At 39.7% G+C, this 68,776-nt stretch overlaps 1 protein-coding gene across 1 annotated transcript; it reads left to right on the forward strand.

Moving 5' to 3' along the window:
• Positions 1-32,944: 32,944 nt before the first annotated feature.
• Positions 32,945-60,037, forward strand: HIVEP2 (human immunodeficiency virus type I enhancer binding protein 2). Its single transcript, XM_006834613.1, has 6 exons — positions 32,945-38,228; positions 39,195-39,349; positions 43,983-44,158; positions 49,647-49,748; positions 51,011-51,906; positions 59,114-60,037. The coding sequence occupies exons 1-6, from the start codon at positions 33,045-33,047 to the stop codon at positions 59,936-59,938; spliced, it is 7,338 nt and encodes a 2,445-aa protein (XP_006834676.1). The 5' UTR covers positions 32,945-33,044; the 3' UTR covers positions 59,939-60,037.
• The last annotated feature ends 8,739 nt before the right edge of the window (positions 60,038-68,776 follow it).

Consider the following 68,776-nt stretch of genomic DNA (forward strand, 5'->3'; position numbering starts at 1 on the left):
GGTACCTACTTTTGCAAATAAAATGTTTTTGTTTTTTATATTTACATCTTCTGTAAACTTTAACTTTCCTAAGAAAAATATACTAATGGCAAATAGCTCTTGCGTATTTGCATTGTCTTGCGTGATTTACATGTGCTCTCCACAACTGGACCAATAAACTGTTTCATGTAAATCAAGAAATAATTGAAATTGTCAAGGATTTCATTTTACTTGGATCCACAATCAACACTCATTGAAGCAGCAGTCAAGAAATCAAATCATGTGTTGTTGTTAGGTACCGTGGAGTCGGTTCCGTCTCATAGTGACCCTGCACAAGGGTTTCTGAGGCTGTAAATCTTTATAGGAGCAGAGCGCCTTATCTTTCTCCTGCGGAACCTCTGGTAGTTTTGAACTGCTGATCTTGAGGTTGGCAGCCCGACTCATAACCACTATGCTACCAGAGCTCCTTCATGTATACCATTGGGTAAATCTGTTTCAAGAGATCTTGTTAAAATGTTAAAAAGCAAACATGTCACTTTGAGGACTAAAGTGTGCCTGACCCCAGCCACAGTATTTTCAGTTACCTCATGTGCATGTGAAAGATGATCACTGAATAAGGAAGACCAAAGACAGATTTATGCCTTTGACTTATGGTGTTGACTAAAATAATTGAGTATAATATCGATTTCCAGAAGAACAAACAAATCTGTGTTGGAAGAAGTGCAGCCAGAATGCCCCTTAACATCTTTGGACATGTTATCAAAAGGGACTAGTTAGTACCTGGCAAAATACATTGAGCTTGGTAAAATAGGGAGTTAGCAAGAAAGAGGGAGGCCATCAACAAGATGGACTGGCACAGTGGTTACAACAATGGTCTCATCCATAGGAATGAATCTGAGGATGGCAAAGGATCAGGCAGTGTTTTATTCTGTTGTACGTAGGGTCACTATGAGTTGGAACTGACTTGACAGCATCTACCAAGAATATCTCATTGAATTTGAGCCTCTCTGTGGTGCAAATGGTTAATGCACTCAACTTTTAACTGAAAGACTGGCAGTTCGAATCCACCCAGAGTTGCTTTAGAAGAAAGGTCTACTTCCAAACTATCAGCCATCTTATGGACCACAGTTCTCTTCTGGCGCACATGACAACAACTTTTTGTTGTTGTATTTTTATATCATTAAATTTCCCAACAACTTAGCATAAGGATTATGAAAATCTCTATTTCATTCTGAAAAAGCAGATATTTGGAGTGTTAGTAATTTAACCAAGGTCTCTTACCTCTTGAATGATGTGTTAGAATTAAGCCCCGGTTGTGAATTAAGCTCCAGAGTTCACATACTTCTAACCCTGATACTGTTATCATGGGATCACCCTTGATCTTAAGCAGCTGGGAGCAGAATCACTCCTTGTTTTTAATGAGCAGGATAGGCAGCTAAATGTCACCCAGGTAAAAGATTACAACCTTGTTATTCCTTGGCACTCTGCTTTCCTTAGAGACATGCAGATAAATCTAGGAAGTAGCAAATCATAGTTAAATCTGTTATAATAAAAGTATTTTAATCATAGCAATTGTATGTTACTTTTGACTCTAAGAAACACAGAGTCTAAATCAAGCCACGAAAAGCAAAAAATGGGAAAATCATTACCTCACAATCCTCAGCGGTCTAAGGAAAATGAGCTGTTAGGCATGGCTTGATCCAAAGACTTGTGTTGTCCTCAGAATCTGTTTCCTTTCGTTAGGATTCTGTGGATTGTATCTTCTCTCTGTATCAGATGTGTCCTCAGGTTACCTCCCAGCATGGTAATAACAGAGCCAGGAGAGGTTCCTGACCTCTTCTCCCCACCACATGAATCAGAGGGAAAGAGAATTTTTAGGACTTCTTCCTTCATATGGGATAGGCACTTGCCACTGTCACACAGAAGCCAAGTTCAGAATGACTTTTAATGCTGTGTCCTGACAAAAATTACTGTTTGTCACAAAGCACAGGGTTTTCTAAACATGTGTGTATGCACTGTTTGAATGCACCAACCACATATGTACACATGGAAAATACTGTTATTCAGGAAGAATAAATATGTGTTTGTAAGTTTGGGTGTCAGTGCCCATAGTCACGAAATAATTTGTTTTCATATTTGTTTAAAATTCCAATTACTGTCTCCTTGAGGGAAGTATGTAAAGTTTATTACATTTGATGAGTTACAAGTACTTTCTTTGTTCCTTGAAGTGAAGGGTTGTGTAACAATTTAGAATGAGACATTTTAATTCAGTTTAATTTACTTGTGTACATTCAATTGAATTAATACATAAAAGTCAAATTTTCCATCTAGTACTATTAAATGTAATTCTTTTACTATCTAACCTCATCCTGTATTCATGTAAATTAAACCAAATAGTGGTAAAACCCATAAACCCTTACAGGGTTTCTAAGGCTGTAAATCGTTACTAGAGCAGAAAGCCTCATCTGCAGAGAACGGCTGGTGAGTTTGCACTGCTAAGCCTCTGATTAGCAGTCCAATGCATATTGTACAGTGCCACCAGGGCTCCTTAAATAGTGAATCATTTAAAATTTTGAGAAATTTTTGCCAGAGAAAATAAGCTGACAAACACATGAAATTTTTTCATTTTGAGTAAACCCTTGATAAGGAGGCACTATATAAAAATGGTTTCCAAATGATGTTCCTATATTTTTAGCTTCTGAGTACTGCATCCATGTTTTTTCCTTTTCTTTTTGTGCATTTATGCCTTCACTAGGAGAAGAGAAAGGAACATCTAGTTTATGAAACACGTCTGGTAGTAGGTAATTAAGTAAGGTTTCCCACTGGCTGATTGATCATACTGTTTCTTCCCTCCTAGTCACTTATCTCCAGTTTCATAACAATAGATTTATTGTTAACTAGTGTGAAGTGAACGAACCTGGTTGGATGGAATATCAAAGCAACCATGTTCCAAATGCAGAAGCATTAAAGGTGAATGTGTCATTTTGCTTTCAAGCACACAGTCCTGTCACTTCTATGGACAAGACATCACTAAGTAAATGTGAATGTTTAAAGGTGCTCTTCAGAATATCAGTGATTTCCCTCCTCCAAATTAAAAGAAACATTAGTTACCTTGGTGTGAGTTTTTATTTGTTTGTTTGCTTGTTTTCACACCTCCCGTCCTATTTCCTAAAGGTTAATATCTAAATGTAGACTGCCAGGCACAGCTGAGACAATGCCTTTTTTTTTTTTAAACTTCTGGGTTGGGATGTTGCAATGCCTGTACTAGAACCAGTTACCATCAAGTCGTTTGAGATCCATGGTGACCCCGTGTGTTTTACAGTAGAACTGTGCTCCACAGGCTTTTCAGTGGTTGTGACATTTTTATAAGTAAGATTGCTAGACCATTATTCTGAGAAGCCAACCTTTAGTCCTGTGCTCAACCGTTTCTGCCATTCAGGGACTCCACCCATACCAGGGGAATAGTAATGCTCACATGACTAGTCCTCCCAGCTTTGCAAGTCCCCACTTCAATGGAAACTCACTGTGAGTCAGACCAACTCTATAGCACCTAGCAACAACAAAATGATTTCTGTTTAGTGAATACAATGAGTAAAAGTTTGTTGATAGATGTCAACAGAAGAAGAGTTTCGCAGACGTTGATAAACCATAAAGTCATTGCATTCATCTATTGTGTAAAAGCTTTCTGACTTGCTTACTGTGTGGCTAGGACCTCAGTGAAGTAGGACATATTAGTTAGGAGCCAGACCTTTCCATTCTTCTGTTTATGACTCTTCAATAATGTTAGGCTAAAGCAAAACTATCTTGTTTGTTGGTATGAGCAACAACAGCAATTTCTACTATTCAGTCACCTCAACACCCCATTCACTAATTGAGCTGTGTGATTCTCATTTTACATATGAGGAGACTCAAGCTCAGAAAAAGTAAGGGACTTACCCAAGGTCAGTCCATGGCAGCTGGGATTTTAAACCTGTGTATCCTTGCCACAAATTGCAGGCACGCTCTCTTCACAGTGCTTTATAGAATCCATCTGGTTCCATGGAAAGTGCTTGGTGCTGAGAAAAATGAAGACAGAGGCTCTTCACTGGCAGTATGAACTTTGAGTAATTGCTTAACCTTTCTGAGTCTCAGTTTCTTCATTTCTAATAACGTATGGTCTTCTTACATTAGAAGGATATTAGAGGCAGAAATGATAACCTTTGAAAAATAAAACAGTGTACATATGCAAGCATTTTTTAAACACTTTCTTTTGCTAACTACTAGTTAAAATAAGGAGTACTGATGTGGCACATAAGATAAGCACTAGACTACTAACGCCAAGTTGGCAGTTCAAACCCACCAGATGCTCTTCAGAAACCCTTTACAGGGTCGCGATGGGTCGGAACCTACTTGAAGTCACTTAACAACAACAACAATAATTAAAAGAAACATTATAATCTACTTGTTCAAGTAATTTACACCCATTTAAAAATTACAGAGCAGATGCTGCCATAAAATTAGTTCTGGCAATTCATCAAAGGCCCTCAATAAAGTCAGAGCAAGCCTGATGAGGCAAAATGATGAAATATTTCATTTTGCCATCTTTGTGTTTTTGCTTCTTTTTTTTTTTTTTTTTAAATATATGCTTTGGTTGGTTTTCATGAGAATCTGTGTTGAGGAAGAATTCTTAATATGATTTTTTATTTAATTTTTTATTGTGAGTTATGTTTTAGTTTACATGGGAGAACATCAGCTTTACATTCATACTATTGTATATTGTTTCATTGCCATGGTTACAATCCCCTCCATGTATCATCAACCAACCAAAGAGTATATCCTGCAAGCCTGCCCGATGGCCGTCAGCACACAGGCCCTCTCCCTCTCTGTATCTAGAGTTTCCCGCAGCTCCATCTCTCCACATCATCATCTGTGCCTCCATCTCTGGTGTCACTGTTTCTCTGGGTAAGGTCCTGCACTCTGCTCTTCTCCCTTTATGGTCCCAGCGACCTCTGCTCCTAGACTGCAAAGTAAACCATTCACCTCCTTTTGCTACAAAATGTCTACCTTTACATTTCCAACTCTCACAGTCAGTCCTGATAACAATTATTCCCTGTTGTGTCACACAAGTGCCATCCCCATCTCCTTTCATCAGCCCCGCCCAGACAGTTTGGATATTACTCAGTGAAGATTCTACCTTCCTCTGCACCCTCTGAATCTAAGCTCCCTCTTGAAAGCTTGTAAGCCAGTCCCTTCTTGCCTTTGTAGCCCCACCATTTTGGGTAGCCAATGTCCAAGTTGCCCATCCCTGTCTACTCTGTGTATCGAGGGGGTGGGAATGATCCTTGCTGTAAAGATTTGTTCCCTCTTTTGAGCTCCTGCATCCATAGATGTAGGTCAAGTTCATCAACTTGTATCAGATTACTCTTTTTTTCTTTTTATAGTTGAGCTCTGATCATCTAGCCATTGAAGACAGGTCAAGTGGGTATTATCTACAAATGCGGGTGTTCTTGTGCATATGCCCTCTCTTCTTATCAGCTGGACAGTTCCCTCTCCACTGTAGTCCTCTCTGGCTATGTCACTGACTCTGGGCCCAGGAGTCCCCAGGTCTTGCCACACTGCTGGCCAACCAGGTCTCCACCCAGGTTCACAGAACTCTATTGATTGTGGTTGGACTTAGCTCACAGCTTCATTGCTGTTTTTCCCTCACTTCCCCTTATCAGTGACCAATGTGGTCACCAGTCAGAGCACATGTCTGCTCGTGTATTCCCATGAGTCTTAGTCTTGGAAGGGGGTTTGCCCTGAGGGGACCCGACCTTGACGGCTCCTGGGAAAAATCCTTTCCTTTTGGGAATACATGAGAGAGATGACATTGAGAAGCCATACAACATCAGTAAATATTGTCTCACTGAATATCAAATTGAGATCATTTTGTAGGCCTGAAGATTTTGGAAAGCCATTGTGAAAACTGAAACACAAGCACTGTTTCCCTGTTTTATTCTAATTTTTCATGGTGAATTATTTTTATTTGCATTGCTTAAATCATGTTCTTCAAATTATTAATGTGGCTATGAAGGATGGACTCATCTTGGATATCGGTCAATGTTGACTGAAACCTAAATTGTAAGATTCCAAAGGCATTCTCTTGATATTTGGAGTTTTTTAAAAAAGAAACCAGATCAATTAAATCACATATATTGGTTAAATGAAATGATGCCAAAAATGGTTTCCCAGCCCTGAAATTCATTGTTTAAAATGTTAATGCCATTCAATGTAACTCCAGGTGTGGCGCTAGCATTGGATCAGTGCTTGCAAGAGTAACGGTTCAAACTCACAAGCCACTCCTCAGAAACCTAGACAGGGTCGCTATGAGTTAAAACCAACTCAGAGGGACTTAACAACAACAACGTAATTTAAAATGTTTCATAAAACTCAAGTAGTTGAACAGAGTCCCAGTGGCAACGTGATTAAGTGCTCGGCTAACAATGGAAAGGTCAGTGGTTCAAACCCACCAGATACTCTGTGGAGAAAACAACCTAGGGATCACAGCCTTAGAAACCCCAGGGGGAGTTCTATTTTGTTATATTGTGTGTTTATGAATCTGAATCAACTTGATGGCACACAGCAAAACAATAAGAGAATTGATGCTTTGAAAACGAGTGTGGCTTGAGATTGAGACTTGAAATGCTGTTTGATCAAATGGATTCAAAACTTGTTAAAACCCATGTTTCTAAATCTGACTGTATGTGTAATGAATGTTCAGCAAATACAAAACCTCCATACAGTCTCTTGAGTACACTGCCCAGGATTTGTGTATGGGACTGACCAGTTGATGTTAGTCTGTGTTCAGGAGGATGTCAGATGCATTTACTGTGTCAGCTACTGGGCTTTGACATTCACTGAAAATTTGACCATGTCTCAAAGATAATAAAATTTGACCATGGTATTTTCATATTATTCATCTGAAACAAAGAAAATCATTAGTATTTCCATCAAGTTGTATTCTACATCCCTTTTCTGTTTTATTTATGAAGTCATTTCTTTTCAGGGAATCAATACAGTTGGAGGCAGAAAGAAAAGACAAATATTCAGAGAGTTTCCACATTAGTTGTGTATACCTAGAACCAATTAGTTTTTCATGGATATGCTGCTCAAACACTACTGAAATATACAAATAGATTCAATTCTTCTAGCAATCTGTAGCTGTACTTATTGTATCTTTTACAATAGTCTCCATTATAATGTATGTGGAGGGAGAGAGGGTAAATGTGAATATTAGACAGCAGGAGACAAAGGTAAAGCAACATTTGAAATGAACAGTGATGTTAGTGATGAAAATACTTTATAGAGGAAGGCCACACATTGTTTTAGCTTTTTATCAGTCACCCTAAAGAAGAACACAGAACAGACCCTAAATGTTAGGTCTTTAGTCAGTTTTCAATACAAATATAATTCTAATACTGAGACTAAATGTATCCTTTTTCTCTTCATTTTAAATGGTCAAAAACTTGAAAACACCACAACTCTTTTTAATTACTAAATAAACCTTATGTCTTTCTCATAGTAGCAAGCAATGCATGCTTTCATAGTCATTGAATTTGGTGGAGGAAGTAGCATAGAATCATTATTAATTTTTCTTGATGTATTGTTGACTGAAATATGAAGAAATCATTTCGGTCACTAAAGACCACATGAAAAGTGAATATTCAAGCTAATAAGAAATATTTTCTAAATGTCTACATAGTGAAGCACTGTTTGTGATGTTCTGTGTTAGTTAGCTGTAGAGAAGAAGTATGAGAGAAGATACTTTAAATTATTGTCTGGGCCCCCTTGCCTTTTAAAAATAAGTTTATTGAGTTCTTACTATGCCAGATGGAGTCCTACTGTGGCGCTTTAGGGAAAGCAGTGGAATGCAAATAGCAAGGTCAGTGCTTCAAAGCAGCCACTCCTCGGAACTCTATGCAGGGTTGTTGAGTCGAAACTGACTCGTTGGCACTTAACAACATGCCACATGGAGTCCTTGCATGGTGCAAATGGTTAACATGCTCTGCTACTAACAGAAAGGTTGCAGTTTCGTGTTCACTGAGGTGCCTGAGAAGAAAACTCTGGTGTTCTGCTTCTGAAAACTCAGCCACTGAAAACCCTATGGAGCATAGTTCTACTCTGACACCTATGGGTTCACCATGAGTGAGAACCAGTAAACCAGCTGGTTTCCTGGTGCTATGCCAAGCCTCCTTGTTACAACACCATGAGTGGGAGGAATTGTTTCTATTTTATGAGTGAAAAATAAAAGATCAGAGAGGTTAAATAAATTGTCCAAGATTGCACAACTACCAACAAATTAATACTAACAGAGTATGGATTCCCTGTCTCAAAATCCAATATTTTTGTCATTGCACCTTTTCTTCCCCATCTCAACAATTTTGTTCACTTTTATAAAAATGTGTGAAGTTATTAGTAGTGAGAAAATTTCATGTACAAGAATGCAACCAGGAATAGGGGATTGCAGGGTGATTTTGATCTAGACTCTAAGTCTGCAGTAAGGACGAGGGCAGGCTTGAATGAAACATTGCTATTTAGAACAGTGGCCTTACACTCTGAGCTCACTGTACACCCTAGACTCATCTGGAATTGGGTAAGTCTCTGAGGACAGTTCTAACCCGGAATAATAACAATGAAAAAACTTGAACATTTGCCATGTGCAAAACACTCTAAGTGCTTTGTATTTGTTATCTCATTTAATGTTCATACAAGTAAATTGAGGAAGTTAAGTGATATTTCGTATTGCCTCCCTCTAAAGTAAGGTTCTCATCATCATATAGCTAAGAAGTGCTCCTGATTTGAATGTAGGCACTCTGACACCAGCACCTGAACTCTTTCTTAAACACTAAACCTTTTCATTCTAGTAAGCAAAAAGACATAGCTAGTACGCTTCTTGATAGTCAGTGGGAAAACTTACTCAGACTCTCAAAGATTGTTGTCATTGTTGTTTGTTAAGTGCGGTTAAGTCAGCATTCATTCATAAATAACCAGAAGGGATGACTTTTAACATCTTGAGAACTGCTCCAGTCAAGCCCTTGCTTGGCTCTTGATCATCATTCAGGGCAGATCAGAAGTTTGTAGCTATGTTGTTTCAGATCCTTCAAGTTCAAATCCAAGAGCTATTTTCCTCCCCACCCTGTTTTCAGTTACCTTCTCATTTAGATATTTGCTCTAAGTATACATAGAATTAGCATCAAACTTCATAGGTCTCTTGCATTTAAAATAGCCACTCCAAAAATAAGTAAGCTGGAAAAGAATAGTGAAAAATTGAAGAGACCAACATATGTTGTTGTTGTTGTTGTTGTTGTTGAGTGCCGTCGAGTCGGTTCCGACCCATAGCGACCCTGTACAGGGTTTCCGAGGGTGTAAATCCTTACGGGAGTAGAAAGCCTCATCTTTCTCCCGCGGAGCGGCTGGTAGTTTCGAACCACTGACCTTAAGGTTCGCAGCCCGATTCGTAACCACTACGTAGAGATGTAAGTCTAAATGTTAGCTATTCAATTTAGTTACTGAGAAGAGATACTTGACAAAAGGTAAAATGCTTGGATTATTGTACGTAGAACTTGTTAAAGTGTCTATTTCGTCCACATTTTTAAAATCTACATTCCCTACATAGTTTATCTATTTTCTGTACCTTTCAACATTTTACAAAATTATTTGTTCTTATCTTTTAAGTCTAAAAAAGTACTAGAAATGGTAGCTCTGTAGGATAAGCACTGGACTGCTAACCACAAGGTGTGTAGTTCATATCCACCAGCTGCTCTGTAAGAGAAAGATAAGTCTTTATGTTCCTGTAAAGATTTACAACCTCAGGAACCCTATGCAGGATCCCTGTGAGTCAGAACCGACTAGATGATCTCTGAAGACAACAATCCTCTTGAAAAGTTGGGATGCTTAACTTCCCAGAAATCAACTAAGATCAATCACAGAGTCCCACTGGACTTCAGTTTCCTCATTTGTGTGTCTAGAGGTGGCATCACCAAGATTCCTCCTGTCTTCCAGGTCTGAGGGCTTGTCGGTCTTCAAGCAAGACTAGTTTTTTCCCCCAGACATACACACATACAGATAAATGCTTACCCACACAGGTTTACTCTTGCTCATTCATTTGTCATTTTTTTTCACATTTATTATCTATTTATGCAACCATTCATTTAATCCACAATCTCTATTATAGTGATTATTTTATTAGCCAGTGGCTAGCTCTTATAGAATATTCAGTTTTTAAAAAAACTTTAAATGTATTTCACATGTAGTTGAATGTATGTAATTAATTTAATAAATAATGTATTGTATTGGGATTTCAGTATTCTAGAGGTTAACTAATAGTCTGTACTTGTATCACTCTATGACATTTCTAAAATAAGAATAGATCATTTGTCACATTTATTGTCTAAAAGAGATGTCTTCAGTTGCACTTTTAAAGAAACAGTCAAAGACTATGTAGTATTTAAAAAATATATCTTAAATCTACTGTGTATAGATAGTCACTTAAAGCTCATCTTTCATAGTTTTTAAAAATTTTAATAAAATAGCGCTTTTGAATATAGTATCAAATTACTTGGATATACTTATTAATTTGGAGTCCTGGTGTGGTGCTGGATAAAACACTGGATGACGCACTTGACCTCAAGTTTGGTTTGAACTGCAAACTTGGTGGTTCAAATTCACCATGTGCTCCTCGGAAATCCTATACAGTGTTGCTGTAAGTCAGAACCGACTCGAAGTCACTTAACAACAACAACAGAAACTTAGTAATTTGGCATGTATTTGGATGCAAACTATTCTTTTAAGTGGACTAATAAGAGATAGAATTCTTTCTAAGACTTAAAAGCAGAGCATATGACTGTTTAAACTCATCAAACTCCTCCCTACCTCTTCTTACTTTACTGAGAAGATTGATGTTGTTAAGTGCCTTCAAGTTGATTCCAAATCATAGTGACCCTGTACAGAGTTTCCAAGAATGTGAACCACTGACCCTGTGGTCCAGAATTGCAGTCAGTGCTTTATCCCACAAGTGGAGCCCCTCAGCTTCTCTTTTTATCTAAAAGGCTATCTTGCTTCCTTATATCCTCCTTCCTCCCAATCTAAAGCAGAAAAAGCTGCTTTTCCTTCTTCGAAAACTATTCCTTTTATCTCTACTTTGTGTTCTCTTCCCGCATTTCCAAGAGTTTGTTCTATTAGTTATCTTATCTCTTCATCATTTCCTCCTGAGCTCCAGCTCCCCTTTGTCTAAAAGCAAACGTCCCCTCAATTAGGCAACACATTTGCAGAAGTTTGTCCAAAAAAGTGATGGAAAGAGATGGACATCAATTCGAGCTTTCTAAAATGTCTGTTATGATTGTGGTAATCATCTTTTCAGAGCCTCCTGTGGCTCCCCACTGCCTGCCAATAAAAGAAAGGCCCCTGGCCATCTGCCACACCTTTTCTTCTCCATCCCAACTCCCCTTAGCTCACGACTCCCAGTCTTCCAGTCACATCAACAGTGTCTTCGACATCTCCTGCCCATGTCTGCTGCACAGGATCAGTTCACAGTAATGCCTTGCCTCCGCATCACTACCTGTCAAATCCTAACTTTCCTTTAAAACCTAAGAGACTGCTTTTTCAATGCAGCATTCCCAAGCAATCTTTTTTATTTCTGTACTCCCATAAAGAAATTATACCATTTTATACCTTTATAATTTTTTTGTCACCCACAAGATTTTTGAAGCTATTTGAAGACAAAAATCTTATTTTTTTAATTCCTCTATTTTTTAATTCCCAATTCATACTCTGTGAGTGCCATGAAATTTATTTGTTATATACATATAATGAGCTCTGGTAGCGTAGTGGTTACAAATCGGACTGTGAACCACAAGGTCAGCAGTTCGAAACTACCAGCTGTTCCGTGGGAGAAAGATGAGGCTTTCTACTCCCGTAAAAATTTACAGCCTCAGAAACCCTGTTCAGGGTCGCTATGGGTCGGAACCGACTCAACGGCACTTAACAACAACAACATACATATAATATACATATAGATGTAAATGAGATCATAGCATTTGAATTCAAACTCAGATAAATGTGAAATTACATTTACATTTCAGCAATATTGTATTTTACTGCATTATATATATACATATATATAATGCAATAAAATACAATATAAGTACATAAAATAAAATACATACATATATATATATTGGTAAATGCCTTCAACTCAGTTCAGACTCATAGTAACTCTGTATAGGGTTTCCAAGGAGTGGCAGGTGAGCTTGAACAACCAACCTTGAGGTTCAAATCAATTTTGCACATGTGGTGCACAATCTGACACATGTGGTGTTACCATGAGTCAGAAATGACTTGATAGCTACCAGTTAACTGGAAGTAACCAAGTAGGGAATGATAAACACTTTGAGAGATAAAGCAGTGTACTGGAGTTTTATTCTCTTGTCATATTGCTCACTGGAGTAAAAGAAAAAGTTTGAAGACCTAAACTGTACCATAAGGAGCCATGTAGTGTAGTGGATTATGAGCTGGGCTGCTAGACACAAGGTAGGTAGTTTGAATCTACCAGTGGCTCCATGGAAGTAAGATGAGACTTTTTGCTCCAATAGAGAGGTACAGCCTTGGAAACCCTATGCAGGGTCACTATGATTTGGAACGGACTCGGTGGCACACACAACCACAAGTTATAGCCCAGACCCATCAGAGTCTTTGGGCTCTTACCCAAGACTTTTACTTCTCTGTTTGTCAGGTTTTTGTTTTGTATTCATGGGTTAGGTAGCTGTGGGTTTAATTGTTTTTCAATTTTTTCACAGTACTAAAAATGCATCTATAATTTGGAATATGCTCAAAGATTCAATTATGACAGAAGTTTCTAGTTTATATTTGCTCTTAAAACATATCTTTTATATGATTTAACTTGATGTTAAATACATAACCATGAAAACAGTCCTCAGTTATAACTCTGATCTTAGAAAACAAGATCAGTGGGATGATGACATGTGTTTAGGGCCACATATGGGGAAAAGTTAACATTGCCAATACCCGATGATCACAGCTGAGATGCAGAATGATGACTAGAGGGCACTATATGATTCTGAATCATCAAAGAAAGATTAAATTATGTTCCGTATACTGTAATTAACTCAAGGAGAAGGCTAATGTACTTTTGGAAATAATCACTAGCAGATGTTTAACCAAAAATAATTTTCTTTGTGGTCGTCACTTAAACCATAGGTTGTATAACTGGAACACCTTATTTCCTATGCCTCCATACGAACCAATACTTTGCTGTAGGAGAGCACTGGACTGGTAACTGCAAGGTTGGCAGTTCAAATCCACCTGCTGCTCTCAGAAACTCTGTACAGGGTCACTGTGAGTCAGAACTGACTTGACAGCACATACCAACTAAAATAAAATATGTAAAACTATAGAAAAACTGGAAGATGCTCCTGCATCTTTATTCTGACACATGTATTTATTTCTAAATCTTAATTATGAAAACTGTAATTTTTGTATATTGTTGTTGTTATTGTGAAGTGCTGTAGAGTCGGTTCTAACCCATAGCGACCCTGTATAGGGTTTCCAAGGAGCAGCTGGTGAGCTTGAACTGCCGACCTTGCAGTTCAAAAGGCTTTGCAATCTGGCGCATTAACTCACAGCGCCACCCCTGGACTCCCATTTTTATATATCGTTGTTATGTGCCGTGGAGTTGGTTCCGACTCACAGTGACCCTGTACAGAGTTTCTGAGGCAGTAAATCTTTACAGGAGCAGAAAGCCTCATCTTTCTCCGGCGGAACAGCTGGTAGTTTTGAACTGCTGACCTTGAGGTTCACAGCCCAATTCGTAACCACTACGCTAACCCAAACCTGTTGCCATGGAATTGATTCCAACTCACAATGACCACATAGAGCAGAGTAGAACTGCCCCCAAAGTTTTTAAGGATGAAATCTTTATGAAACAGACTGCCACATCTCCCTCCCACCGAGCAGCAGACGGGCTTGAACCATCAACTTTTCTATTACTAGTCGAGCTCTTTACCATTGTGCCACTAGATTTTCATTAAAAATAGAGCTCAATATCATTGCCTTTATGAAGCCTTTCCTAATTCTCAGACCCCTAGGGTGGTGCTGTAGGATAAGCATGAGACTGCTAATCTCAAACTTGGTGTTTCTGACTCACTAGCTGCGTCTTGGAAACCCTATACAGGGTTCCTATGAGTCAGAACTGACTCGATGACACTTAACAATAATTCTCAGATAGTATTGATGATTCCTTCTTCTGTGGTCCCCCTGTACTGGGTTTATATTTATGTTCAGGCCCCTAATTTGTTGACCTCATTTGTTCACACATCTCTCCCTCCTGGACTCTGAGCTCTTGGACAGCAGTGTCTGTCATTTGCTCGTTTGTATTTTGTAAGCTTAGCCCACTTTTTGTCACGTAGTTGTTGTTAGGTACCATCAACTCGGTACCGACTCATTGCAACTCTATGCACAACAGGATAAAACACTGCCCAGTCCTGTGCCAACCTCACAATCATTGCTATGCTTAAGCCAATTGCTGCTGCCATGGTGCAAATCCATCTCTTTAGGGAGTCTTCCTCTTTTTTATTGACCCTCCACTTTACCAAATATGATGTCCTTCTATAGGAACGGGTCCCTTCTTACAATATGTCTGAAGTATGAGACACGAAATCTGGTCATCCTGGCTTCTAAGGAGCATTCTGGCTGTACTTCTTCCAAAAAGATTTGTTTATTCTTTTGGCAGTCCATAGTACTTTTAATGTCCCTCCCTAACACCTTAACTCAAATGCATTGATTCTTCCACAGTCTTCTTTATTCATTGCGTAACTTCCACATGCACATGAGGTTATTGAAAATACCACGGCTTGGGACAGGCACACTTTAATCTTCAAACTGACATCTTTGCTCTTCAGCACTTTGAAGAGGTCTTGGCCTAATGCAATATGCCATTTGATTTCTTAACTACTGCTTCCATGAGTGTTGATGGTTAATCTGAGCAAAATTTGACAACTTCAAGGTTTTCTCCATTTAACTTGATGTTGCTTATAGGTCCAGTGGTAAGGATTTTTGTCTTCTTTACATTGAGGGCAACCCATTCTGAAGGCTGTGGTCCTTGGTCTTCATCAATAAGTACTTTATGCTTTCAGCAAGCAAGGTTGTATTATCTGCATATCACAGGTTGTTAATGAGTCTTCCTCCTATCCTGATGCTGTGTTTTTCTTTGTATAACCCAGCTTCTTGAATTATTTGCTCAGCATACAGATTACTCATGTATGCCAAGAAATTTAGAAGACAACACATAGTAGGCTTTTAATAAGTGTCCAAAGTGCCATAAAATAGTCAGAAACCCTGATTACACAGTTTTAAATTGTCACTAATTCACTTATGCCTGTCTTTTTCTTTTTTTTTTAAAGGTGTTTGAGTTCAGTGGTGGTGGTTGCATGTCACACTGAGCCAGTTCTGAATGATTAGTGACCCTGTGTAGGGTTTTCTAGGCTCTAAATCATTATAATAGATTCAAACTGTTGACCCTGAGGTTGGTAGCCTAACACATAATCTATGCCTCGGGCTCCTAAAGAAGTTTTAATTTACAATATTTTATCTCATATCTTTTCTGTGAATCAGCACTGACTACTCAGGTAGTTTGTAGGACCACAACCCTAAACAACATTGTAAAGTTGGCTAATTTTGACAGTTTTCCCAGCCTCTTCTTGTAAAGGTTCTGTGGGCTAAGCCCTTTTCCTTTTATGGCTTTCCAAAACCTCCTTTCTACTTTGCTTTCCCAAGAATGAATTGCCCTGTGTTCCAAAGTTACTACTCTCTCTTTCCCATTCATATTTATTTGACTCCCCCCACCCCTTTTTCTTTTACATCCAAACCCAACTCTAACCCTTCCCTTCACATTGAAACCATTCTAAAAGATCTAAGTTTATCATAGATATACTTACCAAAGGACTTGTGTGTGTTATTCCACTAGTGTGTGTTAGTCCGTGTCCTCCTACCTCATCGTTCCAGAGCACTTGGAAAAATATTAGAATCATTCTTTTGTGTTTTCGTTTGTTTTATTTTTTTTATAAGAAGAAAGGGTGTCTGTTGACATTGTTTTTGTTGTTAGGTTGTCGTAGAGTTGGTTCTAACTCATAATGGCTCTCTGTAGGGTTTCGGAGGAATGGCTGGTGGACTTGACTGACTGACTTTGTGATTCAAACCGGCTTGTGGTGCATTGCCTTATCCTGCTGTACCACATGAGGTTTCCTACATAAAATTTCTGAAATTGAACAAGTGTGCCTCAAACACCCACTTCTTTCAGTAATGTTCTCCTTTCTGTAGTCACTACTTTTGAGTTTCTATATGCTGTTTTCTGTAAAATAGAGGAATCTCCTCTAGTGTATGAAGGATAGTATTCACTCTTCAAAATATGCCATGTTGAAATACCCTTTTTAATAGAGGAATATAGTAGCATTAATTGTTCTATTTGACAGTTGTAAATAGCTTTCACAATGTAGTGGTTATCAGTCAGGCTGCTAACCTCAAAGTCAGCAGTTCAAAACTACCAGCTGTTCTGCAGGAGAAAGATGAGGCTCTCTGCTCCTGTAAAGATTTACAGCCTTGGAAACCCTATGCAGGGTCTCTGAGTCGGAACCGACTCCATGGCACACCACCACCATCACTTTCATGCAGATACTTACTGTTTTTAACTATGACACATCCCTTCAAAATTATTAATGGTTTATTATGTAAGCTCTTTTACTAAATTTTTATCTAGTTTGCATTTGTGTAGCTTCTGAAAAGATAAGGGTGTTGGAAGGTACTTATATTAGCAGGAGTGCTGCACCAGTGAAACCTGAACCTCTTGCAAGATTCATCTAAAACTCATATAAAAACAACAAGCAAAAAAACAAAACAAAACCAATAACTTGTTCTAAAATAGTTTGGAAGAATAGAAAATGGAAATAAGAAAACACTTCTGAAAATACATCGATATTTGAAAGTTGTCCGTCCCTTTCTTTCTCTGTATCTATGCATTATGCATTCAGGTATCTAGCTCTGTATCCATGTTTCTATCTCTGCATCTATGTATCTGTTTGTTTCTCTATTTATCTATCTATAAATCCATCCAATTACCTATCTATGATTTGCCCAACCTGACCCTTGCTTAGTAAAACAACAATAACCTGTAACCATTCAAAAATAAATATCGGATGCCAAGGATTTAATGAATGTTTAAGACTAGAAAGTCAGAGAAACCACGGAGATAAAAACCAACATACTCTAACTGTCCAAATGTTTTTCAGAAATAGGAATAGAGGATTGAAAAATATGTTCAAAGGTCTGTTCCATGAACCTTGTTAGTAAAGTGTAAGATAATTTTCACCTCATAATTTGGAATAAATGTTGACTAACCTGGGGATAGATATTTAATAAGATCTGTTAGCACTATTTTCTGAAAACATGTTGATTTTATTAAATATTAACATTTTCTTTACATAGTGAGTTTTTAAGGAATCTTAGAACCTAAAAGTATGTTTAAAGAAATTAAAATCTCTCATCTTTCTTTTATTCCATTGTTTAAGCTATATATTGTGAGCAGTGTTGAGGGAATATAAACATGACTTGCCATTCTACATTGTCAGGAGATAGTTGCCGCAATATTTTCCTTTTATTTTGATGGAGACACTGAGGCATTAAACTGCACTTGAAATTAGAGGGGAAATCGTTTTCTGAACTGATTATCACCCTGTCTTTATGTTAATGATTCCCAGCCTTATAAAGAACCTTACTGATTGCAATGTGCGACAGAATCATTTGTGCCAAACAGAGTAAGTCTGTGGCATATTTCTTTTGTCACTCTCTTCTGGAGGCTTTCTTTATCACATTAACTATTTTAAAGTTCCTGGGAAGCAAATTATAAGTACAGTATTATTACTATTACTTTTTTAGTGTTCAAAGGAAAAACCAACATCAAAAAGCTAGGTCATGAGTTACAAAACTCTCATTGGGTGAAAAGAGAGGTCTTCTGGATTCTACAATCCCAAATATATGTGCATCTCATGGACAAGTGTCCCCATTTCCTAAAGTCAGAGTTCCTTAAAATAAGACTGGAAGAGCAGAGCATGAGTCCACCATGCTCATCAGGGGCAGCCACCTGCTCTTTTACCAGCGAATGCTATTGGTAAGAATGAGGATTACTGAGTTTGAGAATGGGTGGCTGGGGCCTGCCTATCTAAACAGATTCAGCACAGCTGGAGGAAGTGGTTGTCAGTGCTGGCCAGTCAAGAATGGAGCACTCCCTTTACTGTTGCTCTGACTTCACAGACTTTGAAATTCCAATCACAGCTAGTCACTGAGTTCTTCAAGTTACTATTCCCATAAGTAGCTACAGCTATAGCATCTTGGCCCATGGATGTCATGAGTGAATTTTGCTCAGACTGTAAGACCAAACTCAGTGATTTAGTTTTTACTTTAGCTCAGGTTATATGTCAAGTTACAGGTATTACTGTTTTAAGTACTTTTTCCTTGAGAGACAGTGTATGTGTGTGAATATGTGTGTGTGTAAAGAAGTGATGTTGAGGTTTGTATGTTTTTAAAAAATGGAAATATAATGGATGATTTTATAGAACATGTATGATATTTCTTAGGGCACCATCATTATTCCTTTAGTGTGTCATCAATCATACTGTTTGACTCGGATGAAACTTTCCATTTTGAGAATTAAGCTTGTCAAGTGTCATTTTGAGGCAAGAAGAACACAGTTTAAAAAGAAAATAAATGTAGCATTTGGTTAATAACTTGCCCTTTGCAGCAACGGAATCTTATCTGACCATCCGCATTTATCTGGTTGCTGACGTGGATCTTGCCTCAATTGCAGAAGCTATTTTTGCACCCTTTGTGTCTTTTGAGGAACCGAGTGGGCCTACTTCTACTTACTTAGAATGATTCACGTCTCAAAGTGCACAGGATGTCCTGAAAAGCTACTGCAGTGATGTGCGGAAAAGGGATGGGGGAAGAATTAAAGCCAACTGCTTCTTGTAAGCATTTTCAATGTTCACACGAAGTGGTTCTAGAGAGAGGAGTATTTTAACTGTCATGTCTCCGTGCTTTCAGTCTTTTCAGGTTGTGATAATAACAAGTCTGGAAGAATGGGTAATGTTTATTTTGGTTTTCAACAATAAATATGCAATAATCATCTATGGGTAATATAACAATGTGGCCCTTTTCTAGACAGGCTTTTTAGACTGGAAGATAATCCATTTTAAGTCTGAGAAAGTGTCTTCGTTCATTATGTGCTAGAGTTTGTGAAGTTGCAGCATTTTACTTTGGCTAATTTGGGTTTTCAATCTCAAAAACAACTTCTAGTGTAGAACATTGGCTTACTGAAATAAATTAGCTATAGAAAAGAATTTTTATTAAGAGGTTGTCTGAGAGTTCATCCTGTGGCATTTAGTTGCTAAGGCACCCAAAGAAAATTTGTACCATGAACTCCAATGAATGGCATGATTTCTAGGTCTAATACATTGTTTTAACTCTACCATGATTACCATAGTTGCCTTCCGGTTAGCTGTTAAAGGCAATTCCCAGCTAATAGAACTATGTACTTAAAATATAAAAGCCATACATTTAAAAAAAAAAAAAAAAAGAACATTTTTCTTGGGAGAAAAAAAGACTCTTCAGAGCTCCAATTTCAAATTTTCTTTCTTAAGTGAAGACACTTTTGGTGGGTGAATAATAAACATGCCTATTAAATCATTATGAATGTCATCATTTTCTAAACCTTTTGTTCATTTTTAGATTCCCAGAAGTTGTGCATGAGTTCCTGTGGGGAGAATTGGAATCTTGGAAAGCAAAGACGGTTGTTACGCAGTTTTTTGATACGAGGATGAAAGGTTAATAACTAAAACTTATTCTTTTACCTTACTGTTTTCACATTTAACTTGAAATACGGTTTTTGTACAATGCACCCATATGCAAAATTGATTTTGTCATCAAATCTGGAAGAGAGTAGAGTGTTCTGAAGGCTTTGTTTCATTTTTTCATAATAACACCAATTTTAATTATAATCACCTTAATTGAGATAGCCTCAGTGAATTCTTTGTGACCACGCTTATTTTAATATGAAATCCCAGTCAGTGAATGCTAATAAATTTTGCCATGCAATGGGAAAACATTAGAAAGGTGGGAATCACAGTAGTGGTTGTAAAAATGTATATAGTAAAATATGAAAAGTGGAAGGTTGTATTCAAAATGTCTTGTCTTAATATGCAAATATCTGCAAGGATGTAGCCAGGTTGAAAATGTGGACTAGTTTTTGGTTAGGTATTAAATATCAAATTTGATTTTAATATGGGACAAATTCGAGTGTGATCATAACAACATTTTTACTTTTCTCGAAAAGTTTCTAAATTGCTTGGCAAGGATTTATATAATCTACAGTATTCTCCTCAAAGTGGAGACATACTCATTTTTAGGAGAACTGAGGTTGTTATGGGTTTTTTTTTTTTTTTTTTTTTGCTAATAAAAGGGGCATTTATAATGAATTTGGCTCTCAGGAAGGTACCTTTTTAAAATCATCCTGTGGAAATAAGTCTGTATTCAGTTGGCCTCTGGCACTGATTCTGCCGGTTTGGTAGTTCTTTTTTCACTTGTCCAGAATTCATATGCACACTCTGAGTCATGGGGGAAAGGGATACTGGGGGCAGTAGGTGGCAATAAGTGGTCACTGTTAAACCAGTGACTCACTGACATGCTCATCTGTGTCCTCAAGCATTTTGTAATTGATTTGTTGTTGATGTGTTCTGCTGAGTTGATTCTGACTCACATGGTTAAGTACTCTCCTGCTAACTAAGGTCAGCAGTTCAAATCTACCAGCGGTTTCACTGGAGAAAAGTTCTTTGAGGAAAGACCCGGTGATCGGCTCCTAGAAAGATTACAGGTTAGGACACCCTTTGGAGTCTGGGTATGGCACTGTAGGATAGGCACTGAACTGCTAGTAGCAAAGTCAGCAGTTCAAACCCACCAGCTATTCCTCAGAAACCCTAGGACAAGGTTGCAATGAGTTGGAACTGACTTGACGGCACTAAATAACAGCGTGGGCCTGACTATTCTACTTTGTCATGTAGGGTTGCTATGAGCATAAGTGATTTCAGGCTATTTAAAAAACAGATGTAAGAAAATCACCTCTAAAATTTTGTTCAGTAATTACCATCTTCAGGAATATATTTTGTTTTATAAGTGTAATACTATCAAATTGTGTTTTTTAAAGCCCCTCAAATCATTTAACTTTTAAACTGTTCTCTTATTGAAGTGTTGAAATAGAGGAGTGTGTGTTGCATTCATGTTGTATCATTATTCTTTAGGATGTTATTGTTTAATGCTCACTTGACTTTTGCCACCGCTCAAGTAATGATTAATTTCCTGAGGTAAACTTTTTTTCTAAGGTAGTGTTTTTCTAAGCAAATATCCCAGATTGACAGCCGTGGAGACTGTAGCCTTTTATTCATCTGCAGAGCAAGCCTGCCTTCCTGCCAATCCCACCCAGCTGTTATCCTGAAGAGACCTCTGTCCAGGACTCTATGGGAGGCTGTTTCTGGGCCTTTCCTTTAGGGGTATGTCTGAGGAAATGATTTAACTGGATGCCAAATTTATTTGAGTGGGACTATGAAGAATGGTCAAAGACAGGCAATATTTTTAGAGAAATGGCAACTCTCCTATGCTGTATCTCTTTATTGTCTCTTGCAACAGTTGCTTTAGTTCAATTGCCACTGAAGTAGCCACGTAGAGAGAGTATAATATCTTTTTCAGTACTGCCTCTTCTGAAAATTGTGAAGGGCCAGTTAGACGCTGCTTATCTTTAGTGTCTAAAAAAACTTTGATGGTCTGTAGCATCATCCACAGGAAACTCGAAAGTCATATCCTCTGAATTAGGGAAAATTCAAATGTGACTGTGGCACTGTGCTTGGAACACCGCTCCTTTGTTAGCAATGAGTGCCAAAGTGACTTTGCCTGAGTTTGATTACCATAAAGAGAAATCCCAGTGAATAAAATGATAACTAGCCGTTTTCTTTTTATAAGAGAGTTGCTCTGAGATTGCATTTTTAAAATATCCATTGGTAAATGCAGTGAAGTTTATTTTTAATGTGCAATTAGACAATATGAAGAATGATAATAGGGAAGCAATATTGCAATCATTAATCTCATTACTATAGATCTTTATAGATCTATGTTGAGAAAATTAGACTATCAGGTATATGTGTATATATGATAATTATAATCAAATTATGGGGTTCAAAGAAAGTATTTTCCTCAAGTTAATTATCCCTTCAATGTAGATTTCCTTCTGTGATATGTGTATGTTGTTGTTAAGTGCCATCAAGTTGACTCTGATCCATAGTGACTCTGTGTAGCATTTCTGAGGAATGGCTGGTGAATTTGAACCACTGACCTTGCAGTTCAAACCGACCTTGTGATCAAGTGATGTATATATATATATATATATATATATATATATGTTTTACTACATTTTCATATAGTTAAGTAATAGAAGTAGATGGTGTACAGATAGTTTGCACTCAGCCACTAATGTAAAGGATGGATTTCAAACTGCACCTCACCACCCCTACCTCCAGTGGCACTGCAGAAGAAATACCTGGCAATCTACTTGTATAATATCACAGTCAAGAAACCCCAGTGGGGCAGCTCTACTCTGTAACACAGGGTCATTGTAAGATGGAATTGACTCGGTGGCAATCAATGATATTTTTGGTTTAAAATCATTATAAAATAGAAGCTTAATAACATAGGCCACTAATGGAAGAGTTAAGTGACTGAATAAAGATACCACCCCCTAAAAAAATAAGACAAATATCATTATGAAATTGGATTAAATTTTGAAAACCTTAATGATTTTATAAAAAATGAGCTCCTTTTCTTAAGTATAATGGAAGAAAGCAGCAAAGAAACTTTCGAACACTGTAAACCCTGTATGTATTTAAAGTGAAAGATCCACCATGCCCAGTCATGGATATGTGATGTTTACTGAAGAATCTTTCAGCTTGCAGGATCAGGTGACTGGAAACTAATGAGAAGAGCCCATACTTTTAATGGTTCACAAATCTGATTAGGAAATTCCTCATCTTCTGGCTCCCCTCCCTTTCTATGTCCCAGAAACTCCGAGAAGCAAAGTGGTTTTATGGGTAGCAGTAAATTGAAAGCTCCCCAAGGAGAGTTTTGAGTGAATAATATGTTTAAAATTGAATGTAAAAAGACATAGAAATAACTCCCAATTTCCTAATAATATTCTTCAAACTTCTACTGACATGAAAGTTAGACATTGCAGTTCAAAGAAATGTGATCCTGTGAGATCCCTGCGCTGGTGAACCTTCCAGCGCACACACGAAAAGCTCTTCCTAAAGGGCGAGGAAACGGAAGGATGGTGTGGACTCTCATCTAGTTTTGTGATAAAATAGTAGGACATCTCAGCTAGGCTTGCCTTAGATACTAGAAAGGAAGAGATTTTCTTAACAGAGGTATTTGTATAATAGACATTAATGGGATCCGCAGTTTAAATTTTAAAATCTTCTAGATAGTAAGTATGATTGGAATATAGAATGTCTGTATTTACCTCAGTGAAATGGATTTTTATTTTTTAAAATAAAATTGTTATCAGGTGTCATTGACTTGGTTCCAACACATAGCAACCCCATGTATCAGGGCAGAACTACCCCCATAGCGGTTTCTTGACTATGTGGTGCTGTAGGATAAGGACTGGACTGCTAACCTCAAGATTGGTGGTTCAAACCTATCAGCCTCTCCTTGGAAAGCCTATACAATGGGTTGCTCTAAGTTGGAATGGACTCACCAGAACTAACAATCTTTAAGGAAGGAGGTCATCAGGATTCCTCATGTGGCACCTCTGGGTGGTTAGCCGACAAGCACTCACTCAGGCACTACACTTCTTAATAAAACAGTACGTAGGACTTTTTTTCTCATTAGCTCCTTCCTAACAACATCAGCAATGGTACGTCTGGGAGCATGGTGGCTCCATAGAATATGTACTAGACTGTGAACCACAAAGTCAGCAGTTTGAGCTGACCAGCCACTCCATGGGAGAAATATGAGTCTTTCTGCTCCTGCAAGTATGTACATTCTTAAAAAATCTGTGCAGGGTTGCTGTGAGTCAGAACCAACTCGCAGCACTTAAAAACAACATCAACAATGTTAAACCTAGCAACAATTAACTGAATGCTACTCTGGTAGCGTAGTGGTTACGAATCGGGGTGCTAACCTTAAGGACAGCAGTTTGAAACTACCAGCTGTTCCATGGGAGAAACATAAGGCTTTCTGCTCCCGTAAAGATTTACAGCCTCGGAAACTCTGTACAGGGTTGCTGTGAGTCAGAACCGACTCAATGGCACTTAACAACAACAACAATAGGTTGTTTTGGCCTCTGCCCATTTACATATTTGCTGATGAATTTTGTGTAAATCGCTTTTCTCTGACTTCTTACCTACTCTCTAATAACAAAATATTACTGCTTTATTTTATTTGGTGTATGACGTATCCTTAGTGAATCAGAATTGTATATGTCTAATTTAGGATATAATGCTTTTCAGTGTATTATTACGAATCCTAAATATTAAATTTGATATTTGAAGGTTTTGGAGCATTGTTAATTGAAAACATTCTATTCTACTTAATAATTAATTAAATATATTTTCTAGTCCTGCTTTCCATAAAATTGTATGTACTTATTTAAATGGAAATTTATGTTTTAAGCAAAATTCTATTTCTTTGTAAAGCAGTGGATAAGAGGTGGTTATAGGGCCTTATTTTCTGCTACCTTAAAAGTAATGCTTTTTAAAGAACAGAGGAAATCAATTGTTTGTCAAGACATTTTGCTGTATTTATTGGAGACAGAAGGCTCTGTCTTCATTAATATGCAAATATGCAGATTTTTAACATTATTTAAGCTCTGGGTTGCTTGCTTCATAGGAAATGGTATTTTGGGATCATTTACTATACTATCACCATGTAAAGCTCATATGTGTTCTCCCAGGACCATTAAAAATGAATTTCAAATAATGAGGTTAAGTGAAAATATCTATGGAACAGTATTATTGCAGATGTATTACTTAAATTGTGATAAATTGTGGGTGGGGGAAGGCCTTTTACTAAGCTTGGAGACTTGTAAAACGTGACTATCCATTCTGGTTCTGTCACTCAATGTCCCTAAACATAATCCTCAGCTATAAAGTGCTTCTGCTGTGGCATTGTGAATCACCACTGGACTGCGTTCAAACCCACCAGCTGCACCTTGGAAACCCTATACCGGGTCACTATGAGTTGGAACCAACTCGACAACACTTAACAACAACATCACATAAGTTAAAGAGGCTTGGTGGTGCAGTTCTTAAAGCACTCAAATGCTAACTAAAACATCATTGATTCAAACCCACCACATGTTCCGTGGGTCTGCTTCCATAACATTTACAGCCTTGGGAACCCTACGGGGTAGTTGTACTGTGTCCTGTAGGGTTGCTATATGTCAGATTCGACACGACAGCAATGGATTTAGTGTTTACTGTTTAGTGTTTGGGTTATCATGAAGACCAAATAAGATAGTGTATATGAAGCTCTGTAATAGTATTTGGCACATAGCAAATGACAGCCATTGTTATCATTAGCAATGGAGCTACATCATAGATCAATACATAATAAAATATTGTCTCTGAAAAGTAACTTATAAATTATGCAGTCCAGTTTCTGAGGCTTAATTGAGGACAGGCTCACACATGTTTGTCTTGAGTTGGAAATGTCCTCTAGTCCATTTTAAAGGACAGTACAGTTAAGTGCTGGACTACTAGTCAAAAGGTTGTCAGCTTGTACCCACCCATAGGCAACTCTCAAGAAAGACCTGGTGATCTACTGCTAAAAGATGACAACCACAGCAGCTCCATGGCGTATACTTTTACTCTGGTTCACATCGGGTCGCCCTGAGCCAGAAACGACTTGGTGGCATTTGGTTTTTTGGTTTGTGTGCCCTATTCACTTATAAACATTGGACAGAAGCTATGTCTCTCAGACCTTTCAATATTTAAGGAAACAAAAAATGTCATCTGTGGAAGTTTGACATTGTGTGTTCTGGTTTACACGGGTGTTAGGATTGACAGACATAAACCTGCTCAAAGTGTGTTGGGGTCAATCCTTCTATTGCAGTTTTTGCCTCACTTGCTAAAGAGCATGCTAAAAGAATTGCTGAGAAGAATTACTGTGGGGGAGAAAAAGTAGAATTGAGTAGGAAACATTTTACCCAACTTAAGTTAATATGCTTGTTTAGTTTTTCTGATTATCGCTTCACTGATCATTTGTGCTCCATGGTTGTTGCCAGAGGAACTTCTGATTACAGAGCTCTTAGAGCAGAAATCTGCACATGACTGATTTCTCTCCACAGAGACTGACTTCTCCTGTGGGACTTTTCTGTGGTCTTTTTTCCTTTCTAAATACAACTGCGATCATCATCATCATCATCCTCAAAATAGAATTTTATATTAGGGAGCAAATTAGACATGGAAGTATGGGTCTAATTAGGACATGAGTCTTGGTTTGGCAATCTGCAGTATGTTTGCATGGCAGCATCTTTAGACTAACCTATATTTTATTACAGAAGTATACACAGTGGCACTGTGGCTTAAGCACTGGAGTACTAACCACAAAGTCGGTGGTTCAATCCAATTAGCTACTCTGTGGGAGAAAGATGAGGCCCTCTGCTCCTGTTAAGACTTAGTCTCAGAAACCCAAAGAGTCAGAATCGACTGATGGTAGTGGATTTGGTTTAGGTTTGATATACATGCTTTTGCTTAAGAGAGAGAGAGAGACAGAGAGAGACAGAGAGAGAGAGAGAGAGAAGGAAACATTATAAAGTAGAAACCCTTCCCTTCCTTTCCTCTGATTCCCAGGCACCACTTCTGCAATTTAAATACTGTTAGCAATTGCTTAGGATCATGGCAGACCATTTATCACCTGTTTTTACAGAAATGGAATTGCCCTGCATATACATGCTTTGTTTGCACTTAATGTAACTGTCTCCTTAACAGATTTCTATACCAATGCTTGTAGCTGTACTTCGTTTTAAGAGGCTGAGTTTTATGGTTGACCTATAATTTATTGAAACTGTCCTTGTACACGTGTGCAAGACTATCTCTAATGATAAATTCCTAGCAGTGGAATTTCTGGAACAGAAGGCATGAGCTTTCTTGTTTTGATAAGCACTGCCCCAATGCCCATCAAGGAAACATTTTCGCTTTCGTCCGAACAGGTACAATTTAAATTGCTCAGAATCCTCTGGATACGATGTTGAGTCCCTTCCCTGATGGAAGGTAAACACTCACTTAAAGTCTAGTAGTTACTAAATTGTTAGAGCTTTCTGAGCCATTTGCTGCCATCTGGAGCCAGCATTCACTTTGCTGTGATATAAATTTGTTGAAAAGTAAATTTGTTCTTTCAAGTGTCAAAACCTGTAAGTTTGATCAAACTGACCTTGTGGTTAGCAGCCCAGTGCTTAACCCACTGTGCCACCATGTATATTTTTGTAATAAAATATAGGTTAGTCAAAAGATGTTGCCATGCAAAACACATTCTCCCCACCATTTTAATACCTAGGGAATTAAAACTAGACTTAATCTCATCTGTCTTGATACAAAAATCTTCTAATTTACAAATATTACTATGACATTTTTATAACTTTTTTCCCTTTGAATCATTTTTGAACAAGTTCGCTCTGCCACACACTTGTCTTGGTCTCATTTGTTAGGTGCTGTAGAGTCAGTACCGACTCAGCAACATTATGCACTTCCTAGTCCTGTGCCAACCTCAAAATCCATGCTATGCTGGAACCCTTTGTTGCTGCCACTGTGTCAATCCATCTCGTTGGGGGTCTTCCTCTTTTTCACTAACCCTCCCCTTTACCAAGCATGATGTCCTTCTTCAGGTACTGGTCTCTCCTGATGATATGATATGAAGTGTGAGAGATGAAGTCTGGCCATTCTGACTTCTAAGGAGCATTTTGACTGCTCTTCTTCCAACACAGATTTGCTTGCTCGTATTTGGCAGCCATTGTACTTTTAATATTCTCCTCCAACTCCATAACTCAAATGCATCAATTCTGCTATGGTCTTCCTTATTCACTGTCCAACTTTCACATGCACATGAGGCTATTGAAAATACACTAGCTTGGATCAAGCTCACCATATTCCTCAAAGTGACATCTTTGCCCTTAAAAACTTTAAAGAGGTCTTATACATCAGATTTGCTAATGCGATAAATTGTTTGATTTCTTGATTGGTTCTTCCTTGAGTGTTGATGGTTGATCCAAGCAAAACAAAGTCTTTGACAACTTCAATCTCTTCCATTTATCTTGATGTTATTTATTGGTCCAATGGTGAGTATTTTTGTTTTCTTTACGTTGAGCTGCAACCATCAGTAAATATTTTAAGTCCTCTTCGCTTCCAGCAAGCAAGGTTGTGTCATCTGCATATCACAGATTGCTAATGAATCATCCTCCAATTCTGATGCCACATTCTTATTCATATAATCCAGCTTCTTGGATTATTTTTCAGCATACAGACTGAATAAGTATGGTGAAAGAATAAAACGCTTGGCACATACCTTTCCTGATTTTAAACAATTCAGTGTCCCCTTGTTCTATTGTTTCTATATACATGTTCCTTAGGAGCACAATTAAATGTTCAGGCATACTCATTCTCCACAATGTTATCCATAACTTGTCATGATCCATACAATCAAAATAATTTGCATAAGTCAGTAAAGCACAAGCAAACATATTTTTTGTATTCTCTGCTATCAGTCAAGATCCATCTGATGTCAGTAATGATATCCCTCCTTCCAAATCCTCATCTGTATCCATCTTGAACCTTTGGTAGTTCCCAGATGTACTGTTGCAGCCGATTTAAATTATGTTTAGCAAGATTTTAATTACATTAAAAATGAATGATATTGTCCAATGATTTCCACATTCCATTGGGTCACCTCTCTTTGGAATGGGAACAAATATGGATCTCTTCCAGTGAGTTGGCCAGGTAGTTGTCCTCCAAGTTTCTTGGCATAGATGAGTGAGTGCCTCCAATTCTGCATCTGTTTGTTGAAAGATTTCAATTTGTATTCCAGCAATTCCTGCAGCAGAGCCTTGTTCTTTGCCAGTGTCTTCAGTGAACCTTGGACTTACTACTTCAGTATCATTGGTTCTTGATCACATGTTACATCTTGAAATGGTTGAACATTGACCATCTTGAAATGGATGAACATCAACCATTTCTTTTTGGTACAGTGACTTTGTGTATTCCTTGAATCTTCTTTTGATGTTTTTTACATCATTCAATATTTAACCCATAGAATCCTTGAATATTGGAGGTCGATGTTTGATTTTTTTTTCTTCAGTTCCCTCAAGTTGAGAAATGCTGGCTGTGTTCTTCCCTCTTGGTTTTCTAACTCTAGGTCTTTGCACATTTGTTTATAATATTTGACTTTGTTTTCTCAAGCTTCCCTTTGAAATTTTCTGTTCAGTTCTTTTACCTTCTTATTTCTTCCACTGGATTTACCATCTCTATGCTGGAGAGCATGTTTCAGAGTCTCTTCTGACATCCATTTTGTCTTTCCCTTCTTTGTTGTATTATTTATCATCTTTTGCTTTCTTCCTGTATGATGTTCTTGATGTCATCCCATAACTCTTCTGGTCGTCAGTCTTGAGTATCTAGTACATTAAATCTGTTCTTGATATGATCTCTAACTTCAGATGAAATATGTTCAAGGTCATATTTTGGCTCTCATGGGCTTGTTTTAATTTTTCAGCTTCAACCTGAACTTGCATATGAGCAGTTGATGGTCTGTTGCATACATAGTCTGCCTCTGGCCTCATTTTGGCTGATGATATGGATCTTTTCTACCACCTCTATCCATAGTTTTAGTCAATTTTATTTATGTGTATTCTATCTGGTGAGAAACAAGTGTATCTTTTATATTATTTAAAATAGGTATTGGCAACAAATCATCTATTGATCTTACGAAATTCTATTATGTGAGCTCCAGCATCATTTATATCGCCAAGGCCATTATTTTCCAATGACTGATCCTTCCTCTTTGTTTCCAACTTTTGCATTCCAATTGCCAGTAATTATTAATACATCTTGATTGTGTGTTTGATCAATTTCATACTGGAAATATTTGCAGAATTTTTCTACTTAATAATCACTTGCTTTAATGGTTTATGCGTAAATTTATGTTGTAGTTGTATTAACTGGCCTTCCTTGTAGGTATATGGATATTATCCTGTCATTGACAGCGTTGTACTTCAAGATAGATCTTGAATTGTTCTTTTTGATGATGAACGTGATGCCATGCCTCTTCAATTTGTCATTCCTGGCATAGTAAACCATGAGATTATCAGATTTAAAATGGCCAATACCAGTCCATTTCAGCTCACTAATGCCTAGGATACCATGTGGTGTATGCATTCCATTTCATTTGTTTAAACTTCCAATTTTTCTTGTTTCATTCTTTGTACATTCTGTGTTTTGATTACTAGGGAATGTTTACTGCTGTTTCTCCTCCTTTTGAGTTGTGCCCCATCATCAAATGAAGGTCCCAAAACCTTCACTCCATTGGTGGGATGTTGACAAACTCTACTTTGGGGACGGTGCTCTTCCTCAATATTATTTTTAGTACCTTCCAGCCTGAGGGGCTCATCTTCCCACACTATTTCTGACAATATTCTGATGCTCTTCATCATGTTTCAGTATTCAATATTCTGGTGCTGAGACAGTGTTCTACTGCTATTCATAATGTTTCAGTAACTTAATATTTAGATGTAGTCTGTCTCTTCTTCTTCCTAGTCTGTTTTAGTCTGGAAGATCAGCTGAAACCTGTCCATCGTGGGTGACCCTATGGGTATTTATAATACCAGTGGCATAGCTTCCAGAATCATAGCAACATGCGTGCCACAAAAGTACAACAAATTGACATATGAGTGGTGGTTCAGCTCAATAGGAGGCCTTAAAAAAATCTCCAATCAACACAATTGATTTTAAGGGATCTCTTGACCAGTTAAATTCAAGGTAGAGAGGTCAGCTCAGAAATTTATGGTGACTACTTTTCATTCTTCCATAGGGGTGATCATGATAATACTTACTTTAAGGACACAGGACAATTACAGGGCCTTATTCAGAAATCTTTTTATTCTTTTTTTCCATTACATCAATATACCTATTCATTCTTCAAGGGATAGCAGGGCTGTCCTGTGAATATTTCATTGGGAAACTTTTACCCATCTACCATACAACCATGATCTTGTCCCTTAAGGCATATTTTTGTTTCCCAATCTTTGAAAAGGGACAAAATCTGAGTCCCTCTAGGATGCCAAGCTGCCATTTTGATGTGGTGTGTACTGCAGAGACCAGAATTATCCAGGGAAGGCTTAGAGAGATGAAAATGCCACCTTCAAAAGTATGTACAGATCTAGATGGAGGGTATACTGCAGAGACCAGAATTATTCTGGGAAGGCTTAGAGAGATGAAAATGCCACCTTCAAAAGTATGTACTGATCTAGATGGAGGATATACTGCAGAGACCAGAAATATTCTGGGAAGGCTTAGAGAGATGAAAATGCCACCTTCAAAAGTATGTACAGATCTAGATGGAGGATATATGGAGAAACTATGGGTTCACAATTTGATATTTTTGCTTGATAAAATTAACTATGATTTTTGTTGTAGTACTTTTTGACTTACCCTGATATATCTAGTAATGAACAATTTCTTAATGAGTGATTTCTCTTCATTGCATTTATTTTCTTGCCAGGAAACGTCAGGACAATCATGCCCATGAGAACTCTAGACCGTTCAGGTAAGCATTTCACTTTTATACTGTCCCTTTAGATATGTTTGTTTTCCTACTACATTATGGAGATTTTAGAATTGTTTTGTTTAGATGCTTCCTTCTGCCTTTTCCAAAATCCTTGATGTAATAATCTAATAATCTTTGATTCCGTAGCCCTGATCTAGTACTACTTTTTCATTATTCACTACCTTTAAGCTAGAAAATGTAGTGTCTTTACCATGCAAGTTATAAAGCTTGGTTAGAAATAGCCCTAAATGTATTTTAGTGCAGTTTTTAATATTTTTAAAATTCTTTTTAGAGAAAGTTTCCTTTAGTTAGCTAACCAAATTTAGAAGAAACTTTGAAGAGATTTATACATATGATTTAATGCTTGGTTTGAAATCAGTATCTTGTAGTGTAATTAACTCGGCACTCCAGTGGCACACTTAGTTGCTGACTGAAAGCTTGGCAATTCAAACACAACACCCACTCTGTGGGCAAAAAGACTCCGAAGTCTGCTCCTGTATAGACTTCAGCCTAGGAAATTCTATGGGGCAGTTATAGTCTGTCCTATAGCATCCCTGTGAGTCAGAATCAACTCAACTGACACAAAAATCACACTACATTCATGTAACAGATGCAATAGCTACAAAAACAATTTTTGACGAAAAATGAAAAGTTCAGTTTATCCAATTTCTGGCTGGTTGTTAATGATTGATTTTGAAGTCTTGTTTGATGACTGTAATGACAATCTCTGTGTTTTTCTTTTCTTCAGGTCATTGCATCTTAGTGAAACCTGCAATCAAACTTTGCTCTAGTTGATGGGCAAAATTTCTCCTAGACTATTCATCATCCCAATTTCATCCTGGTCAAAAATATTCAAATGCCATAAGAAAACTTGATTGATTTGCACTTGACTTTCAGATGAGCACTTCTGTAATGGAAAGAACTGTGTTATAACCCTGGTCCCAGGACATCATCATCTAATGCCCATAGACTACGGAGTGGGTGTGGACGGTTACAAAGAGAAAGAACAATCAGCAAGTTTGCAGATACCCTGGAACATGGAAGCAACCAAGCTTTGATAGCGCACGACTTTGGATCCACTGCATGAATCTGCATGGCTTTCATGTGAACTAGCACTTAAGACCTTGTGTAACAACATGGACACTGGGGACCCAGCTATAGGACAAAGAGCTACCTCAAGGTCTGGAGACTCTGATATAGCTTCAGGTAGATGGAGACAGGAGCCATCGGCTGTTAAGATGAGCACTTTTGGCAGTCAAGAAGGACAGAGGCAAACACAAATCGATCCCGAGCAAATCGGAAACACAGCATCAGCACAACTGTTTGGTTCTGGGAAACTGGCATCACCCAATGAAGTGGTCCAGCAAGTCCCAGAGAAGCAATATCCACCTCACCATCCGAATCCTTATTCCTGCCAACACTCACTCCCTTTTCCTCAGCACTCTTTGCCACAGGGGGTCATGCACAGCAACAAGCTCCATCAGAGCCTAGAAGGCCCTCCGTGGCTCTTTCCTGGCCATTTGCAATCTGTTGCCTCTGAGGACTTATTTCCTTTTCCTCTACATGGCCACAGTGGTGGCTATCACAGAAAAAAGATTTCAAGTCTGAACCCTGCTTATAGCCAATACTCCCAGAAAAGTATCGACCAGTCTGAAGATGCTCACAAGAAAGAGCACAAACCCAAAAAGCCCGGCAAATACATTTGCCCTTACTGCAGTAGGGCATGTGCCAAACCAAGCGTACTGAAAAAGCATATCAGATCCCATACTGGTGAGCGGCCATATCCATGTATACCTTGTGGTTTCTCTTTCAAGACAAAAAGCAATTTGTACAAGCACAGGAAGTCCCATGCTCATGCAATTAAGGCTGGGTTAGTACCTTTCACCGAGTCAGCGGTATCTAAATTGGACCTAGAGGCTGGTTTTATTGATGTCGAAGCAGAAATACATTCAGATGGTGAGCAGAGTACAGACACAGATGAGGAGAATTCATTATTTGTTGAGTCTTCTGAGAAAATGAGCCCCTGCCCACCAATCCCATTGGATATTGCTGGCAGAGGCAGCTATCATGGGTCATTGGAAGAGTCTTTAGGAGGTCCCATAAAGGTGCCGATTCTGATTATCCCAAAAAGTGGGATTCCATTGCCTAATGAAAGTTCTCAGTATATTGGCTCTGATATGCTACCAAATCCATCTTTAAATGCTAAAGCTGATGACTCTCACACGGTTAAGCAGAAACTTGCACTAAGACTGTCAGAGAAAAAAGGACACGATTCTGAGCCATCTGTAAACCTTCTGAGCCCGCATAGTAAAGGAAGCACTGATTCGGGATACTTTTCTCGCTCAGAAAGTGCAGAGCAGCAAATAAGCCCTCCAAATACAAATGCAAAGTCTTATGAAGAAATCATCTTTGGAAAATATTGCCGGCTTAGTCCAAGAAATGCACTCAGTGTTACACCCACAAGTCAGGAGGGCACCACAATGGGTAGGAAGGGCATGATGGAATCATTACCTCACATAAACACCAGGTTAGATGTCAAGATGTTTGAAGATCCTGTATCACAACTGATTCCAGGCAAAGGAGACATTGACCCCAGTCAAACGGGCATGCTGAAATCCACTAAATACAATAGTGAGTCCAGACAACCCCAGCCGATGGTATCATCTGTCAGGAATGAAGGAAAATTTTATTCAGCAAATTTCCAAGGCAGCAACCCAGTCCTCTTAGATGCTCCTGTAGACTCTTCACCCCTTATTAGAAGCAACTCAATGCCAACTTCTTCAGCAACTAATTTAAGTATTCCCCCTTCTTTGAGAGGAAGTCACTCATTTGATGAAAGAATGACTGGTTCGGATGATGTATTCTATCCAGGGACTGTAGGAATACCACCTCAGCGTATGTTAAGAAGACAGGCAGCATTTGAGCTGCCGTCAGTACAGGAGGGGCATGTGGAGGTAGAGCATCATGTTAGAATGTCAAAAGGCATCACAGGTTCATCACTGAAGGAAAAGAAATTTTTTTCTGGGGATAGGGTTGGGTATGACTATGATATAGGTCAGAAACCCTACAAGAAGTGGGAAGACTCTGAAACACCAAAGCAAAGCTACAGGGACATTTCCTGCTTAAGTTCTTTAAAACATGGCGGAGAGTATTTTATGGATCCATCGGTACCACTGCAGGGAGTGCCAACCATGTTTGGAACTACATGTGAAAACAGAAAACGCCGGAAAGAGAAGAGTGTAGGAGACGAGGAAGACACCCCCATGATTTGCAGCAGCGTTGTAAGCACTCCCATGGGCTTAATGACTTCAGAGTATGACCCTAAATTGCAGATGCAGGAGGGCGTGAGGAGTGGATTTGCCATGATTGGACATGAGAACCCTGCTCATGGTCACGGGGAACGCTTTGACCCATGCCGACCCCAACTGCAATCTGGAAGTGCATCTCTTGGGTCAGAGGAGTCACCCTTAGCCACTGACTCAGACAAGATGTCAGACTTGGGGGGCAGGAAACCTCCTGGAAATGTGATTTCTGTGATTCAGCACACAAACTCGCTGAGCCGACCCAATTCGTTTGAAAGATCTGAGTCTGCGGAACTTGTGACTTCTGCACAAGATAAAGCCTCTTCACCTTCTGAGACTTGTGACAGTGAGCTTTCAGAAGCCCCAGTGAGTCCACAGTGGGCTGCACAGGGGGACAGTGCAGAAAGTGGGGGGAAGCCATCCCCTTCTCAGCAGGTACCGCATCAGTCCTATCATGCACAGCCCAGGTTGGTTCGCCAGCACAATATTCAAGTCCCTGAGATCCGTGTGACAGAAGAGCCTGACAAACCAGAGAAGGAGAAAGAAGCACAGAGTAAGGAACCAGAAAAGCCTGTGGAGGAATTTCAGTGGCCCCAGAGAAGTGAGACCCTTTCCCAGCTCCCGGCTGAAAAGTTGCCACCTAAAAAGAAGCGTTTGCGCCTTGCAGATATGGAACACTCCTCTGGGGAGTCCAGCTTTGAGTCCACAGGAACCGGCCTCTCTCGAAGCCCCAGTCAAGATAGCAACTTATCCCATTGCTCCAGTTTTTCAATGTCTTTTGAAAGAGACGAAACCATTAAGCTTGTGGCACCTCCGAGGCAGGATGAATTCGGGAAGCATTCTGAGTTTCTGACCGTCCCTGCTGGCTCATACTCTCTGTCTGTCCCTGGTCATCACCACCAGAAAGAGATGCGGCGTTGTTCATCTGAGCAGATGCCTTGCCCTCACCCCACGGAAGTCCCTGAAATTAGGAGCAAATCATTTGATTATGGAAACTTGTCTCATGCTCCTGTGGGAGGGGGGTCAGCCTCAACATTATCACCATCACGAGAGAGGAAGAAATGCTTCTTGGTTCGGCAGGCTTCCTTCAGTGGTTCTCCAGAGATTGCCCAGGGTGATGCTGGCTTGGATCAGAGTGTGAAGCAGGAGCAGATGGAGCAACTGCACGCAGGCCTCAGGTCTGTGTGGCACCACGGTCCATCTGCTCTGCTTCCTCCCCTGCAAGCGGATGACCCTGGAAAGCAGGTCGTGGGGCCTAGTGGCCAACTGAGTACTGGGTCCCTCCACCTGGCTCAACAACAGATCATGCACATTGACAGTCCGGATTCTTTGAGAAACCCCTTGATACAACCCACATCTTATATTGGCAGCAAGCACTTAGGTGAACAGCCACATTTATTTCCCCATCAAGAGACGATTCCATTTTCTCCGCTTCAGAATGCTTTGTTTCAGTTTCAGCATCCCACTGTCTGTATGGTTCATCTGCCAGCTCAGCAGCCTCCCTGGTGGCAGGCCCATTTCCCATCTCCCTTTGCTCCACACCCTCAGAAGAGCTACGGCAAGCCTTCTTTCCAGTCAGAAATTCATTCTACCTACCCCTTAGAGCACGTTTCAGAGCACACTGGAAAGAAAACTGCTGATTATGCACACGCAAAAGAGCAAACATACCCATGTTATTCAGGAACATCAGGGCCACACTCAAAGAGCCTTCTTCCAAAGTTGCCCTCAGACTCAAGCACTAAGTCAATGGATACTCCCTCCGAGCAGCTTTTCCAAGAAGATTTTGCCTCGGCAAATGCTGCACCTTTACAGTCCTTACCAGGAACAGTGGTTCCTGTTAGAATCCAGACTCATGTACCATCCTATGGGAGTGTCATGTACACAAGCATTTCTCAGATACTTGGGCAGAACAGTCCTGCAATTGTCATATGCAAAGTTGATGAGAATATGACACAAAGAACACTGGTAACCAGCGCAGCCATGCAAGGAATAGGGTTTAACATTGCGCAGGTGTTAGGGCAGCATGCAGGCTTGGAAAAATATCCCATTTGGAAAGTACCTCAGACCTTACCCCTTGGCTTAGAATCCTCAATCCCGTTATGTTTACCTTCTACCTCTGATAGTGTCGCCACCCTTGGAGGTAGCAAGCGCATGCTTTCTCCAGCCAGCAGCTTAGAACTCTTCATGGAAACAAAGCAGCAGAAACGGGTGAAAGAGGAAAAGATGTACGGACAGATTGTTGAGGAGCTCAGTGCTGTGGAGCTAACCAACTCTGACATCAAAAAGGATCTCTCTCGCCCACAGAAGCCACAGTTGGTTCGGCAAGGCTGCGCTTCTGAGCCGAAGGATGGCTCACAGTCAAGATCATCTTCCTTCTCCTCACTATCACCCTCCTCATCTCAAGACCACCCATCTGTTGGCACTCCCTCGAGGGAGCCATTCCCACCCAGCAGGGAGATGCTTTCTGGCTCCAGGGGCCCGCCTCCAGGGCAGAGGTCCAGTGGGCCTTCTGAAAGCAGAGAATCATCAGATGAGTTAGATATTGATGAGACAGCATCTGACATGAGTATGAGCCCACAGAGTTCTTCATTGCCACCAGGGGACAGTCATCCTGAAGGTCAAGGCAAGGGCCAGAAGATGCCTGTTGGTATGCTGGTCCAGATGGCATCTGACCCAAGTGGGAAAGTGGCAAACTCAACTCTTCTTTTCACGGACGTGGCAGATTTCCAGCAAATTCTTCAGTTCCCCAGTCTGCGGACAACAACCACTGTGAGTTGGTGCTTCTTGAATTATACAAAACCCAATTATGTGCAACAGGCCACCTTCAAATCCTCAGTCTACGCTTCATGGTGCATTAGTTCCTGTAACCCAAACCCATCGGGACTGAACACCAAGACCACGCTGGCTCTTCTGAGATCCAAGCAAAAAATCACCGCAGAGATTTATACTCTGGCTGCTATGCATAGACCTGGAACTGGCAAGCTGACATCATCAAGTGCTTGGAAACAGTTTGCTCAGGTAACAAATGCTCTTTTAGAAATTATAGTGGGTCATGGATTTGATTGCCAAACAGAATCCATGGTGGATTCTACCTATAAATTCTACCTACCAATAAAATCTTCAGGTCAGAGTTGGGGGATTTCAGTAGCACCCTTGCACTGGGTGAAAGAGACCATTGAGTGTGCCTATAGTTACGAAGCCCCTGAGGCAGCCAGGAAATTCTACCACTGAGCTTCATGCCTTTGGGTTTCTGTCTTTCTGACCTGTCCTAGTCACCAAGCAAATGGATTTTATTTTATTATTGTATTTTAGGGGTTCAGGGAATAGTGAAATAGGCATGTAGACCAGGGGTGGATACTGAAAAGACAGATCAGAAAGGAACCATGAAGGGTGTTAAAACTGGGCTTTGTGAATTTCAAAGAGTTACTCTCTTTGGTGTTACTCTTCTCTCACATTTATTTACTATATATATATATATATTTTAAAACCGACTCTTTGCCAAGTTATTAAACTGATTCGTGCCTACATGAACAGCTTTTACCTTATCTTTCGAAATGATACAAATATGACTAAGAGATACTTGGCAGTATATGCTAAATTATTAATGATGCAACTGGAGGATTTAAAAATATACTTGATGACTTATTTCAATGACCATTTTCCTGTAAATAATTTGGGGGACTATGTCCTTAAACAATATGGATTATTTTCATTGTTACTTCAGGATATAAAACGTCATTTATGTGTTTATTAGCACTCCCATAGTAAGTGCTATCTGGCTATCTTTTAAATGAAATTGTGAAGTTTATTCTATGGAAATTGTCATTTTCTAATTGTATACCAAGTGTCCCTGATTTTATGTAATCAGAATATAGCTTTTAGCATGCAATTTGGGTTTATTTTCAGAACTGGTTGAAGAATAGGGAGTGGTCCTCTTTATCTTAGTGAAAGCATGGGAAATGTTTCTCTCTTTTTGTTCTACAGATGAAACCTGATGCATCATTTTTATTTGGCAGCAAACTAGAGAGGAAACTAGTGGGAAATATGTTAAAGGACAGAGGGAAAGGAGATAATCATGGAGATAAAGAGATCGGATCCAAACAAACTGAGCCAATCCGAATCAAGATTTTTGAAGGAGGGTAAGGAAACCTAAGTGCAAATGTAAAATGTCCAGATATAAGTTAGAGTAAAAAGCCCTGAATATCTGCATGAGAAAAGTATTAACCTACTGTGATTGAAAGGTTAAAATGAATTTTTTTTCTCTGCACATTTCAGAAGTCTGGCTGGTAACAGATAATGTGGTCATGTCCTTCCATTTATAGCTTGCTTTTCATGAAAATGTCCCTGTTCTAGATGGTTCCAACTTCTATCTCAAAGTTTCATGCTTCTTATTTAGTATGGAATCGGTAAACTCTTGCTGTCCTCAATGTTTGTTTATCAATATTTCATGGCCATTTGTTGTATTATTAATAGACATTTTTATGCTAAGCTTACAGAAATGGAATGCGTTAATTTATTTGTTTGTCTGCTTTGATTATTACCTGAACTCTAGACTTCATTGGCATGCCACCAATTTCCCCATAAGTATCCTCTTTCTGCTCCAGGATACCACATTGCATTTAACTGTCACGTCTCTCTGCTGTCCTCTGCTCTTAACAATTCCTTAGTCTTTACGGATTTCTTTCTAAATGTCAAGTTCAGATTTATTGTAACTCAAGTAACAGGTTCAATGGCTTTGTTATCTATGTACCTTAAAAAAAAAAAAAAAAATCACACATATGTATAGTATCAATGGAGTCCTGGTGTGACGCTGTGGGTTAAAGCACTGGACAGCAAAGTCAGTTCGAACCACAAGATCGGCAGTTCAAACTCACCAGCCGATCCTTGGAAACTTTATACAGGATTGCTATGAGGCGGAATCAACTCAACAGCACTAAATAACAACAGCAATAGTATCTATGCAGGTGTGGCATTGTAGGATAAGCATTGGACTGCTAACCACAATGTTGGTGGTTCAAACCCACCAGCTGCTCCTTTGAAACCCTATACAGGGTCCCTATGAGTCAGAACTGACTTGACAGCCCTAAATAACAACATAATATCTATAAATGTAAGGAGCTCTGGTAGCGTAGTGGTTACGAATCGGGCTGCAAACTGCGAGATCAGAAGTTCGAAACTACGAGCTGTTTCATGGGAGAAAGATGAGGCTTTCTGTTCCCGTAAAGATTTACAGCCTCAGAAACCCTGTACAGGGTTGCTATAAGTAGGAACCGACTCCACAGCACATAACAGCGTCTATAAATGTGTCTTCAATCCGATCCACATGGAAGGAGACACCCAGACATATGCTTTCTAAAACAAAACAAACACTTAAACACATTAGCCACATTTTGAGGATTATGGCCAAACTAGCTTTATAGTTTGTAGTATATAGTGTAGCAGTGCAGGATAATGCACTGGACCACAAGGTCGGTTTGAACTACAAAGTTGGCAGTTCAGTCACCACCAGCCACTCCTTGGAAACCATATACAGGGTTGCGATGAGTCGGAACCAACTCAATGACACTTAACAACAACAAATTTTATCTCTATTGTAGAGTCTTGGTGTGGCACTGTAGGATAGACACTGAACTGCTGACCACAAGGTTGGCGATACAAACCCACCAGTCGCTCCCTGGAAAGCCTGTACAGGGCCGCTTTGAGTCAGAACTGACTACAAGGCAATTAACAGCAACGCCAACAGCATCTCTCTAATAGAGCCATCATTTATACGTTTTCTTGAGCATGAATGTATTCCAATTACCTTTGGAGGACAAAAGAATGTTGCTTGCTTGACTATAAAATGTTGACTGTTTCTCACATAATTTGACCATGCTGGAGCTGGAGTATTACAGTTGTTCCCTCAGATTTTTTTCCCTTTGGAGACGTGTTACTTCCAACATAAAAAACCACAGTGGTATGTAGTCTGTGAAGCTTGAGTTAATGAATATTTTTGGTCATCCCTCAACTTTTAACACAAATGAGAGAAATAGAGCTTTTGTCTTTCCCCAGAGACTGAGATCCCTGTGACTGAATCAACACTCTTGCATTTAGCAGCTTCTTCATAGCACTGCCATTGTACCACTAGATTAACTAGGCCGTCACAGTTACGATGTGCTTTCGGGGGCCTAACTCCACTAAGGAAGAACACAATTTGATAAAGCGTATGTGAACATTTTGTGGCTATGTTCTGATGCTCCGACAAGACTGTGGCCACATTTCATTTCCTCCTCCTTTTATTCCCTGCACTGTTATGGGCCAGACAACAATCATTTTTAATCTGTGATGCATCTTCAACCTGGTGGTGGCCAGCTGTTCATTTCACGTAGTATATGATCACATCTTCTTCTGCTGGTTGCTACTACAGGCCATCTTATTTATTTATTTATTTACTTACTTATTTACTTTGAAGTCTTCTATTTAACATCTCATTTATAGGTATAGTAATTTAGCTAAACATATTCTAGTTATTCTTCAAAATCCATTCATTCTCCTATCAACTAGAACTCCTGTTGTTAATTCCTAATGACCCTATAGGGTTTCCAAGGAGCAGCTGGTGGATTTGAACTGCCAATCCAGTGGTTTGCAGTCCAGCCCTGATCCTATAGCACTGCACTAGGAGTTTTATGGAACAAAACTTTATTTATATAGATTTCTTTAATATGAAGTTATATTTTTATAAATAATTTTACTGTATTTTCATTCTGGAGGAAAATTACTTAGCTAAGATATTAAAAATAGAGATAATATTTGAAGATGCGGTATATACTCCATAAATTAGGATGATGTACTCCATAAAGTATGATGATGTGCCATAATCTTGAAGAAAAGTTAGATTCATATAAAATCATTTGTTTTATTCTATAGTTTTAGACAATTTCACCTAGTTAGGGAGAGAGAATAGTAAAATTGAAAGGTGAAAGATATTTTGTATCTCAAGTTTTTTTTCTGCTCTATTATAAAAGACAATGTAAGATAAAATACAAACTTCAAAATAGTTATGAGTAAAAAAATTGAAGTTAGAAATTTCTTGTGAAAGGAGGAAATTTTAAAGAAGGAAAAGGCCTACCAAGTTGATAATTAATCATTTTTATCCTACTTAACTTTCACCGTGATAAATAATGACACAGAAGCAGATAATTTTCAGGTTAAATAGCACCCATAGCAGAATTAGTTCTTGAAACACTTGGACAATTGAAACTGAACTTGCTTTCATTCCTGATGACAGATTTACTAGGAAAAAATGGAGATGGTGCCATGCTTTTGGACTATAAAGAGAGAAAGCAAAATAATAATAATAATAATTATAACGAAAGTACAAATATAATGCCTTTTGATAAATCCACAGAGAATTAGGACATTTTGCATGTCAGTTTACTTTTTAAAATAAAAAGAGCCCTTCCAAAGGAATATCTTTTCAACAATGACACTAGACACCTAAGTCTAGTCTAGACTGCCGAATGCTCCTGTGCTCTATGAGAGATCCTGTGATGATTGAGTACTGGGTGAGTTTAGTCCCTTGGCATCATAATGAATGGCTAAAACTTTCTTCATCCTGCTTATTTGATTAAACCAGGTGACCTAAGAAAAGGGATCATGGTGGCAGTGGTTAAGGGTTTTGACTGCTAACCCAGAAGCTGCTAACCCAGCTCCCTGTGAAGCGACATAGCAGTTGGATTTCCTAAAGAGTTACAGCCTTGATAACCTGTCAGGGTAGCTCTACTCTGCTATAGAACTACTCTGAGTTAGGAGCAACTCAGTAGCAATAGATTTGGTTTGGGTTTTAGATGACCTCAGATATTCTTTCAAACCTCTCTATGAAATGCTTCCACAAAGATATGCAAATCTGATTGAAAAATAGAATCTCTAGCTTTATTATGTAACATTACCTCCAGGAAGCTAGACCAAATTTAGACTCCGCTGTAAAGCAGATTCACGGCCCTGGGAAGGACCGATCAAATCTTTAGACCACAGTCGATATGTCGACTTTGCAAGTGTAAGTGAGAAGTTTTCTGAGGCACGCATGTGTCAGGACTGTAAAAATGGAATAGACACTTGTTGTCAGTCATACTTATTTTATCAAATGTAGGGGTGTGTGTGTGTGTGTGTGTGTGTGTGTGTGTGTGTGTGTGAGTTCTGGATCTGACATCTTAGATGATGTAGTAGTAATAAAGAATGTGATCATTTGAATGTGTACGTATGTCTTTTGATATCTCTTAACTGGCGACTACAATAAAAGCGAAAAGTTGTAGGAGTCTGCCACTTACTGATGATACAAGCTCATTGTAAAATATAGATCCTGAATCTACATATTTAGACTTGACGATGTCGTTGTTGTTAAGTGCCTTTTGAGTCTGTTCCAACCCATTGTGACCCTAAACTAGTTTTCCAAGGAGTGACTGGTGAGCTTGAACCACCGACCATGTGATTCAAATCAACTTTGCAGCCCAGTGCAGTACCCACAAGCAAATTCCATTTTGAACCCCGTGTTTTTCTGGGAAAATTTTTTTTAAAAAAGCTTAGCCAAATGTAATTTGTGGAAAGAATGGCGTTCTGTTCACAATGCCAAATCTGGATCCCTGTTGTCTAGCTCTTTCAGGCATTTGCTGTATAGAAGTAACGCTGGATATTTGTTTGTAAGAGACCCTAATAGTAATTTACCATGCAAATGGTTAGCTTTTGGTTTCATACATAATATATTCAAAGCATATGTATCCTTTCCCTTTGTAACAGGTATAAATCAAATGAGGACTATGTGTATGTTAGAGGACGTGGACGTGGAAAGTACATTTGTGAAGAATGTGGGATTCGCTGTAAGAAGCCAAGCATGCTCAAAAAACATATTCGCACTCATACTGATGTCCGGCCTTATGTATGCAAGTTATGTAACTTTGCCTTCAAAACAAAAGGTACGGGGCTGGGCTTTTTCCGAGGAAAGATGCTTTTATCCTGGCTACTTAAGAGTCTGAGGACTGTTCTGGATCTGACATCCATCGAAAATAAGATGGTTTTGTTTGTGAAAATATGACTCCACCAAATGTATTTTCTCCCTCATCAAAGTGATCAAAGGATGTATGTGAGACTATGAGGCTCCTTTTATGACTTAATTAAGAGCTATACGCTTACATCCAGGCCTGTTGTCTCCAAAGGAAGTAGCATCCAGGCCCGTTGTCTCCAAAGGAAGTAGCTAAGAATTGCCTGTATCGCTATTACTTCATGTTGGAAATGTTATGCAGTCTAATTTGTATTTGCACCAGCATTGAAATGATACAGGTAGGCATTGCATGCAGTGGTATTAGAAAAGCAAGGCAGCAGCTGGGAAGAAAATGTGTGCCCATGGTCAGTTTCAAGTTCATAAATAATGTAGAGATCCACAGACTCCCAGGTGGGCCACTCCATCCTCAGCTGCATTAATTATGCATAGAAATTTGATAGCTTCAGTTCCCGTGTATTTATCTGCACAGAAACAATTTCTTACTCTGAGCCCATATTGTTAATCTCATAAAATAAAGACTTGCCTTGGAATGATATTCTATCTTTTTTTTTTTTTTTAAGAATCTGTTCCTAACAATCAATTAATAGAAATATTTTTTAATCATAAGGATGCTTCAGTTATCATTCTATCACTTTATAAAAATATGAAAATGTCTAGCAGCCCATTGTTCTCAGAATATAAAAAGTAAGAGATGGGAGGTGGCTTGAACTATGTGTTCTGTTAGCTCTAATGAATGCTACAGGCACCCCTGCATCAATCTCCCATCACTTCCAGTCTTTTCATTTTAAGTGTGCATACCAGTGAATCTGTTCCAATCAATGCCTGTTACAACAAATAAATACCAACTAGACTGTAAAGCCATTTGAACTGCAAGGTTGGCGGTTCAAGCTCACCAGCCGCTCCTCAGAAACCCTATCCAGGGTCCTGGTCCTTATCGGTCAGAACCGACTTGATGGCACTTAACAACAACAACAACAAAGTCACCTTTGACAGAGAAATGTGTAACTATCTTCTCTTAAGCAAAGACCTACACTTTAGTCAAAAATCCTAAACAGTTTCACTAATTTGTCAAAGGGTAAATATGTAATTTCTAATACCCGATTCTTTTTCATTAAAAAGTTGTCTGTATTAAGACACACCTCTTTCATGCCCAATGAAGTGGTGGTAGAGGTGATGTTCTTTTGCATTACAAAAGAAATAAGTGTAAGCTATTTTTAATGCTATCCATCTTGCAACAATCAAGTCTTCTATATGGAATTTTACAGTGATCTTCCCTGGGAGATAAGAAAACGTGAACTCTGGTTTTCTGGAAGCACTACAAGTTCATCAGGAATTACAAATGATATCTAAGCACTGGGCATAGAGTTGGCTGTAGGTAGAGCTCTGAGATAAACCAGGGTGAACAAGAAATGGTACATTTTTAGATTTTTTAAAAAAAAATCAGATTAAATTTGGCTCTTAACCAGTGTCCTAGAGTTCTAGCAGGAATTAATTGACTCTTAGTCATTATTGGAGTTTCCTTGTCACCCTTTGGAAATGTGCAGATATCTCAGAATCTTAAAATGAGCAAAGTGTATTGGGAAATCCTCCCAGTTCTCAGTTCCAGCTGAGAAGCCTGTTGTCCAAATCCACGTGATCTGAAGCTCTGGTGGAGAATGCTGCATGTATTAGACTAACTAACCTCTTTCCTGTACCACTTTAACCTCTTTTCCCTTTGCTGCCTTTTTCCACGGCCCTCTTCCCAAGCCCTCCAGAAGCACATGACTTTAAAGAATCAAAGCCAGAATGGAATTATATGGAATTTCTTTAGATTAGTATTTTCAATCACACATATACTTTACAGATGAAAGCTCAAAGCCTGACTACACACATTATGATTGTGTAATCAATTACCCCAACACCTAGCATAAACACGTATACGCATAATGCAGCTTACTATCCTTGCAGACCGATCATTTCTATTAATTTATAGGTGGTGATTGTTGTTAAGTGTTCTGAGTTGGTTCTGACTCATAGCACGTATTGCATTAGGCAAATCTGCTGCACAAGACCTCTGTAAAGTATTAAAGAGTAAAGATACCAGTTTGAAGGCTAAGGTGTGCCTGACCAAGCTGTGATATTTTCATTCACCTCATATGCAGTGGCAGCAGCAATGGGCTCAAGTGTAACCACAATGGTGAGGATGGCGTGCGACCAGGCAGTGTTTTGTTCTGTTGTGCATAGGGTTGATATGAGTTGGAATATCGAGGGAACGCAGCAACAACAACAACATATGCTTGTGAGAGTTGAACAGTACATAAGCATGACTGGAGAAGACGTGATGCATTTGAATTATGATGTTAGAGAAGAATATAGAAAATCTTGTTGACTGCCAAAAGAACAAACACATCTCTCTTGGAAGAAGTACAATTGGGATGCTCCTTAGAAGCCAGGATGGTGGGACTTGGTCTCTCATACTTTGGACGTGTCATAAGCAGGGAGCAGTTCCTGGAGAAGCACATCATGTTTTGTAAAGTAGAGGGTCATTGAAAAAGAGGAAGACCTCAACAAGATGGTTTGACGCAGTGGCGGCAGCAATGGGTTCAAACGTAGTAGCACGTATGAGGATGGTGACTGACTGGACCGTGTTTTGTTCTGTTGTGCATAAGGTCACTATGAATCCTAACTGACTTGATGGCACATAGCAACAACAGGATTTCCAAAGCTATAAATCTTTGTGGGAGCAGTAAGTCTCATCTTTCTCTTGAGGAGTGGCTGGTAAGCTCAAACTGCTGAGCTGGTTCATAGTCCAGTGCTTAGATCCTTCAGATCCTTTGCATACTTCATAGTGTAGGGGTCCTTGGATTTTTCAAATGATTAGCATACTCAACTGCCAACCGTAAAGTTGGAGGGTTGTGTTCACCCAGAGGTACCTCAGAAGAAGAATCTGCCACTAGAAATCCTATGACGCACGATTCTGCTCTCTCACCTATGTGATCACCATGAGTCAGCACTGTTAACTAGTTAACTGGTTTCACTAATTTATAGATTTTTAAATTCTTGAGGATGTGCCCATAAAAATGTTTTATCTCGTTAACAAATATATGGATACAATTCTTTGAAAAATAACGACATGGAGAGCCTGGAGCTATTCTACATTTGGTGTTATCAAGAAGTGGGTTAAGTGTAGGACTGCTAACTGAGAGGTTTAAGCCCACCAGTTGTACCCTGCGGATGTGGGGGAGGGAAACTGTGGGCAGTCTGCTTCCATAAAGAGTTCCGGCCTTGGGAACTCTGTGGAGCGCTGCACTTTACCCTGTAAGGTTGCGATGAGTAAGAATTGACCCAGTGGCACTGGGTTTGCCTTTTCTTTTTGGATATCAAGCTAGTACGTACAATTCATAGGTATATAAGGAATAAACAGCACATTAAGTAAGAAATAAAAGTAAAAACTAAGGACAAAAACAAACAACGCCCCAATTTAGAAGTGTGGTTCATAATGCTAAACTAGAAGTCCGAATGTGGTCCTGAGGAATAAAGCATGGGATCACCTGGTGAGTTTGAACCACAAGGTCAGCAGTTCAAACTCACCAGTCAATCGCTGGAAACCCTATGCAGGTTCTCTGTCAGTCAGAACCAACTCAACAATACTTAGCAACAGCAACAGCAATGCTAAATTAAGCACCCCTATAAGAGAACGAAAAGGAGCTCTGGTAGTGTAGTGGTTACGAATCGGGCTGCGAACCTTAAGGTCAGCAGTTCGAAACTACCAGCCGCTCCGCGGGAGAAAGATGAGGCTTTCTACTCCCGTAAAGATTTACACCCTCGAAAACCCTGTACAGGGTCGCTATGGGTCGGACCCGACTCGATGGCACTTAACAACAACAACATAAGAGAACGAAAGGAGCTCTGGTAGCGTAGTGGTTACAAATTGGGCTGCAAACTGCACGGTTAGCAGAGGCTTTCTGCTCCTGTAAAGATTTACAGCCTCGGAAACCCTGTTCAGAGCCCCTATGGGTGGGAACCGACTCGACGGCACTTAACAACAACAACAACATAAGACAACAAGGAGTTCTGGTGTGGCGCTGTGGGCTAATGCGTCAGACTGCAAAGTCATTTGAACTGCAAGGTTGATGGTTCAAGCTCATCAGCTGCTCGTTGGAAACCCTGTACAGGGTCACTATGGGTCAGAATCGACTCTACAGCACTTCACAACAACAACATAAGGTATCTAATCAGTTGAGCAGACTTAAGAATTTCCACTCAGATTTGAGTGAGCCAACTTTTAAATATTAAAACATTTGTTGATGCATTGCAAAAGCACTATCAAAGGGCACAAATAAGAACATGACCTTTTCCATTGGAGAGGATGGAAAGGGTTAATGGTAGAATTGGTTCTTGGATCTCTTTTGATAAGTGCTATGTCACACAATAACATATAACTTTGTAAATCCTAGGTCCAAGGTTATTGAATTAGTGTCAGAATTTTAATGTCATATTATGCAAATCTGTAGAAATATATATATATATATTTATATGTGTGGAGTCCTGTTATGGCGCTGTGGGTTAGTGCGCCAGATTGCAAAGCCATTTGAACTGCAAGGTCGGCGGTTCAAGCTTAGCAGCAGCTCCTTAGAAACCTGATACAGGGTCCTATGGCACCCTGTTGCATAGGTCCTAGTTGCAACCAACTCGATGGCACTTCACAACAACACAATAACAATAGGAGTCTTGGTTGGTACTGTGGGTTAATGCGCTGGACTGCAGAGTCACTTTGAACTATGTGGTCAGGGGTTCAAACTCACCAGCTACCCCTTGGAAACCTCTACAAGGTTGCTATGGGTCAGAATTGACTTGACAGCACTTAAAACAACAACATAGGTAGCTAACAGAGTATCTGCAAAAATCTTTGAATCCAATTGAATTCATTTGACATTTCCCACTAGTTTACACATTTTTTTCTTCAGACGAGTGACGACCCACGGGTGTTGATCTATATCTAATTGCTGCTTTAAGGTCTGGGCTGAGAGGGTATGCTAATGGGAATATTCCATTGTGAAGTGTCTTTGAGGTATGTGACCTGGCTCTCTGTTTATACAAAGAGTCAGAAGGCTGCCTTACTCAGGCCAAACAAAGATATTAAATGGTCCCTTTTCAGGCAAAAGGGCCTGCACCCAAAAAGATGTGACCCTCATCTTCCACATGTGTTCTAGAATAAAGGAAACCTAAGGTTGGGCAGAAGCTCACAGGAGTTTATATCTTTAGAAACCAGATTGTTCCTTTTAAGTTTGAAGAAGGATAATTTTAGGGGGGGTGGGAAATTGTGTTATATTAGATAAGCTATTTTAGCATTGAATTTTGGAATGATCACATTTTGGTGACCAGTTTTTTTCTCTCTCTCTTTTCTTTGGCTATGTTGCTAGGGAACCTAACGAAGCATATGAAATCTAAAGCACACATGAAAAAATGCTTGGAGTTGGGAGTCTCAATGACATCTGTGGATGACACAGAAACGGAGGAAGCAGGTATGTCAGAGCTGAGGTGGCAGGCCTCTTCACTGAGCGCTCAGAAGCTCTGGAGCTAAGGTGACAAGGACTTTTTCTCAAAACTGATGAGCTTTGATTTTACTAAATACACAGTATGGACATGGCAGTGAAATGGCTCTGTAGGATAAGCACAGGGCTGCAAAGCTCAAGGTCGGTGGTTTGAGTCCACCAACCTCTACTCGAGAGAAAGATTAAGCTTTCTGCTCCTGCAAAGATTTATAGCCTCAGAAACCTATACAAGGTTGCTATGAGTTGGTACGGACTCAACAGCAGTAACAAGTATAGAAAAGAAATCTGACACATTGAAATCTATTTGAGTTACGATTGAGGGGGAAGTGGCCTTGTTATGGGAATACTTTCATCTAGAACCATGAAGTAAATCTAATTCCATTGGTATTGTGCTGGTGATTTAAATGTTATGACATTATTTTGGAAATTAAAAAAAATAATAATATTTTAATACACTATTATTCATATTAAAGTGAAACCTACTAAGAAAAAAAAATCTATCATAGACAGCAATAGAAAATTGAGCTCAATCTGATCTGATAAACACTACTTATATATAGTTCTGGTGTGGTGCTACAGAATAATGCACTGCACCACCAGGACAGTGGTTCAAATCAAACAGTCGCTCTTCAGAAACCGTAGACAGGGTTGCTATGAGTCAGAACTGACTCGAAGGCACTTAATAACAGCATGTGTAGCTTAAGTCCTTGGATGGCACAATTTGCACTAGACTGTTAACCTAAAGGAGTCTTGGTGAAGTGCTGTAGGATAAACACTGGACTGCTAACTGTAAGGTTGGTGGTTCAAAACTTCAGAAGCCGTGTAAGCCCTACAGAACAGTCCTAGTCTGTTATACAGGGTTGGGTTTGGTTTTTGTGTCTACATCTGTACTTGTAGCTTTAAAGACAGGTTGTTGCTTATCTTTTTCCTCTACCATCTTCGTGAACAACATCAGCTTTATCCATTTCTTAAGGATTTTCTATGAGTAGGGATGAGATATAAAGTCATATAAAGGAGTTTTATAGTAGGTTAAAGATGATACCAGATAAGTCCATAGAAAGACAGTCATGCAGACAGACTATTGCCAATGAGTATGGTAGGAACCCAGAGACAGAACTATTAGTTGGAGCTGGAGAACTGAGAACGTCTTTGGGACAAAAAAATGGGGATTAATTAGCTCCTAACCATGATGTTTGGATCTAATCTTCACTATCCATATTCCACCATTTCAGAAAATATGGAAGATTTGCACAAAGCAACTGAGAAGAACAGCATGTCCAGCATTTCGACCGATCATCAGTTTTCAGATGCTGAGGAATCAGATGGCGAGGATGGGGATGACAATGATGATGATGATGAAGATGATGATGACTTTGATGACCAGGGAGATTTGACACCCAAAACAAGATCAAGAAGCACCAGTCCCCAGCCTCCTAGGTTCTCCTCCTTGCCTGTGAATGTTGGCGCTGTGCCCCATGGGGTTCCTTCAGATGGTTCCTTGGGACATTCCTCATTGATTAGTTATTTGGTTACTTTGCCAAGTATTCAGGTTACTCAGCTTATGACACCAAGTGACTCGTGTGAAGATACCCAGATGACAGAATATCAGAGGTTATTCCAGAGCAAAAGTACAGACTCGGAACCAGACAAAGACAGGTTAGACATACCTAGCTGTATGGAAGAAGAGTATGTGCTGTCTTCAGAGCCAAGCTCCTCGCCAAGGGACTTCTCGCCCTCAAGCCGTCATTCCTCACCAGGATATGATTCTTCACCTTGTCAAGATAACTCACCAAAGAGGTATCTGATACCCAAAGGAGATTTATCACCCAGAAGACATTTGTCACCCAGGAGAGATCTGTCACCCATGAGGCATCTTTCACCAAGAAAAGAAGCTGCATTAAGAAGAGAGATGTCACAAAGAGATGTTTCCCCAAGAAGACATTTGTCCCCAAGGAGGCCACTGTCACCTGGGAAAGATATCGGTGCGAGAAGAGACCTCTCCCCCAGAAGAGAGAGAAGATACATGACCACCATCAGAGCACCATCACCCAGAAGGGCTTTATACCATAACGCACCATTATCTGTGGGACAGTATTTGCAAACAGAGCCAATTGTATTGGGGCCTCCTGTAAGTATAAACAGCTTTCTCTTTTAAATATAGATGTCAAAGTGTGGCATTTATTACAACATGGGTATTTCTCATGGCCAGGGGTAAAATTGGTTGCAGAGATTAGCAGAAAGACATGTTTATCACAAGCTTTTGAGTTGAACAGGCTGTGGTTTTGCCCCAAGTGTGGTATTACATCAGAGCTCAGTAACAGGTGAGGCCTTCATAAATGCCTTTTTAAGCCAAACTAATTATAGACATGAACGGAAACCTTCCCATAATTAAAACAGTGAAGCCTTTGGAATTATAGGAATGCACAGATATCCACAGAGCCCACTTAGGTGTCATTTGTATACCTTTTTGCTAGGGAAGGATTCCAACTCAATCTTTATCCTTGAAATTTTTTTTTTTTTTTCTAATAAACTATTTCCTTTCCCACAGTGAGTGGATGTATGAAACTAGTGAGGAACTGATTGTGCTTGTAGATCAAAGGCATAAACATATCTGTTATTTCTTGTCATTCCTACCACTTCCTACTCCTCAGAGAACTTGCTGAGTGAACAGCAAAATGAGAGCGTGGGTCTAAAGGAAGAGAAGCCAGGAGAGCAAAGGGGATTTGTATGATCATGACTTCATGACAACTTAATGGTAGCCATCATGGAATAAGTGTGAATTGTATGTTTAATGTGCCTCCCTGGAAATACACTCGGTCTCTGCCTCTCTCCATGGCCCAGTAGACACTGATGTCTCTTGTAATTTGATTAGAATTTTAAAAATGTTTAATTGTTTCCCTTTAACTGGATCTCTTGATTTCTTTGTCGTACTCTTTCCCTGGATTTCCCTCCTGTACATCAAAACTATCCTCTGCAGCCAAGGGATGAACTGATGATTCCAAGTTCCCAGCCCTAGTGCCATGTTTCTTCCTCCCATCTACTTTTATTATTATATTTTTAATGTTTTATTGTAAATTATATGATAGTTTACATGGGAGAACATTAGTTTTACATTCATCCCATTGTATATCATTTCATTGCCATGATTACAATCCCCTCCGTGCATCACCAATCAACCCTGCAAGCCTGCCCCCTGGTCCTCAGCACACAGCTCCTCTCCCTCTCTGGGTCTGAAGTCCCCAGCCGCTCCATCTCTCCACGTCATCGTCTCTACCTCCATCTCTGGTGAAACTGCTTCTCTGGGTAGAGTCCCGCTCTCTGCTCTTCTCCCTTGATGGTCTCAGGGACCGTCGTTCCTAGACTGCAAAGTTAATCACGCCCCTCCTTGCTACAAAACATCTACCTTTACATTTCCAACCCTCACAATCAGTCCTGATAACAAATATTCACTATTGTATTACAAGACACCTATCCGCATTTCCTTTAATCAGCCCCACCTTGAATACTCCACAGTGCAGATTCTACCTTCCTCCATGCCCTTTGTATCTAGGTTCCCTCTTGAAAGCTTGTAAGCCAGTCATTTCTTGCCTTTGTAGCACGCCCCAGCCCCCAAACCCCCACTTTGGGAAGCCAATGTTCAAGTTGTCCATCCCTGCCTACTCTGTGTATGGAGGGGGAGGTAATGATCCTTGCTGTAAAGATTTGTTCCCTCTTTTGAGCTACTGCATCCATAGGTGTAGGTCAAGTTCATCAAATTGTATCAGATTACTCTTTTTTTCCTCTTCTTTCTTCTTCTAATTGAGCTCTTCCTCTCATCGACATTTTTGTTTTTTTAATGTTTTGTGAATTATGTGATAGTTTACATGGGAGAACATTAGGTTTACATTCATCCTATCGTATATCGTTTCATTGCCATGGTTACAATCCACTCCATGCATCATCAACCAACCAAAGGGTATATCCTACAAGCCTGCCCCCCCACCCCCGGTCGTCAGCACACAGCCCCTCTCCCTCTCTGGGTCTAAAGTTCTCAGCTGCTCCATCTCTCCACGTCATCGTCTCTGCCTCCATCTCAGGCACCACTGCTTCTCTGGGTAGGGTCCCACTCTCCAGTCTTCTCTCTTCATGGTCCCAGGGACCTCCACTCCTAGATGTGAAGTTAATCACTCCCCTCCTTGCTACAAAACATATACCTTTACATTTCCAACCCTCACAATTAGTCCTGATAACAATTATTCAGTATTGTATCACAAAAGACCTATGCTCATTTCCTTTTATCAGCCCTGCCTAGACAGATTGGATACTACTCACTGGAGATTCTGCCTTCCTCCACGCCCTCTGGATCTAGGTTCCCTCTTGAAAGCTTATAAGCCAATCACTTCTTGCCTTTGTAGCTACCCTCCCCCCCCATTTTGGGTAGCCAGTGTCCAAGTTACCCATCCCTGTCTACTCTGTGTGTGGAGGGGGTGGGAATGGTTCTTGCTGTAAAGATTTGTTCCCTCTTTTGAGCTACTGCATCCATAGGTGTAGGTCAAGTTCATCAAATTGTATCAGATTACTCTTTTTTTCCCTCTTCTTTCTTCTTCTAGTTGAGCTCTTCCTCCCGTCTACTTTTGACCAGCCTTCGTCAATAGCTTAAGTTGTTGTTTTTAACTTTAGAGAGCTCCCTGCTGCATTCTACTCTCCTGCCCCCCCAACATGCTGTTTTCACAAGCCTGGTACCGCTTTCGTCTTCATGGTGCTGTTACTGTGGAAATAGGCATTTTTTTGCAGTGTCTGTCATTGCAGCATAGAGAGTTGTATGTTCTTTGGGTTGCAGGCTACCATGTCTAGGGTATGACGTGCTATCTTTGGTATAGTGAGGGCCCTCCATATGACATGATGTGACACCATGTCCTCACTTCAGCTTTTGCTCCAGCATTGACCAGGTGTATTGACACTAAGGTATTTGTAAGATATTGGAACATATTCAGTCAATTGCAGCTAGAAAAATCCACTGTCAGTATAAATACACTGCTCTGGTAGCATAGTGGTTACGAATTGGGTTGCGAACCTTACGGTCAGCGGTTTGAAACTACCAGCCGCTCCGCGGGAGAAAGATGAGGCTTTCTACTCCCGTAAAGATTTACACCCTCGGAAACCCTGTACAGGGTCGCTATGGATCGGAACCAATTCGATGGCACTTAACAACAACAACAACAACAATGAAAATATCAGTGGACAGTGAGCTTGAGCAGAGGAAGGGGTGAACTAGGGAGTTCATCTGCTTTTTGGATACACAAGAGGGTTTCAAAAAGTTCATTAAAAAATCTTTAAATTCCATTTTCTCCAAACTTTTGGAAGCCTCTTGTATGCCAAAAAGTTGTTGCTGGAAGGAGATGGACTTTAGTAGTCCCTGAGTTTGAAGCAGAGATTGGTTGTTGTTGTTGTTGTTGTTGTTAACCATTTTACCTAAATTTTTAATAGTTGCCAAAGTTGACCATTTTCTTGAGCATACTCTGACTTTTTGGTCTATTCTGAGGCTTCATTCTCTTTAGAGACTCTGCAGCCTGCAGATTTGCTCACATGAAATAAGGAACTTTGTCTGTAATCATCCATGAAACAGGAACTACTGGTTCCAAACACTCACCATTTGATGCTTTATCAGAACATTCTGAGGGCCAGAGAAAGATTTATGCTTTTCTGTGTGTAAGCAAGATTTTCATTGCCCGATGTAAACTCAAGTTGGCAATGCTATGACAAGGATTTCTCCTGATTGTTATATTAGATGGTGACTTCATCTTCTCTGAAATATTAAATGGAAATATTGATACAGCTATACCAGTGATTTAAGAGAACATTAAGTGGATATATTAACACACAAAAAAGAAAACGAATCCTTTTCTGCTAGAAATTTTATTAGCAGCACTTTGACTCTTTGCTTAACATTGACTTGGGTCCTGGGACAGTGACAATGACATGGATGGAGCTAGAGTCCATCAGGAAACATGATCATTTTCTGACTCAGTCTGGAGTGATAGCCTGGGAGCAGGTCTGGGGAGGAGTCCTTAGTAGGTAGTGCAGATGGACATTGATCCAGTGAGCTAATCCACATTCAGCTCCCTCCCTTGCTATCTGAGTGATCTTAGGTAGATCAAACTAACTTGGGCAAAACAAATTAAGCTCCTGGGTCTTAATCTTTGTGGCAGGGTGAGCCATGCAAATTTGCCTCCCTGACAGAACTTGACTTTCAGCTGTGAGGAGGATGGTAAGCCAACCATCCCCTGCCGTTAGCACCTTCAGGATGGGACTCCACTTTCAAGCTGAGGCTGTGGTCGTCCCAGAAGCTCCAATCTATGACTAAGTCTGCATCAGTCACAGATGAGTTCTGTTTCCTTTCCCTTTTCCCTTTTAAATTAACCCCACCCATGCACCCAACCCACCAAACTCCTAGCTTCTTCCCAGTGTTTGCTCCTCAAAGAATGCTATTGACACACGGTTCCAAAGATGAGTGGCTATTCTATCTGATACCTGGGACAGATGGCTACAGCTATACTTGTACATAGAAGGCCAAATGCAGGAGTTCTGGACCCAATGTACCTCATATACAGCCACCACCTGTGTGTCAGCAGAGGATGGCATGTTCCTCTGATTCTGGACAAGTTTCAGTTGAGCTTTCAGATTTAGACCAGGAAGAAAAATCTGGAGATGTATTTCTGAAAATCAGTCAGTGAAAATCAGAATTATGGTTCTGATGCAGGGCTGGCAGTGCTACATTCCATTGTACCTGGGGTACATCTCAATGGCAGCCACGAACAATTGCATAGCTACAGCTATATGTAGACATATGTATTTAACACAATCCACACTGAAATCATTATTCACATTTCAGTATCATGATTTTTCTTACTGAGTTTTATGTATGATGAGAGTTTGTCTACCACATTATGATAAAATCAAAATTAGGAAACAGAATAGGATTACAAAAGGAGTAAACACCAAAGTCAAGAAGTATTGAGATTGTGTTTACAGAGTATAGAAGGGGTGAAAGGGAGAAGAGAGAATGTGGGGAAGGTATTTGAATCAGTAGACATGGTAAATGGTAGATTCTACATGTCCATTTAGCTCTGCGGCTGTAATTTGATTACTGATCAGTAGAGATCTGAATGTGAAACTTTTATTCTTAACACAAATAAAATTTAATGGAATTTAGAATTTAGTTAATACATCCTAGTTTTAGGGAACGCGGTGGCTCCATACAACAAGCACTGGACTGTGATCCACAAGGTCCACAGCTTGAGCCTGACAGCAACTCCACAGGAGAAAGATGAGGCTTCCTGCTCCCGTGAAGATTTAAAGGCTCAAAAACCCTATACGAGGTCACTATGAGTCGGACTGACTCGATGGCACTTAACAACAACAATTTAGTTTTAGAAGTTTAATTCATCACTCCATTTCTAGTCATGAGTGAAGGATCTTAAGTAATTTCATGTACTGAAGCATCTTTCCCCATGGCCTGATGTTGCTTCATTCACTTGGTTCCAACCTCAAGGATGACCATTCTGATTAGGTGTATGTGATGGGACATCATTGGATAACCACCAAAATCGAAATGGAAAAACAACCAAAGCACATTTTATTTAAAATGTTGAGGCATTGATAACTAATGAAAATCATAAATTTGATTATCTTCAAAGATTATTAGTGCATGAATTTTATTTTTCCCATTTCAGCTGGTGTTTGATGAACGGGACATCACTTTTTCTAAATCGAGGGAACACAACAGGGCTCTTTTGTGGCATTTAAATGGTCTCTCTAGTATCATAAAATTCTGCCTGGTCTTTCCTAGCTTATGAACTCCTTGTGATTATATTAATTTCTCTCCCACTTCCAGGGAAGTCATTTGTTTTTTAGCTTGCATAAGGTATAGCCCAGAGCAGGATAAAGGTCAAGTGTGGCTCAAGGTAACAAAGATAATGCATCATTTATAGATCCTGAACCAGTTTTAAAACCTGAATAGAACTGGCTGCATCATTAATACTATAGAACACACTTTGAATTTTAGAACCAAAATGCCCTTGAAGTAAAATATTTGTCTGTCTCTCTCCTGGACTGCTACCATCCTTGATAGGTTTATTAATATCATATTTTAAATTCTAAAAAAATTTTTTTTAAAAAATCCATGTTTTCTTTACATGCCTATCTATTAAGAGAATGAATTTCAGTCCTTAAAATGTCATAAACTTACAGTGTATTTCTAAGTTCTGGCTAGTTATGCAAACAAGTCTAGAAAATTAGTACTACGTTTTTAAGAATAACACTATGAAATCTGGATTTCTGGCCTAGAATTTTAAGTTATTTTTAATTCCTCAATAGGCAAGATGATATTTAAGTGGGAACGATAATATAAAAAGAAAAATCAAACCACAGTCATCTTTGCTTACAAGTATTTGAAATATTGTTAACTACTTCCCTGATGCATAGTTTCCTTACAAAAATTGCCATTGCTACAGGATCTAAATAGGCGTTATTTGCGATTTGATAAAGAAACTGGCCTTCAGCATGTTTCTTTCGCAGGAAATTATTCCTTTAAACCATCGTTTTCCATAATGCAGTCACTAAGTGGTAGGTCACCACCACCATCTTATTCATTCAGTTCAGTAGGAAATGAAAAGAAAACACCAATTTTCAGACTCGTCAATCCAATTATATTCATCAACACATAATAAAAATATAGAAAATCTTCCAGGAAATAAACAGATGGTAATCTTTGGACTCCTGGTGTGATGCTGTAGGATAAGCACTGGATTTCAAACCAAAGGTCAGCAGTTCAAACCTACCAGCTGCTCCTCAGAAAGACCCTGTACAGGGCTGCTATGAGTCTTTGTATGCCTGACATACATGGATACATTTTTGTCTAGTTGGAGCTGCTTCTGTTTGAATTAGCAAAGCTATGATTAGTGTAAACTTGTTCAGGTAATCATCCATTATTTTCCTTTCACCCTTGGCCCAGGATCAGGCAGTGTTTCATTCTGTTGTGCTTAGGATCACTGTGTCACCTAACAACAAAAACAACTTATGAAACAAACAAAACTGAAATGTATCATTGCAGAGAACACACGGAATTTTATCACACTGCTATTCAAAAACGAACTTTTCACAGGCTGACCAATTCATTGGAAGATTATAGACAACAATTATAGACAAATAGCTTCTGTCATGAATAATGAAAAAGTGATACAAGAATAAAGTAGTTTTAAATTGTTTTGAATGAATGAAGGAGTGGGTGGATGAGTGAAAAATGAATGAAGAGTCCTGGGTTGTGAACACTGTACTCTCTTTGTTTCTCTGTGCAGAATTTAAGAAGAGGATTACCTCAGGTTCCTTACTTCAGTCTCTATGGAGACCAAGAAGGTGCTTATGAACATCACGGCTCCAGCCTTTTCCCTGAGGGTCCTAATGACTATGTCTTCAGTCATCTTCCACTCCACTCTCAGCAACAAGTACGAGCTCCTATCCCCATGGTGCCAGTTGGTGGGATCCAAATGGTTCACTCCATGCCGCAGGCCCTTTCCGGTTTACAACCTCCGCCCACATTGCCTCTGCCAATGGAGGGTTCCGAGGAGAAGAAAGGGGCTTCTGGGGAGGCCTTCGTTAAGGATCCCTATGTTATTTCTAAGCAGTACGAAAAGCGATCTTCGCATGTCTTGCAGTCATCTGGTTCACCTAGCACTCCCTCCTCTCCTCTGCTACTGATGAAACAGAGCACTTCAGAAGACAGCCTAAATGCAACAGAGAGGGAACAGGAGGAAAATATCCAGACTTGTACAAAAGCCATTGCCTCTCTCCGGATTGCCACAGAAGAGGCTGCTCTGCTTGGGCCAGACCAGCCAGTGCGGATTCAGGATCCCCAACAAAAACCCTTGGAAAGTGCACATGCTAGTATTAGACACTTTAGTGGACCTGAGCCAGGTCAGCCTTGTACCTCAGCTACCCACCCGGACCTGCATGATGGTGACAAGGACAATTTTGGTACATCACAGACTGCATTAGCTCATTCCACGTTTTACAGCACGAGTTGTGTGGATGACAAACAGTTGGGCCTTCCGAGCAGCAATGAGTTCTCTTCAAGCACAGAGGAAGGCAATAAACCTTCATCAGAAAAGAGTAAATTACATTGATCTAGGATGCATGGAGACTTTCATTTACACATTTTCCCATTTTTTGTTTTTCTAGAAATAGAGGTAACCAAGTTGATAGCATGCCTGTCCTAAATTACAGTAGTTTGCTCTTATATATACTTTTGTTATATCAAGAGAATTAGGTAAAAGAACAAGTCATCATGAGCCCGACCAAAACAAAAATTTGAAATTAACCTATTGGGTCTGGTACTTTTAAAATTGTACAGATGTTTGTGCCTTTTCTTTACTTTGCTTATATTCTTATAAGCATTTTTTAGCAGTAATTTGTACATATTTTAGAATTTGTGTATCTGCTTTGTAATAAATGTAATTTCTTTCCATTTTTGGACACTTGGATCTAAATGATGTAAAGGAAAACAGCATCAATATATATGTGAGGTTGCACTAAAACATATTTTTATATGATTAAAAATGAACAGCTTTTATGTACAGCTCTGATTCTGTAATACTAATATTTATTTACTTTGTTTCATAAATTGTACATTTTTTCTTAATGTTGTGGATTGCTTTTCTATGTGAAGCATGGGATTTACTGTTGCGTAACTAGAACAAAAAATGTATATTGTAAACAAGATATTTAAACTAGAGTATCTTATTCTGCACTTATGCATTAGTTTAAAAACAAAAGATAAAGGATGTATCAGTCAGTTCTTAATTCTTGTAAATTTTTTTTGTCTCTTGTTTTCTGGATTGACTATAACTTAAGTGCTGATTGTGGTTTTAAACTGATAGTACCCAAAGCATTAAAGTAAACATGTGCTATTGTGAGTTTTTTCAAAGCTTTATAAATCAGTTATAAATAATATTAAAAGTATTTGGTCTTATGTGAACATGTTGATCTATATACTCATCTAAAAATATGGGAAAACATTCCGACCCATGTAAATATGTACAAGTGCATCACTGGTACAGTTTTATGTAACTCAGTTGGACACTAGGTAGCCACAGACCTATGCTAGAGTGTCTTTAAAAATTAAAGTGACAAAAGCACATGGGGCTGTGTAAAGCTTGGTTATTGGCTGGTCCGGTGTCCTGGCAGGCAGTGCTGTGCACCGCCAGTGATGGAAACGACCTGGGCTTACAACTGCTTGGTTCTCATTGCACAAGATGGTAACTAGAGGTTGCGCTTGGACTCCAAGGGTGGGGTCACTAGTTCTTCCTGTCAGCTAGTCCACACAATAACAAGGTTGGCATCAGCCTTTGGGGAAGCCACTTTACCCTCCTGAATGGAGAATGTCATACTCCTGGTGACCTCAGAGAGACTAGGAGAGAGAAGTTTCAAGGGAAGAAAACTTGTGGGAGGATGGTGTACTCTATATAGAAGATTCAGGATGAGTTTCAGTTGGTGTCTGAAGGAGGGAGAACCTTTGGTTGTTGGTCCCGAAGAGTGGAATAGAGGGAAGGGGTGTCACAACATGTGCACACCCACGCACATGTGCACGTATGCACACACACACACACACACACAACCTGGGTTATCTTTGTCCTATATAGTGGATTATTCTGTGAAACCAAGTTTGTATATTGAATTACATTAAGGAGTGTTCTTTAAAAAGAGAAATAAATATACAATTACATGCTTGAGGTGTCCAGTTTTTATGTGTTGGTTTACATTTTAATTTCCCAGTTTTATTTCTAAAGTCATTTTGATGCTACCAACATACCATCTGTGCTCTTCATTGCAAGACTCGGCCCACCCTGAAGTATACTGAATATGAATGCTCTCAACACATGAGAAGATGTTCTTTGCTTTCATATATCTTCAGATAGTGGTCACCAAAGTGTAGGTTCTAGAATTGTATTCATCCAAAGCCATGTGTGGGCACAGGCAGCATAGAATTATATCCGAAACCAGTCTTGATTAAAACAAATGAACATATTCTCTTCCACTTTTCTCTCAGTATATATGCGTACCTGAAATTCCATTGGGGAACCTCTTCTTCATTTTCGCTGAGGTCACTCAAGGCAGGAATCAGCTGAAACATTCTATAAAACATCCACAAATCACAGTGCTTTTGTAATAAAATAATAGAGCCTTTTAAAAATAACATATGTACACAAAAAGTTGTTGTTGTTAAGTACCATAGAGTCGGTTCTGACTCATAGTGACCCTGCACAGGGTTTTCGAGGCTGCAAATCTTTACGGGAGCAGAAAGCCTTATCTTTCTCCCGAGGAACAGCTGGTAGTTTCAAACTGCCAATCTTGAAGTTAACAGCCCGATTCGTAACCACTACACTACCAGAGCTCCTACACAAAAAGTAGAAGCACATAAAAGGCCAAAATGTATCAGAATTTATATGATAAAAATTTTCAAATTGATGGGTTTACAACTTAACTTTTATTTTATGAGCCATACAGTCTTTAAAAAAAAAAAAAAAAGTTTTATTGTGAATTATGTGATAGTTTACATGGGAGAACATTAGTTTTACATTCATTTTATTGTATATTGTTTCATTGCCATGGTTAGAATCCCTTCCATGCATCATCAACCAACCAAAGGGTATATGCACTATAAGCCTGCCCCCAATTGTCAACACACAGCTCCTCTCCCTCTCTGGATCTAAAGTCCCCAGCTGCTCCATCTCTCCACGTCATCGTCTCTGCCTCCATCTCAGGCATCACTGCTTCTTCTGGTAGGGTCCCGCTGTCTGCTCTTCTCCATTGATGGTCCCAGGGACCTCCGCTCCTAGACTGAAAAGTTAATCACTCCCCTCCTTGCGAAAAAAAAAAAGTCTACCTTTACATTTCCAACCCTCACAATCAGTCCTAATAACAATTATTCACTATTGTATCACAAGAGACCTACCCGCATTTCCTTTCATCAGCCCCACCCAGACAGATTGGATACCGCTCACTGGAGATGCTACCTTCCCCCATGCCCTCTGGATCTAGGTTCCCTCATACAGTCTTTTTAAACTATGTTTTACAAAGGTGAATTAAAGCTTGAGACAGCCTGCCTGCATAATATCGGTCTCTCAGCAAGCAGAATCCTTGAAACTTTTTGATTATGTAAGGTCATTTGTGTGTCTTACTCTTCTTTGATGTAGTGTGTGTGTGTGTGTGTGTGTGTATGATCCCAGACGAAATCATTTTTTTTTAAATGTCCTTCCTCTTTTATGAGTGTAATTCATCACTCATGCGAACACTCATTAATCCATGCAAAAACAGTTGGAGTACCTACTATGGCTATGTACTATGTATCATAGGATGAAAAGGTCTCTGGATGGTGTAAGAGTTAGGTACTCGACTACTAGCTGAAAGATTGGTGGTTCGAACCCATTCAGAGACTTCTCAGAAGATAGGCCTGGTGATTTGCTTCCCAGAGGTCACAACCCTGAAAACTCTATCAAGTACTCCTACTCTACACACATGGTTTCACAGCGAGTCAGAATCGACGAGGGCAACAAGTACTTAGGGTGAGTAAAACACTCCTCCTCCTATCAAGGAACTCAGATAAATAAGAGAGATACATATGTGAGTAAATATGTACACCCTGATTAAGTACTAACATACTTGTGTATTTGGTATATTTTGTAAGCACAAAAGAGATAGCAATTATCCTGCTGAGAATGGAAAGAAGTATTGGGCAAGCTTCACCACAGAGGTGGCCTTGGAACATATCCTTGGATTCTACCTATGTTCAGCAACTACAGAGAGCATTATTTTTGTGATAAGTATACAATGATGCACAGAGTTCTTGCCTTCACAGAGTTTATAACCTAAGGGATGTTGTAGTTGTTAAGCACCATTGAGTTGGTCCCGACTCATAGCGACCCTGTATAGGGTTTCCTAGGAGTGGCTGGTGAATTTGAACTGCCTTCCTTGTGGTTGAGTGCTTATCCTACAGTGCCACACCAGGACTTACCTAAGGGAACACTAAAAAGTATGGCGTGTAGAGTGGGAGAGGGTATGTGAGGTAGATGATCCAGGATATAAAACAGTGAATAGATTTAAGAAAAAACAAGATGCAATTGGTTCTCTGGGTATGTATATGGCTGTGTGGTACATGGTAAAGCTAGAAAGGCAGCTCAAAATTCAAGTTTCCATCTGAGGTGGAGCTCAAACTTGGCTCTAAGCAATGAGGAGGTAAGGAAAGATTGAAGCAGACTATGATACTCCCTTGTTGGTGGTGGCTAGAAAAATTACAGTATGTAGCAGCCAGTGAAGGAAATATATTTGAGGGGGCAAGAATAGATATAGGAATGCCAGTTAAGAGAATTATAAAACTGTGCCATTTTTCATAAGACTAACCTACTTGACAGCACTCAACAACAACAACAACAACAACATAGGCAGCAACAATCCAAACTGATGATGGAAATCTGGTTAACAACTCTACTTAACAAAGAGGAGTTGATCATAGTGACTCACTTGATGTTGGAGATAGAGAAGCTCAAGATGAGTGTCTGGAGCTTTAACTTAGACAATGGCATGAGGGTGGTGCTATTAAGTCACAAAAGAGAGGCAATCTGTACAAGATGCAGGTGATGAAATGCTCTGGTTTTACTTAAGCCAATCAAAATGGAGAGATTAACCTCAACCAAGAAAGGTCTGAGCTACAGATTGGGTTCTCAGTTTTTGTCACTTAGTCAGAGCAGAGCATTCTCACTTGGATGAAATTCTCCAGCCTGTACAGAGGGGGAGAAGAGGCAGTGTTGAGTATATTCAAAAAGTGGGCAAAGAACAAGGGGATCAGCAAAGTTGATGGTTCAAACACACCCAGGGGTACTGCAGAAGACAGACCTGGTGATCTGCTTTTGTAAACATTGTTGTTCAGGTGCTGTTGAGTTGGTCCCAATGCATAGTGACCCTGTGTACAGGAGAAGAAAACATCAGTCGGTTCTGCACCATCCTCAGCATTGCTGCTACTGTTAAGACAATTGCTGCTGCCACTGTGCCAATCCATCTTGTTTAGGGGTCTTCCTCTTTTCCACTGACCCTCCACTTTATCAAATATGATGTCCTTCTTCAGGGACTGGTCCCTCCTGATGATAGGTCTGAATTATGAACCAGGTACTAGCCCCTACTTTTAAATTCATTCATCTAAAATTCACAAAGCTAAGCTTATCCAGTGCTGTAGTTATCTAGTGCTTATAAAACAGAAATATCTCAACTTTAACAAACAGAAGTTTCTTTTCTCACACTCTAGGAGGCTAGAAGAGTGTGTGCTTTAGGGAAGTCTTTTTCTTTCTGTTGGCTCTAAAGGAAGGTCCTTGTCTTTTCAGGTTCTCCTCCCTGGTTTCCTGGAGATCACTTCGTGTCATATCTACCTTACCCAATCTCTCTCCCTGCTCCCTTGTTTAATCTCTTTTTATAGCTCCAAATAGACCGACTCAGCATATATTGTCTTAGTTGTTAGATGTTCTTGAGTTGACTTCAACTCCTAACAACACTGTGCACAACAGAATACAACACTGCCCTGTACTGAGCCTCTTCACAATTGTTGTTATGTTCAAGCCCACTGTTGCAGGCCCTGTGTCAATTCATCTCATTTAGGGTCTTCCTCTTTTTAGATGACTCTCTACTTTACCAAGAATGATGTCATTTTCCAGGGACTGGTCCCTCTGACAACATGTCAAAAGTACATAAGATAACACCAAACGCCACCAAGATGGTGTTCAGGAGCTTCATGGAGGTTGGCTGGGTGGCCTATATCCCCTTTGGGCCTCTTGCCGGAACACTGGTCCTGATTCTAGATGTTATTGATCAGAACAGGGCTTTGGTTGATGGACCTTAAACACAAGTAAGGAGGCAGGCCATGCCTTTCAAATGCATGCAACTCACTGACTTCATCCTCAAGTTCCCACCAGAAGTATGTCCAACAAGCCTGGCAGAAGGTGTATATCAATACAAAATGGCAGCCACAAGAAGGGCCAAGAAGACTGAAGCCAGAGAAAAGAAAGCCAAGATGACTGATTTTAATCATTTTAAATTCATGAAGGCAAAGAAAATGAGGAATGGATAATAAAGTATGAAGTTAAGAAGCTTCAAAGGGCAGCTCTCCTGAAATCTTCTCCCAAGAAAGAAACTGCTGCCAAGGAAGCTACTACTGCTGAAGCAAGGACTGCTGCTAAGGTTCCAGGCAAGAAGGCTCCTGCTCAGAAAGAGAAAGCTGCAGCCCCGAAAAGAAACCTGCAGCTCAGAGGGATCAGCTCCAGCCCAGAAAACAACTGTTCCAAAGGCAGCAACAGGCAAGAAGGCATAAAGAGCTATAAATAAAAGTAATAAAGTGTCTTTTTGATATGCTAAAACAAAAAGTACATGAGATGAAGTCTTTCCATTGTCACTTCTAAGGAGCATTCTGGCTGTACTTGTACTTCACTGTCTAACTTTCACATGTATACGAGGCTATTGAAACTGCCATGGCTTAAGTCAGATGCACCTTAATCTTCAAAATGACATCATTTTATATCTCCAATTTTATTCAGTTCTTATCCTTCATCTACATATGTTGCTGTTGTTGTTGTTGTGTGTCATTGAGTGAATTCTCATTCATAGCGCTCCTCTATAGGGGTTCTTAGAGTGGCTGGTGAGTTTGAACTGCCAACCTTGCAGTTATCACTCCAGTGCTTATCCTACAGCACCACATCAGGACTCCCAACTACATATAGAAGTTGGTTCATGAGTCTGACTCAACATATATCCTGCACTGATCCTGCTTCATTAACACAGCAAAGACAGCCCATGCCCAAATGGGATTGTAACCATAGTGTTGTTGTTCTTGTTGTTGTTGAGTGTTATCTGTTCTGACTCATAGTGACCCTGTAGAGCATTTCCTAGGAGTGGCTGGTGAGTTTGAACTGCTGACCTTGTTGTTCAAACTGGCCTTGTAGTCCAATGCTTATCCTATAGAACTCCAAAATCACAGGCATGTTGCTGTTGTTGTTAAGTGCCGTTGAGTTGGTTCCGACCCATAGTGACCCTGTATAGGGTTTCCAAGGAGCAGCTGGTGAGCTTGAACCACCAACCTTGCAGTTCAAACAGCTTTGCAGTCTGGCGCATTAACCCACAGCGCTACACCAAGCATGTTGTTGTTGTCAGGTGCCATCGAGTCGGAACCGACTCATAGCGACCCCATGCACAGCAGAACGAAACAGTGTCCGATCCTGGGCCAACCTCACTACCGCTGCCACACTTGACACCATCAATGATGCCACCTGGCTGATCCATCTCGTTAGGGGTCTTCCTCTTTTTCTCTGACCCTCCATCTTACCCAGCATGACATCCTTCTCCAGCGACTGTTCCCTCCTGACAATATGTCCAAAGTATGAGAATAGAAGTTTAGCCATCTTGGCCTCCAAGGAGCACTCTGGCTGCACTTCTTCCAAAACACCAGGCATAGAGGTTAGGATTCACAGCATATATCTGTGGGGTGAGGAGCTTGACTCAATTCATAGCAGCTAATATGCAGAAAAGCAGGCAGCTGACCTCTAGAACACTGCTGTGCAATAGAACGTTCTGTAATGATTAAAAACAAAGTTCCGTATCTAAGCTGCCCAGTGCAGTAGATATCTAAATATGTGAGGCTATTGAGCACTTGAAATCTGTGTTTCTGAGAAATTGAATGTTAAATTTCATTTAATTTAAGCTAAAATAGCCTCTTGTTGCTAGTGACTGCTGATTTGGACAGCTTAACTCACTTAACCTCTCCACACACTGCAGCATCTATCTCTCCATACATCCACCTGTTTAAAAAGAGTGAGCTCTAATCCTGAGCCAGGTTCTGTTCTTGTCACTAAGGATGTAGCAATAGCAAAAAAGCACAAAGTTGTCATCATGGAACTTGTGTTCAGTGCTTACCAACTAAGTATTCAATTAAGGATTTTGATGACACAACCCTCTGGATTGTTCCTTCTCCTGCTGCATTTTGGACCTTGGAACTCACACAAGGAATAACAGCCAAAGCATAACTTTTGAAAAGCGAGGCAAGTTTCCTGATTGGTTCATCCCCCTTCTTCTACTTTAAATGCCTAGAGAAAGCTGAGATGAAGAAAGCATAATAGTATTAGGACTGAAGTGAGATCTTCTCCTACGTCCTGTCCTTTATATATATGGACACACTCTTTGGAATTTCCATGGGGTGACTGGAGCACAAAAAGACTCTACCTCAGCATACTCTGCACAGGAATAGAGGCTACTAGAGGAGAGTTATTAGTACTGCTGGGGCCCTGGAAAATCCACTTTGCTTTTCTGTCCACCATGTGAAAGTCAACAAGGTTATCAGAAGCAAAAAGCCAACCTAGAGATTCTGTCTTGAAGTTGTAGTACAGCTCTGACCAACTGGGTGAGAAACCATCCCATGCCTTCTCCCACAGTGAGGAAGAGGATGGGGTAAGGAAGAAATGGAGAAGTTTTCCTTCCTCTTCCTATGCTGATTCTTATGTGATGGACTGGGGAAAAGATTATCCTCTCCATTGTTGCCCACTGGTGTAAGTAGACACACCTATATTGTTGTTGTTGTTAGTTACTGTCTGTCTATTCTGACTCAGGGCGACCTCATGTGTTAAGATTGGAACTGTAATCCATGGGGTATTCAGTAGAGGCTTCTTTCAGAAGTAGATCACCAAGTCTATCCCCTAAGGATCATCTGGGTGGGTCGGAACTGCCAATCTTTCCACTAGTAATGGAACTCTTAACTATTTTCTTTAACCAAACCCATATCCAATCATGTAGGGAATTTACCTCTTTTGGAAGAAGACCCATTATCACCAAGGATTCGTTGTTGTTGTTGTTGGGTTCCACCAAGATAGTATCGATTCATAGCAACCTTATGAACAGCAGAACGAAACACAGCCCGATCCTGGGCCAACCTCACT

This window comes from Chrysochloris asiatica, unplaced genomic scaffold (assembly GCF_000296735.1).
Source record: "Chrysochloris asiatica unplaced genomic scaffold, ChrAsi1.0 scaffold00013, whole genome shotgun sequence".
In the NCBI taxonomy this organism is placed as follows: Eukaryota; Metazoa; Chordata; class Mammalia; order Afrosoricida; family Chrysochloridae; genus Chrysochloris; species Chrysochloris asiatica.

What these genes read in the sequence shown, in the direction of transcription:
- HIVEP2 (XM_006834613.1), top strand. Translation starts at nt 33,045, where the DNA reads ATGGACACTGGGGACCCAGCTATAGGACAAAGAGCTACCTCAAGGTCT. An exon ending in ATCAAGATTTTTGAAGGAGG is followed by an intron (nt 39,350 to 43,982) that starts GTAAGGAAACCT and finishes CCTTTGTAACAG; the next exon opens with GTATAAATCAAATGAGGACT. An exon ending in CACAGAAACGGAGGAAGCAG is followed by an intron (nt 49,749 to 51,010) that starts GTATGTCAGAGC and finishes CCACCATTTCAG; the next exon opens with AAAATATGGAAGATTTGCAC.